At 28.0% G+C, this 52,080-nt stretch overlaps 3 protein-coding genes across 4 annotated transcripts; all 3 read left to right on the top strand.

The window, feature by feature from the left end:
- The first annotated feature begins 17,288 nt into the window (after window positions 1-17,288).
- On the top strand, window positions 17,289-19,229 carry LOC137823080 (uncharacterized). Its single transcript, XM_068628193.2, has 2 exons — window positions 17,289-17,747; window positions 18,107-19,229. The coding sequence occupies exons 1-2, from the start codon at window positions 17,600-17,602 to the stop codon at window positions 18,952-18,954; spliced, it is 996 nt and encodes a 331-aa protein (XP_068484294.1). The 5' UTR covers window positions 17,289-17,599; the 3' UTR covers window positions 18,955-19,229.
- An 18,994-nt stretch (window positions 19,230-38,223) lies between these two features.
- On the top strand, window positions 38,224-39,299 carry LOC137821918 (basic blue protein). 2 transcript variants are annotated; one of them, XR_011082899.2, is made up of 3 exons: window positions 38,224-38,515; window positions 38,724-38,987; window positions 39,040-39,299. XR_011082899.2 is itself a non-coding variant. In XM_068626722.2 (2 exons), exons 1-2 carry the CDS (start codon window positions 38,332-38,334, stop codon window positions 38,921-38,923), a joined length of 384 nt encoding a protein of 127 aa, XP_068482823.1. In that variant the 5' UTR covers window positions 38,224-38,331; the 3' UTR covers window positions 38,924-39,299. The 2 variants fall into 2 exon arrangements, 1 of the variants encoding a protein (XP_068482823.1); XM_068626722.2 differs by having other exon boundaries at window positions 38,724-39,299.
- Window positions 39,300-50,504: 11,205 nt separating this feature from the next.
- LOC137820969 (uncharacterized) lies at window positions 50,505-51,875 on the top strand. The gene has a single exon (XM_068625331.2). The coding sequence runs from the start codon at window positions 50,736-50,738 to the stop codon at window positions 51,732-51,734; it is 999 nt and encodes a 332-aa protein (XP_068481432.1). The 5' UTR covers window positions 50,505-50,735; the 3' UTR covers window positions 51,735-51,875.
- The last annotated feature ends 205 nt before the right edge of the window (window positions 51,876-52,080 follow it).

Raw genomic sequence — 52,080 nt, 5'->3', positions numbered from 1 at the left:
TAAGATGAAACTTTAATAACTAAATTTCTATTTATATGCTCTTTTAACTTTAATAATAAAATATTCAAGTGTCATTTTAATTGTATTTCTTCTACACTAAGATTATTTTTCTCGGTTGCTATACAATTGCTATACTTTTGTGTTAAATAATTAAGATATTTTTTAATATGGAATTTTTAATTTTAAGAGAAAACATAGAGGTTAATAGCATAAAGCTACAAATGTTTAATGGTTATTAATTGATCTTGCTTATTGTTTAATTATTTTAGCTTATAAAACTTTTTCTTATTTTTTATTCTATGACAAAATAAGTAGCTCCCTATGTTTTGTGGATCTGTTAATTTTTAATATAATGACTTATTATTATTTTTTTAACTTTCTTATGTAATTTAATATTAGTCTTTCAAAAATAAAAAATTATATAATAATTAATATCTATTATCATTTTAGGTTTGTTAGCCTAGTTAAATTTATTTGATTGTTTATAACTTTTTTCTTATAAAAACAAGCTACTAACATGTTTTCAGGTCAAATCACACTGTTAAACAGATTAAACTCAAACTATGTAATAAATAAATAAGCCAGATCCAGACTTATACTAAAGCTAATAATAATAATAATAATAATAATTAATTCATAATGTTTCTTCCCTATTCACACTCTTTATAATGAAAAGTCTTCTGGACAAAGAAAGGAAGCACATAAAAATTAGGTTGTCTCTGACCATCAACCGCTGTACATTTTGCATAAATTGTGTATGAAAAGTGAGTTAGTGACAATGATAAGCACTCATCCAAACTATACCCTTTTTTTCAAAATGAACTCAAGAAAGTCAAAAGGTAACGCGTCAATGGTTGTATATTTTGAACAGTGTTCAATTATTAATAAATCTTACAAATATAATGTATATTCTTAATTCAAGTCTCTCATAAATTTAATTTATGTATATTTAGTTAAACTTGTATTAATTTTATTTATTTATTAAATACTTAAAAGTTATAATTTTTAATTAAATATTTATTATTTAACTGTGTTTGTTAAATAGATAATATAAGTGTTATTTTGTTTCACAATCTTATTTATTTATTTTTGAACATTAAAAAATGTAAAATTTTATAATTAATATAAAATGATAATATAATTAATGTAAAATAATAAATCTATTTTATTGTTTTTATTGTAAATATGTGGAATAAAAAGGATATATCATCTCACATGCATTAACGATATTATAATAACGTAAAAATCATAAAAATTACTTTATTAATTAACGATACTATTATTTTATATTAACTATTAAAAAAATTAAATAAAATAATAAGATAAGATAATAGTCACATAACTTAATTAAAAAAATAATAAAGATTTATTTAAAAAAATTATATTTTTTAAATACTTAATATAATAAAATAAATCAAGCTTAAAATATAAGCAAAATCCGTATATAATAAGCTTAAAATATATTTTTGTTTTTCTTTAATATTTTATTTAAATTGAATGAGGATATGTGAGAGTGGAAAATTATGGAGAAAACAAAAGAAAGAAACTGATATTATTTGGATTAAAAATAAAGTGAAAAGTGATGCACAGGCTCTTACATCCCACATTTTTATTTTCGAACAGAATATTGAACCAATCACAGTGGACAAATTTCAAAGTGGTCCAAGTTTAAGTTCAACTATTGTAGCCTAATTCTTGGTCTTATATGTTATGCAATGTCTTTTAGCATATCTCAGTTTTCTTCCCACTCATAGTGGGCTTACTGAATTACTTCACCCACTTGGGTAAAACCATTGAAGCCCGAGAGGAACATTCCAAGTTTTTATAACATGAGAATTGAATTCGAACAAACAAGCACATTTCCAAATCAGACAACAGATATATGTTTTCATTTCATAATCTTAAAGAGGTGCCTAACATTGTTTTTCCTTTACACTTGTAGTTCATTTCTATGATTATGGAGGATGGATCTTCCAATACTATAACATCTTTTCATTATGTCTACTTTACAGTAAAATTGCATTTATTTTGTGTTAAAATGTTTATATACATTACAAATATACTTTCGTGCTTTTGTTATTTTAAGATACCAATGGTATTTTCCCCCTTATTGTATTGAAGATAAAAAATACAACAAAAATATACTTTTAAAATATAACATGATAGTCAACGTATTGTAACATTCTCCATAACTTGATATTCTTAATATATATCACTACAAGAAAATTATCAAATAAAAACTAATTTTAAAGACAAAAAATAATTAGTCACTAAATTAACTAAATTAGATACTATTTTAAAGATTTTAAAAATATTGGTATTTAAAATAGTTTATATTATTAATAAATAGTTTCTAAATTGATATCTAATTAGTTACCAGAATTTTAGTTAACATGTGAAGAGAGAGCTAAACCCTACAAAATTCACAAAATTAGCTAGGATCAAACCCTAGCTTAAACTTGTCAACATGAGACGATCTAACCCTTGCTAAACCCTCATAAACTCACAAAATTAGTGATGACCAAGCCATAGGTTACACTTAATTAACAACATGAGATGGTCTAGTCCATGCTAAACCTACCAAACTCACAAAATTAGCGAGGACCAAACCTTAACTTAAACCTGTCAACATGAGATGGTCTAGTCCACTCTAAACCCTACCAAACTCACAAAATTAGTAAGGGCCAAGTTCTAGCTTTTCTTTTTCTTGGAGCTAGCTTCTCCACCCTTTAAGGTAGTGTCAACCTGACTCTAGCTTTCCTCTTCACATGTTGCATGTTGTCAAATTAAGGTTGTCTTGACCGAATCTTTTAGTTATCGCTCCCTCTTGGTCTCTAATATTGTGTTTCCTTATAGTGCTTGAACAATTCTTTTTAACAAGATGTAATGTATAATACTCAAAGAAAACTTTTATTTAGAAAGTTACCAAGTTCTTTTCAAAAGTATTGATATGTGTTCTTATGAGAAAACTTGAAGACTTTTCTTTTTATAACGATTTGAAATAGTTTTATGGTTACTTATTAATATAGTTGATTATGTTTAAATTTAATCGATTATTATGTCATTCATGTCACCCATAAACAATTTTAAATCAAGATAATTGATTATTTGTGAAAATATTTTTCACATAACATAATCAATTATTTGCGAAACTTTTGAATTTTTTTTTACTAGAAGAGTAGATTTTTATTTGGGATAATCGATTATAAAATAGTTTATGAAGTTAATCGATTATTATATTAAAAAGGATAAAAAAATAGCTTTTCAATGCAAATTTAATTTTAAGATTATTTTAAAAATTGATTAATACTTTATATTTTGATCATACTAAGATAAGAAATAAGAAATAATAGAATAATAAAAAAAATGAATGCATAATCAAAATCATCATTAAATAAACACATTGATTTACTATCACTTTTAACTTAAACACTTGTCAAAAACACATATTAAACACCTCTACTAGACTCAAAATCAAATATACTCACTCCCATAATATTACACAAGAAAACATTATATCTCCTTAGATAATAGTTCACAACAAAACAAAACCAGACAACTTCTTATACTTACTATATAGCAAGTTGTAGTGTAGAAACATGAAAAGTAATGAAATATATATATCTCATTTACTTAAGGATTCTACTATTTAATATACACTATATATCTCTTCTAGATTTATTACTACCTATATAATTCTCTTTCCTCATTAATCACATTTAATAAAATTTTAAATAACAAATTTGACCATTTAAAAATCCATTCAATAATATCATTATATACCTTTTTATAAAATTAATGCATGTAATATGAAAAGGTAAAAATAAATTAGTATATAGATTGTCACAACTATTTTACTGTAGTATTTACTACATATTTATCTCTTATAGTTTGAAATATGCTATAGAATTTGTTATTAGGAATATCTAGAATCGAATAAATTTAACAAAAAAAATAAAAGTTTAATTTTCTTTGAATTTAGTTTTTCTTAAGGTTATTTTATAATTTTATAGTTTACTTACAATATATTTATACCTATTAAAAAAATATAACAAATTTATTTGTATTTTAATTTTCAACTATAAGATTAGGTAATTTCTTTAAAAATACGAGAAAAAAAATTGAAATTATGATTATAACAAAATCATAAAAAAATAATTCATAATATGTGTCTCTACTTGACAATTGTTTTATTATAAAATATTTAACAATTTATGATGACACAAATTGTGATTCTAATACTATAAGAAAATCATCAAATAAAAACCAATACTTAGAGATCAAAATAATTAATTGCAATAGTAACTAAATTAGAAACTATTTTATAAACTAAAAAAAAAAGTTTCTAAATTAGTTTATATTATTGTGAAATAGTTTATAAATTAGTATCTAATTAGCTACCAAGGTTTTAACTACCAATTATTTAGATTCTAAATTTGCTAGTATAAATCTTAATTGTTAATTAGATACCAATTTAGAAACTATTACACAATAATATAAACTAATTTAAAAACAAAAAAAATAATTTAAAATGGTCTCTAATTTAATTACTTTTGCAACTAATTATTGTAGTATATTTAAATATTGGTTTATTGGCTTGTAGTGTAAATCAAAAACATAAAACATTAGTTTGGTTTGATCTATATTTTATATTAAACTTAAACTGAAGCCAACTGAATCGCATTTTATTTTTATATTCAGTTAGAAAGAGTATTTAATAAAAAAAATCCAAACTTTATCTTTTAAATAAAAACCTATATAGAAACACACAATTAACTAAAAGTATTGAAAACACAACATTTTTTCCTTAAGAACTTAAAAGTTCAATCTGTACGATTAGAGGGTATTTGATCTTTATCACAAAATATTGGTGTAAAATACAGTAATCTTTTCATTAATAATTTTTATTGTTTTATTATAATTTGTTCATTTGACTTCCTTAACAAGACAAGTAATGCAATGTAATAAAGCTAACTACTATGTGTTACCTCTAAACTTCATAACAAAAAGTTTTATGAGAGTTTGTAATAAAACAAATGTCTGTGAATTAAGAAAAATGTTGAATATTTGTGTATATAAGTACAACTGTTCCAGGTTCAACATTCATGATGTAATGAGTGTTTATTAAGTGATGAGTAATTATGTTGTTATTGAGGTTTTGCGAAACTAAATATTTTATTATTATTTTTTTATTCTTAAGTAACACAGCTTAATTGTTTGAAAAACAATATCTCATAGACTTTTTTTTATATATTATACTGATCTCCTTTCATTGTTTGAGAAATATTAGACTGAATTGTTGTAAATGTGGAAAAAAAAGTGTGTAATTTTGTGCAACCTCGAAAATGTTAGTGTAGTTTACTAAGCAAGGTAAAGAGTAAGACAGTCATATCTATGATTTAAAGTTACTTAAATGTTTATTATATTCAAAATAAGATACTCGATTTTATTTTAAAGTATGCAATGTATTTCAAAACTATTTTTTGATATAAATATATTTTTTAATGTTATTAATTTTGTAACATCCCTAATTTTACCTATACATAATAAAATAACAATAAAATAAGAAATATTTAATTAACATATGAATATATATAACTATTTCATAACTATATCTTAAAAATATATCATTCTTCATAGGGATTTTAATATTTACACAAAAGTTTACAAACAAAACATTCAACATAAAACATATGTTCCTCTGGCACTGAAGAGCTCTATCACCTGCAACTTCATCTCCTCCTATATAAATTAACACTCATCACAGATTATAGAAAACAAACACAAGACAAAGCACATGGTAAGCTAGCTATTTTTAAAATTTCAAATATAACACTTTAAATATCAACATAAACCATCAATATTCACACATTTTCACAAGTTCATCAAGGTTTTATCACGTTCATCATCCACATTACTCATGTCATATTTCTACTGATTCACATACTCAGACACTTGACTCTACTTTCGAAAGACTCGTGTATTGAAATTAGCATCCAGAGACCTGCACATGTTATACTACTGCTGTGAAACCCACACAACCATGCACATAATTATCTCAATATCTCATCATCTTCATATGTCAGGGTAAATCCATTTGATATGCTCTGATAAATTCTTTCAAATCTCAGACTCAGCCAAATGGACCTCCTTCGACTCTCACCAACTGAATAACTTCATCTATGTGATTTCATTCTATCTGTAGAATAGGATCGTCTCATTCACAGGAGACTCACAAATTAATACACCATAATAATAATCTCAACATGGTATGAAATACTACGTCTTGATCACACTTTAACCTCATTACATGCATCATTTAACATATCAATGCACCACTCAATCACATCATATTTAAACTTTCTAAACAATCCAAATATATCTCAAACTTTACTTAAACACATAATTAATTCCAAAGATAAGCTCTTTAAATCAATCATCATCTACAATCACACAACCACTTCTCATCAAACATCTCACTTAAGTAATTCAACAAAATATTAAAAAAAACAGTTCAACTCATTTATATTATCATTCAAACACTTTCAATTCTCAATCACAAACACTTTCAACAAATTATTCACCTTAAAATCAATATAAAAGATTCAAAATCAACCATTCCAGTCAATATATTACTTTACTGTTCAAAAGAGACAATCCTACCAGCAAAAACAATTGGAATTGGTAACCACGTCATCCCCACATCCAGAATCTTCTAACCTAGGGTTTCATTGAAAATAATAAGACTAGTTTCCCTTACCTCACTAAGAGCTTCAAAAGCTTAAAGGTAATTAACCTGCACCACAGATTCCTAATCAAAATCTAACTATATAACTAGGACCGTTAACAGAGATTAACCTTAAAGCTGACAAAAATGAACTTACTCTGTTTAAAATTTTGATCGGACAATCTTGTAGAGTATTGCCAGGAGTCCCAGACTCCGATCGTCAAACTGATAACTGAGGTTTAGAATCATAGAGAGAAAGAGAGAAAAGGAAAAGGGTACAAAAAGAGGTCAGAATCTTGGGAAGAAGGGAGAGGAAAGGAAAAGAAAACTTTTAGAGGGATGGTGGTTCTTTTAAAATGAAACCTGAATAACTGAATTTTCTATTTATATACTCTTTTTATTTTTTTATTTTAATAATAAAGATGTCACTTAAAATGTACCCCTGCTACTTTAAAGTTATTTTCTATATCCTTACAAATTTCGTGTTTTATTTCTAAAAAATATTTAAATTTTAGAAAATATCTTGTAAAGACTTCTAAAATTGGAGAATATTTGTTTAAGCAAATTTTGTCCCACACTTCTTTTTCATTTATAGTCAAGAGATAAATGATTATAAATAAACATCTTACTAAAATTGAACTTGGATTTTTTAAAGTTATTTTCTATTGTATTTTTAGTATAATTTTCATTAGAAAATAAAAAGATCAATTTTTAGAAATGATACAAATTAAACACTTACTATGACTTCTTAAATTAAAGGTGTCTAGAATTTTCAGACTCCAACCTTTTTTTTCAAAACCTCTAATTTTGGTTATACCTCTAAGATACGTAACCTAGAATTTTAATTAAACTCTGAACCCTAAATTTTAATTAGAATTTGTAAATAATGAAAAAAAACTGTAATTCCGTAAAGCTATAACACCAAGACATTTTTTTAAATAAAAGTGGGCCCTAAGGCCCAGATATCTTTGATCTGATAAAACCCAAACTCTTGATGAGGTTATTCCAAAAGATAACAGACAAGGGTTTAAAAGTGATGATAAAATCCAAATTATAAATAAGGGCTAAAGTACAGGTTCCAGTTCCAAAATTCCTAAAATATTAAATACGTTTCTAATTCCTTTTTATATAATTTTTTGCTTTTAGAAATTAAAATATAATTTTAAATTTCATCTAAAGTTTAAAAATATTTTTAAAAATATGGCTAGTAATAATAATAAATAACAAACTTATGTGAATAAATTAATTTAAAAGCATTATTATTTTTTCAAAATCTGATCTTTAACTCATACATAAAATAATTATATTTGTAATATAAGCTATGCATATTAAATTTACATCTATTTCTTGTTATAGATTAAAATTAAAGTAATATAATTTCTTTGAAATACACTCATGTTTAGGTCTTACAAAACAAAAACAGTAAAGATAATATAAATTTATAATTTAATGATTAAATTGATAAAATATGGAGATATTAATGGTATAATAGTTGGTAAAAATGATACTGTATAATTTGATAATTCAAAAAATTTATTTAGAAGTTAATTAAAAATTTCAAATATAGCAGATCATATATTTTTTCTATATGTTTTCAATAATATTCGAACGCTCAATAAATATTAATTTGACATTTTTTTCCTTTTACCTTTTTATCTATATCATGAATTTCAAGTAATTTCTTTTTGCCCTCCCCTCTTGATGATTATTCTTGTATAGGTTTTATGATGAAGGGATAGTTTGACCAACGAACCACTGTAACGTTTCTCGAAAACATCATCAGTTCACTTTATAATATCATCAATTCTTAAAGTCTATGCAGGCAATGATTTATGCTCTTCCTGTCCTCTTCAATTTTGCCACTGTTGTCAAACCAATAATATATATATATATATATATATATATATATATATTATGACATTTTCTGTTGTTTTGACAGAAAATGAATACTCAAATTAAAATTTTAATTTTTTGATAATATATAAAATTAGAATATTTGAATGTTATTTCAATTCGTATATAAAATTTCTTTTAGGCTGATTTGTCTCTCACCTCCTATGTAGATTCCTACACCTTGTAAAGGTTTTATAAAATTAAGTAGTAATTATTTATATATTAATAAAAATAATTAAATATAAATTAAATTTATTAAAAAATAATTATTAATTATTATATTAATTAAATTAATATTATTTTAGAAATTAAAAAAATATTAATATTTAAAATATTTTTTATAATAATAAATAATTTTTAAATTAATATTTAATTAATTAATAATGTTTTAGTTACTAAATTGTAGATTTTAAAACTAGTAGTTAAAATTTAGTAGTAGGAAATTAGATATCAATTTAAAATTTATTTATTAATAATAAAAACTATTCTATATTAATAATATTTTAATTTTTAAAATAATATTTAATTTAGTTAATATAATAATTAATTAATTTTTATTTAATAATTTTTGGTAAGTCACATTTGTAGTTGGGATAGTACTTAAACCATCTCATTTTATAGTGCTATTGGTAACTGGTTTGTTCCATTGTTGCACTGTTTCAGAAGCTGGTTTGAGGTTATATTTCTCTCCATTGAGATATTTGAATACAGTGTTAACACACATAAGCTGTTCTTAATTGCGAATTTACCGAAAATGATTAGACAGACATAAGAGTCAGCAGAATATAATAAAATGTGAGATTAGCTGATATCCATTGAGCTAGTGGGAGGTTGATTACATACATGCAATATTCATCACTATATATCAAGTTCACTCTGCCTACACTAATCATGTTAGTATAGAACTATATCTTTTTATTTCCCTTCTTAAATGCCTTCTAAGAATCGGTAGGTAAGATGTCATTCTATTCAACACAATAACATCATACTACTTTAATATCTTTACACTATTAATATACATATCACTCTATTATTCAGTCACAAAGTATATATACGTACTCTGAATGTATAAATATTTTTTGTCTAAATAATTTTACAATACTGTTTCTGTTTATTTTATCATATCACCTATCTTACCATTTATTTTCTATTTCTTTTATCTCTCTCCTGAATTTTAGTGCAAGAATAATTTTTCAATGAATTTTTCTGGGCCAAGTTGACGGGAAGAAAAGGCATTAAGCATGCCTGGTGTACACAGCACAACTAGTCACATGATCTGTTTGTAGCAACCAACGAATACTAAAAAAATGTTGAATGAAATGATAAAGTAGTATCCTTAGTTCTACACAATGACGGCAAATAGTACAAGTCTTCACCGACTTTGATTTGAACATCCCATCACGTGGATTAGGTTCCCAACAGAGAACGGATAACTAATGGTCCGTTTGTCTCTAAAGATAACAAAGACAAAGAAAGTGATAAAGGAAAGTATTAAAGAGAAAGTCGAAAAAACACAAGAAAAAAATATAGAAAATTATAAAAAACGATGCATTTACATTCTTTTAAATTTTCTTTTATAATGTGAAGAGATTTGTGAAAAAAAGTTAGCTTTTTTAAAATTAATTATGTATAAATTGATTATATATAAAAAAATATATTTTCATATAAATATAAAGATAATGCTTAATATATATTTTTATATTATAATACAATAATAAATAAAAAATAATTTAAAATTCAATTATTAATATGTATCTTTATTATTATTTATCAATTTTTAATTTATTTTAATTTTAATTTTAAATTTTTTACATTAAATTTTTTATAATTATTTTAAATTTATTATATCTATCAAGTCACTTACAAACTTTCACACAACCATCACATTACTCACAAATTTCAATAAACTTTATTCACAAATCTACACTAAGATACTCCCATCCAAACAACCTCATTTTTCTATCAAATTACTTCAAATCCACTATTTCAAATCTCCTCTCTAATTCAAACACACTATAACAGAAAAAAAAAACAAACACATCTCTACCCAATTTATATAACTTTATCACATGATTACAAGATAAGATATTTGATATAATTAATAAAGAGATAAAATAGTTATAAAAATGAGTAAAAATAATTAAAACGTGATAAAATAGGGTGAATGGTAGTGTGCTTTGGTAGGTTCTAAACTAACACAGTAATGGTGGCGTTTTTGTTTATGGGCTTGTAGTTGCTAATGCAAGCCCATTGGGAAGTTGCAGAAATATTGTTTGAGGAATTGACTCTAAGCACGTTGGACTAAACATTAGTTGATAATTAGTTTAAGGAATTTAAGCGTTGATAAAGTAAAAACGGACCACGAACAGGGTAGCTGTGTAGGTAGGTGAAGTGTCACTGTCTGATGCCACTAACTATACCATTTTGGAGGTTTATCACAGCGCAGAATGGGGATGTCGCTTTTGGCTGAAACTGCGAGACAAGGAACAAAGAAAACTACTCATTTGCCAACGAACCCTACCTGAGTGGGCCTATTATAATAGAATAAAATTCCACACTCAATACTTATAATAATAATATATATTGTATGCCTAGGAGAGCAAGCAAGGAACTGAAGTCCATCACACAAGTACATTCTTGTGGGTTACTTCACTCTCCTCGGATTACACAAAGTGTTCCATGAATCTGTTGATGTAGCTGCAGGAGTGAATTTAGATTCAACCAACTATTTCTTCATGCAAGAAAGCATGTAAAAACATCACGATAGGTCCAAGAGAAGAGGAGAAAAAAAATATAATTGGAGTTTGGTATGGTTATTAAGGGTATGGTTTTCACTCTACCTTCTTCAGTCTGTAAAAAGTCCAATCGGGGGTTTGCTGAACTTTGGAATACTACTTTTGCAACATTTGAATTAATGAAGCTAGCGTGGTTGTAACAGAATATATTTAATGAGAATGACCAAAAGGGGAAGCTGAGGAAAGTTAGGGTCTGCAAGCTGCACAAAAATGCGTCTATCTATATATATATGTATGATGATATATATACGTTATTATACAGAGAAAGAGAGAGTGGTGTGTGATATCCATATATATATAAATGCGTACAAAAAATAGTTGGATGGGAAGAGTCAAAAGTAGTTTGTTGAGGATTTTGAGGGACTGTTGATGTCAAATTTAGGGTGTGGGTTATGATGATGAAAATGGTGGGTTGCTTAGGTTACGTGGAAGGTGAATGAGAGAGAAAAGGTGTTGTGGTTTTCATATATAGACAGTTGAAGGAAATGGATGTTTGGCTGTGCAAGTTTGCATTCACTGTTTGAAAGCTATTTCAAACCCTTCTATTCCTGCTTCTCCCCACACTCGCACCACGCATAAGAGATAGATGATGTAGAACTGCTACCATCATTTTAACGGTCTATTTCTCTGTTGTTGTGGCACATATTTTGCTTTGAATCAAGCAACAATATAATATATTACCTTCTTATGATTCCTTTAACAAACAGCTTCTGTGAAAGACGTGGTGCATAAATTAAAGTTAACTTTTACAACATGTCGCACGATAGTACGTTCTACCTTATTAACATGACATTTACAACATTCAACCAGAAAGTTTATTTGATTGAATGGTTGTCGGATTAATTATTCGAGTTGTGCTATAATTAAGTAATAGCTAAAAATATTAGTGTACGATATAAATAAATAGTTTTGCAGTGTAAATTGGAATGACAGCTAACAAAGTATCACGAGAAATCCTCCTATACTATATCTGTTAAATCATCACTGCGATGTGGAATAAATACACAACAGGAGTAAATATTAATTAAGACTATTTGGGGAAACCAAGCTTTGTCGCGTTATCATCTTTAATTAACTCCATGCCCTTTTTATGGTTGTTTAAGAATGCATTTCATTCATGAGAGTTCAACCTTCTAGGGCTCTATTGTAGTCATTTCAAATCTGAGAGACCACCTCAACTTCATTTCCAATTTCTTCTTTATTAAAACTTTGCTTAGCTATAATATACAGTTCACACCCTTTAATTTAGACGGGTCATCTTTACATATGCAATTGGTTTGATCTGATTATCTTCGCTGAGCAGCAAAATAAGAAAAAAATCTACTTATTCAAGATTGCATACACCAAGAAATGTTTTTGAGTTGAAGAGTCTTCAGGTGGTATGCAAGAATGCTATTGGTGAAACGGGTCAATTTTTTTTGCTTTGACAGAATGATCTTCATGAAAAGTCGCGTAAGGCTACAAAAAGGATTAATTTATGATTACAATTAAGAGTTTGCAGGATTAATACTGTATGACTGGGATAATTAATACTGCTGGACTTGTTCTTACTTGTGACCAGGCATAAGCTTTTACTAGTTAGTTATGTGCAGCATTTCAATTCGTAATAATGACAGCAAGACCAAAATCATTTTTCTCCGATTTTTTTATTGAAAACAATTGCCTGTAGCTAGGATTTCTATTAAATATTTATTTTCCCTTTACAGTTACCATTTTTCTTCGTCAAAATCAACTGCTAATTTTCATACCAGACACGTCCAAACAATAGTTTTTATTATGAGGGAATTACAACCATCCCTTCCAACATGTAGTAAAGTTTTAGTAGCAACTGTGTAGTCCTCAACTTAGTAATTTTATTATTAATGAAAATCTTTAGCTTAAATAACATACACTTTTTTTTTATCAACAAAGAATAGATTAAACTGATAATCAAAATTATATGCTGGGGAAAATGGTGAATGGCCTTTCCGAAACTCAAACCTGATATGTAAGACAATCTGAAAAGTGCATTTATTCGGCTCTATATCATATCCTTTGAGGGTTGAACTAATCCCTGAGTGTTTGAGATGAAACCTATATGTTGCTATTGAAGTGTTCCATTGTTTATACTTAGTTGAATTATTAGAAAGAAGACAATTTGGTTTTAAGATACCATTCATCAGTTGGATGGATAGACCTACCAATTTCAACTCTGTGTGGTAATTTTATCTTCAAAACACAAACATGATGTTCACAGACAAACTGTATTCATATTTTGATGGGAAGATAAGTGTTTGATTTCGTGGGGTATGAAATCTCAATCGGTTAAGAAACACATTAGAATAATAGTTACTTCACTATATGTTTCAATGTTTTATTTGACTTGCCATCTGCATGGAATTGGAGAATGAAAAACTAAGGCAGACGGTTTGGAAGTACTTTTCTTGATGCTATACTTACACGCCATTTCAATTAATCCTTAGGATTAAAAACTGATTTTGACACCTCTCTCACTCTCTCTCACTGATTAAAATCACTACTAATTAATAACAGACATTTTCACAAAATTGTAGTCCTGTTTACCAGGTTTTGCTGTATCTTTGATATAATCAATTAATTAAATAATTAGAGTATCGTTAAACTAGTTAACCTCGCGTGTTTTGCTTTCAAAACAATTTTTTCAAATAATCTTACATCATAGGGAGATTAATTCTCTTCGAGATAGCTATTTGGACTTGAAACGATTATTAGACATTGTCTTAATAACCTAAGTATTTTGCAGATAATAAGGAATCCAATTAATGTGCGGATTTAAATCAACTACGCAAAGCATTCCATTTCCCTCTTCTTCTTTTCGTTGGCCTTCACGTGCGTTTTTAATTACGGGACTACTTTATTGATAAGTCCTCTCTGCAACTCAAAAAAATGGAAACATATTCTTTCCATTTATGGCTGTACTTTAGAGAATGAAAAAAGAGAATTAATGGACGCATCAGAATAGGTTTTAATCTCTCAACTTGCTTGTTCTCCTACAACATAAAAATGGTTACCAAAATTAATTTACTCCTCCAAGATCAGATTTATTGAGGTTAATTACAAGAATTTAATATCAGTTTGTGAAACCTAACGGTGAAAAACTTGAACCAACTCAAAAAGAAACCTAGTGAATAGCCTTCTTAATGTAAAATTCCTGCAATACTATATATGAGCATAAGCAACGCCCCTCTCTCAAAATGGTTGCTGTCACACCTCTTCCATTTTTTTCCAATATTTGGATTGAAATTTTTTAATGTTCTTATACGACACGGCGTGCAGAATTCATATTAAGAGACCCTTTGAACAATTAATCGTGAAGAAAGACGAGAAAAATGAAAATTTATATATTACAGTGTAATGTTAAGGGAATTTTGGAGAACGAATCAACTATATATATATATTAGGCAGAACGAATTTAAATATTACAGGGAAGACCAAAGTTAAATTTTTTCTACGGGTTCACATGCAAAATCGTATCATAACTTCATCTTTTTGGATGTTTTTATAAAACGTGTTTTATTTTACATAATTGATTATCTTTGCTTGAAGAAAATTGCTTACTTACCAATATGACGAAAGAGGTATTTTAAAGAGTTTGGTTGAACTTATATAACATACACTCATTTTAAGTTATTTTTTTTATTTTATTTGATTAAAATTTGGTTAAATGATTTATATAAGATTTTGCTTGCTTACGTGGTACTTGTCTCTTTTTTTACATGTATAAAAATGGCTTATTATACACAGAATGAATTTAAATATTATATTCTTATCTAAATATTATAGAGGAACAATTATGTTAAATCTTTTTAGGGGTTCATATATACAACATAACTTTTTATATGAGGTCAAACCAAATTCGTGATTAGAAACATACAAAAACAAAACAAAATAAAGATACTTAAAATCTATTATAAAAAAACTCTAAACTAATAAAAAATAAAATAATGAAATCACTTAAAATCTAGTCTTTCATCAATTTCAAAATAAGTATTCTTATCTCTATAATAATTTCTTTCATGATTGAGAAACTTCAAACTTCATATCTTCACATTATATCTTCACAGCTCTTCATGTATTTTCTCTATCTTCTTCCAAGAGACCATGAAACAATTTGATGAGAAGAAAATTCTTTTAATTTTTGTATAATGTGTATGAGTTTTATCCTGCCAGATTGATTGCATATTTACTAAGTATATATTAAAAGAAAATTGCTCACCTACCAATATGAGGTATTTAAAAGAGTTTAATTCAACCTATTATTACCGTACACATGTTGTGATTTTTTTATTTTATTTTATTAAACTTTGTTTACCTTAATTCAATAAATTTCATTATTTAATTTATAAGTATACTCTTGTTTAATATAAACTTCTCAACTAAACATCTAAATTCTAACCACCCTAAATAAGCATGTGTGTGTCTTTTTCGATGTTAATTTTTAGACTAAAAGTTAAATAATATTTTTAGTTTTACCTTACATTTAAAAAGTTTCATTGAGTCTTCTGTAATATCTCTTAGAAAAAAAATTAGTTCTTCTGTTACTTTTAAAACTAGTTATCAATCCATTGACTTGGTATTTCTTATCATATACCATTAAATTGGTCAAATTAGTGTAAGAAAAACCTAACGGACTCGTATAATTTTATTCCAACATAGAAATTTAAAGGCGTTAAAGTATTTTAATTTAAAATACTAAATTAAAACTTAAAATATAAATAAGAGGAAAAAAATATATTTAACATAAGTTTTCAGAACTTTTCTTTTCAATTGATAGTTTAAATTTTAATGCGTCTTAATTGATAGTTAAACTTTACTTCATTTTATAAATATCTTACTTAAACTATTTTTTCAATTAATTTTACATTTTATCTCTCCTTTTACAAATAAATACATTAATTATAATTTTATCTCATGTAATCCTTAAAATTTATCCTTTACAAATTGTATCTCATTAATTGGGACCAAACCACATATATATATATATAGTAAAGAAAAAATTTCAATCTTTTATTTATTAAATCCCTAGAATTGATTTGTTTTATATTTATATTAGATCACTTTCCCAAACATTATTAGAATATACTAGATTCAGAAATAAGGAAACAAAGACCTTTTTTTCTGAACTCATATTTGGTATATTCAAGATATGAGAAAATAAACTGTAACAAAAAAAGGATTAAAGAGTGATAGGTTTATAATGCAAATAATTTGATTCTAACACAATAAAATAATATTTATAGATTTTTTTTTTAAGAACCATTAGAATGTAGTTTAAGTTCAAGTTATTTATTATAAAAAAAAATATGAAATGTAATAAGGATTAACTAAAAAGAATTTGAAGTTCATAATTCTATTATGAAAATGAGGTAAAATTTAATAATAAAAATAAAGTTTTAGATATCTATTTATAAAAAAAATTAAGAGATTAGAATACTCTTTTCTTTTTTATATTTTTTAATAGAAGTACAAAATCAACATATTAGTAACAATAAGTGGATAATATTTTAGGATAGACACAGATATTGAAGTGATCCGGTTGAAGACACAAAAAAGGCTGTGTTGTTTGTATCACCATTTATGATAGAAAGAATTTTTTTGGAAGGATTTTATTTTGCATTATAATATATAATTTGTTTAAGAATGATAAATTGTCCAACAACTTAGTGTATCGATATTGCTTAGAAACTGCTTCATTTTATGAAGGTCGCAATTACCTGATGTGGGAAATCAACCACAGTCTTCGATCGAGGAGAGACGTCCCTTTAATAAGAACTATACGATAACCAAACAAGTGGATTTGATTATTAACGTGGTGCGATGGTTTATATAATAATTGAGGGAATTCGAAAAGGATCGAACGGCAATAGGCATTTCATTTCTTTCTTTTTTTTCTTTTTGTTTTCTTTTTCTTGTTAAAAGCAAAGAGGAATTTGATAAGGTCTCTATTTAAGTACATGTTCACAGGGCACAATCTGTCGTGTGAAGACAACAAAAGTGACTTACCATCCACAACCCTAAACCAACCCCTCCCTCCTCCACTTATATATCTTCTTTCAGACTTCTCTTTTCTGTGCTTGATGTTCAAGATTTCTCGCCGCTAGCTGCTGCACCACAATATCTCTACCCTCAACCTCCATCCACAGTAACAGTATCTCTTCCTCATTCCATGGAGGATTCTTCAGCAGGTGAAGACCCTAAGACTTGTCCCCGTGGCCACTGGAGACCTGCTGAGGATGAAAAGCTTAGACAACTTGTTGAACAATATGGTGCTCAAAACTGGAATTCAATTGCTGAGAAGCTCCAAGGAAGATCAGGTATATATATATATATATATATATATATATATATATATATATATATAAACATATATCTTTATGATTCATGTGTATATATCAATCTCTCGTAGGTCGGATTAATTCTTAGCAAGTTAATCAAAAATCTTAGTGGAACAGTGGAAGATCTAATTCAAGGGTTTCTTATTAATTATAGCTTGAATTAATACTATTGCACCGAGCTAGAGCCAACTAGATTAACTCCTTAAGCACTTTATATTAACATCTATATACATATTTATAGATAAAAATTGTTAATTCTCTGCTTAAAAATTGTGCATGTCTCTGTGTCAGCTGTGATTAATAAACCTTAATTATATGATCATATTTTGGTTCCTTAGGGAAAAGTTGCAGATTAAGGTGGTTCAATCAGCTTGACCCAAGAATCAACAGAAGACCGTTCACAGAAGAGGAAGAAGAGAGGTTACTCGCAGCTCATCGAATTCACGGGAACAAGTGGGCCCTCATAGCGAGGCTTTTTCCTGGTCGAACTGATAATGCTGTGAAGAACCACTGGCACGTTATAATGGCAAGAAAGCAGAGGGAACAATCGAAGTTATGTGGGAAAAGAAGTTTCCAAGATGTTTACAACGATTCCAACACGTTCCTCGAGAAGAGGACACCACAATCTCATCAAGACCTATTGTTTAGTACGAGATTTGGATTGGAGAATGGAAGATTCTTTGACTTTCGGAGCCTCGATAATAATAAGGATAATAACAATAATAATAATAGGATAGTTGCAGATACTACTCCCTCTAGTTCTCTGGCGTCTTGGAATTTTGCTTCTGTGCCAACAACCACAAACGGTTCTGCAGTAGTGGATAGGAAAGGAGGGAGAGACTATTTCAACGGTTCTTCTTGCTCTTCTAGTGTTTATCTCTCAGAATGTTCCAGAAGCTCAGATAGATCGTTTCTCAGAATTTATCCAAATCCTGCCTTCTCTCTTCCCAACTACAAGAGGGTTGTTCCAACAAGTCCTTTTAGTTTCCTTGGTTCTGATAATGATGGAAGGATAAAGAGGGACCTTTTGATGAGTTTTTGCGATAATAACTCATCCACATTCACCAAGTTGAAGGCTTCCACAGAGAAAGATCACCAACAACAAACAACTGAAGATGAGACCATTATCGAACCCAAAGAAGTTCCTTTCATTGATTTTCTTGGTGTGGGTGTCTCTTCATCATAATGACCAATCAAGGGTTTAATTATTTAACTTGGTATGATACTTTTATGATTGTAGTTTAATTAGCTTTCTAGTTTTCACCCTTCATTATGAATTCTAGCATTTAGCAAATAGCAATTCTAGTTTATAGTTTTGCAGAAGGCCATCGTAATTATGATGAGGCCTATCATCATCAGGTTGTGTTTAGAGTGAAAATTTTCCAACTTTTTTTGTTTATAAAACTTTAATGTTATTTCCTTGTCCCCGTCTGAAAAATAAAGCTTTGAGTGTTGATGTGATCTGGTTAAGGGCAGTGATTAGTGTGAGGCACACGTTTGCTGCGCGTGGTTTGGGGTTGAGCTCTATGAATAGACATAGTAAGCGCATAAGGTATTCAAAATTTGCAGAGATTGATCACTGCAATGTCTTGTCTCTTTTTATGTAATGGCAACTTCGATTCAAAGCTCACGAAGAATAAAAGTAGTGGCAGATGCAGCTATCTTTTATGCCACACACATACATACATTTATATATATATATATATATATATATATATATATATATATATGCTAATTGCAAGATTGTGATCAAGTGTAGGTGTATCTTCTTAATGAATACAATGCATGCATTAACTCTTCCTTGGTCAACAATTCACGAGATTGATGATGATACCTGAATCTTAGTCATTGCTGCTTGTGTTTATTGTAGAATCTTATATAGGAAAGTAAGTTGGTAATGAGATTAAATTTTGTGTATCAAAAGCTCTTTTATGCTTTATTTGTAATTCTGTTTTCTTTTTTTATGATAACCACTGATAATAGTTAGGATAATTATAACTACATTAAATTAATGGTTTTAAATTATATCACTATTTATTTATTTATTTATTTATTATGACTTATAAACATGCAATAGTTGAAAATTAATTCATAAATAACTCATTATATTTTGAATATACATTGCTGCTAGATAAATTCATATATATATATATATATATATTTTGAATATACATTGCTGTACATAAATTGTTTTTATAGATATTTATGGAAGATTTATTTATTGGAGATTCTATATTTTTTATCAGCATCTAGATTCTATAAATCAAATCGATTTATTAGATTTAAACTCATTTTATATAATATGATGTTAGAGTTACTATTTAATCATCACAAGTATCTAATTTCATGAAAGATATTAATGTTTATAGGCTAAAAAAATTAAGATAACATCTATCATATTTATTACAAGATTATTATGCATTACTATTGTCTAGTTTTTCTTCTCATGAGATAAAGAATAAAACTTATCTAATATTCATGATTCAATAGTTGATTAAGAATGTGGCTATTTAAGAATTTTAATAAATTTGAATAAAAATAAAAATATAAGTATAAATGGTTGTTAATTTGGTGGACAGCAAATAAGTGATACAATGTGTCCTCAGGACATGCAACAACCCAAATATTTTTTTCCTATTCTTGACATTCTTATTCTGACGTAAAATGGTCACTGAAATCAAACAATGACGTCATAACTATAAATTTGGACACACGCCAATAAAATATAAGGCAGAGGAGGAGTATGAATTGAAAAATGATGTGTTTAGGCCATGAATAATGCATAAAATATGTTTTTAGTGTGTGTATTATTAAGAGGTTTAAATCAAATTATTTCAAAATGTCAATAAATTTTTGCTTTATTGCAAAACGTGCAAGCTATATATTGATATCCATTTCACTACTAAATTGGTGCAAAATAATACATAGAAGGAAAATGGTGTGTGCCAGAATATGTTATTTCGTTTGTTACATACCTTTATATAAGGTAATTCTTGAACTAACAAATTGGTTAACTATGTTTTTATTTACGATTAAAATTTTATTTGGTGGGACTCACTTCCTATACTTTCATAAGAATTGAATTCTTAAAAGTAATTTCTGAGTTTCATTTTTTCTTCATCTTTGTATTTTTTTTATTTCATTATGAGTTTAGTTTTAATCTCCGCATAATTTTTATTTATTTTTTTATTTATAATATTGATTTACCTTTCCTCATCAGTCTTAAAAAAATGCACAGGTGTGACATATATCAGCAAAAATAAACATCCTTGCTAATGTCAACAATAAATCATTATATAACAAATTGAAAATAATGAAAGATAGGAAAACTTAAATTAGAAGGTTTGGAAACTAAAGAAAATGCTGTAGAGCTGGTAAATTTAAATGATACAGCTTTCAGAAAAATATAGCAAACTAATAACTTCACTCAATTTCAACATGAATTCATATGCGTTTTAATTAATGTTATTTCTTTAAATGATAATAACTGTAATTTTGATCACCCCTTGTGCCATGAGTGAATTGTATAATAACAAAATTAAAATATTTAATGCATAAACAAAATGGATACATTTTGTATGATATATAAATATAAGAAAATATAGGTATATTTTAATTTAATTATACATCATCATATATGATAAGTGTTGGGTTTTATTATAATTACTTGATATAAACGATCACTTTTAGTACATATTTTTAACAGTACATAATTATTAAATTTTATAAGTATAAAATTACATACTTTGATGTAAGAGAGTATATATATATATGATCATTCAATTTAATCAAAGTTATTCATTTAATCTCTACTCTTTTACCCAATTTTTTTAAATAGTTCATATACTATATATAAGAACGTGGATATAAATTATAGGCAAGGGTGATAAGTTGTGGCAAGGAGGGGAGTGAAATAGTAATTTGCAGTGGGTATGGAAGATAGGATGGAGGAGGAGCTTGTTCGATCAGGAAAAATACCAAGAACAAGATATGAGAAGGTTGATGGGAAGCAAGAGTATCAACGAGGAAGAGGAGGATCAGTGGGTGTAGAAGGTTAGTGATATAACAAAGTGTACAGTCAAATCAACATATATCATAAAAGACGATGAGCAGGGGGAGGAGTATTTGTGTATGAGGGGTTTTGGAGGATAAAGGCTCAATCATCAGCTCATTTGACTGCATGAAGGGTGTTGGAGGATAAAATAGCAACTAAAGCAAATTTGGCGAAGAGAGATATTTTAGTGGAGAATAGCATATGTTGTTTGTGTAGGGAGGAAGAGGAAACAATGTCACATATTTTTGTACTTGTAGGGTAGTTTGGCTGGTGTGGGCGAAATGCTATGAATGGGTGGGGGTGGTCTCGATCGTTCATGATGATTCTAAAAAGCACTCACCAAGTTTAGGTTGACCAAGGAAAGTGAACTCGTCAATAACATATGATTTTGTGTATGGATAACAGTCGTTGAAGAATTTTGGAAACAAAGGAATGAGAAGATTTTTAGAAATGGTACTATAGATCATGGTGAAATCTTCATGATAGTTCAGCTGAAAGTTTGGTCATGGATAATTGCAAAAGTTAGACTAGCATGTGTTTTTTTTATTCTGATTGGTGTCTCGAACCACTAGTGTGCATAAGGTCTGTTGTTAAAAAATTAGGTTAGTAAGTATCTGATGATATTTTTCAGGCTGTGTGAGTGGTTTAGAAGATTTTGTATCAGGATTGAGGTATTCCTGAAATATCTCAATTTTCTTTTTCTAATAAAAAAAGAAGAACGTGAATATAAATGAACATGAATAGTATACGTATTTTTATAAGTGTTTTGATAGCATTGAGGACACGATCTAACTTTGATGAAATTATGAAACCCAAATTATCTAAAACCTTTTTCTTTATAAAAAAAAATATAGTTTCAGCTAAATCATAAATAAAAATACTATGAGGCATTTTTTTTGGATGATCCAGTTCTATTACAAAAGAGAAATTATAGGTTGTGTTCTCTCTCCATAAGATATATTAATCAGTATTTTCTTTTCTTATTTCATGTAGCCATTACCGAAAAAGAATTCCCCTTACCATCAATTACTCGCTTTTTATTTTTATTTATATTCCTGATTTTCTTAGCCTTATATATTAATTTTTAAATTAATTTTTTATCATAAGTTTAAAATAAAATTTACATATTAAAATATATCCGTTTTTAATAAATTTTAATTATAATATAATTTATATATTAAAAAAATTATTTCTTATGATTTTAATTATATAAAAGTAAAAAAAAATATTTGTATAATGTACAAGCTAAAATACGAGCAACAGTATATTCTCAAACTCAAATGAAAAATCACTAAGCCCCTAAAAAGTAACGTTTAAATTAATATTATTAACGAATCTTAAAGGAAAAAAAAAGACAAGCCAGTCATACGCAATCCCACTGATCCATTTTTTTTTTCCTTGTGATGAAGGTAGGGTTGAACTTGTAACTAACATTCTTAATATTAACTCATTTAAAATGTGAGGAATTGAATATGTGTCCATTATTAACCAACTACGAGTAAGACCGCTGCAAATTTAGTTTGTTCGTAGCTCACATCTATAAATGCAAGAGATCATTCAATCTACTTCATATTGTTCTTATGCCCAACAAAATCCTTCTCAATTTAAATTTTTCAAAAATATGAAGTCGAGTTAGAACACGTGACATAATATATTAGATCAAATATATTTTTAATTCCTTTAAATGTATAAATTTACTTTTACTTTTTCTTTTAAATATTGGTTTTATCTATATATGTCCCATCTCACCTTTGTATAGTTGTTGATGTAACATGTTACTTTAGTAGTAAACAATGACAGCGACCACATTTAAAAAAATATAAATTTTAACAATCTCTTTTTGAAAAAAAATCAAATAAAATTGAACTCTAGGTTTAAGGAAAAAAAAGTTAAAATATATTATAGATGGTATTACATTTTTGAAATATTTATTCTTGCATAAAAAGTGTGTCATTGTTCTAGAAGTGTAGAAGAACATGAAGTAAAAGAGGTCCTGAATTTCAGTTAAAGGTTAAAATAGGTAGTGGCGGTAGTTGGGAAGTGCAAAATTAAATAAAGGTTGGTTTGTATGAATGAGGTAGAATTCAGCGTCAAAATCAAAGTATCACACGTGTACACTAATGTAATTCCAATCCCAGCTTTTTCCTTCTGCTTTAACCTATAATTAAATGTTTTTTTTTATCAACAACCTATAATTAAATGTATAAATAAGTTTTATAGTATTAACGTTTTTCTTTAAATTGCAGCATTGGTTACATCATAGCTTCTAGTCACACCCACTATCTTAGACATATTTACCTATATAATTTGTCAATTTGGAAACACATCCAATCTTCAATCTTACAACACTTACAAAAATTAATTTTTTAAACTACTTTTAGCACACTCAAGTTATAATATATGTTAAATTCATTTGATGGTAGATAAACATTTATTTTTTTATAAACTTGTTAACTATTATTATGCAACTTGACATATGATATATGATGATACTTCAAGTAAAAATAATCATTTGTCATTACGGGAAAAGATATTATTAAAAAAAAATACAGAAAAATATGGAGGGTTAAACCAAAATCCATATATTAAAAAAAAGGATATGTAGATAGCCTATACCTATTTATAAAGAATTCTAAGAACAAACTAGATGAAAGTCTATTATACCAATGAAAAAATTTCCTATGAATAGATCCTAAACTAGTCAGTTTATTCGTACACGCATTCCCTTCACGAAAAATATGATTAACCCTAAACCTGATTTTCCTACAATAATTAAGACTAGTGTTCCATTAAAGCATCAATGGAACATTAGTCATGGTAGCAAAAGCAGCACAAACCAAGGTATAATCACATTCAAGCTATACATTAGTAAGACCCATTTTTTGAGCTTCATCCATAGTATAACTCCATAAAAACTCATTAATCAAAGAAGTCTGCACTTCTTGAAAATCAGAGAAACCACCAATAAAGTCTCTAATACTCCCACGAAAAATACCTCCACAAGTAGAAAGACTCAGATAACCCCTAGCAGCCCCATCAATGTTAATTTTAACCCAGCCTGACGAAGGGAACTTCCATCTAACGGGAAGAGGAAGAATAACTTTACCATTCCAAGAATTAATACCAAAAAACTTAATGACATTGAAATCTACCATATCATTTCTCATTGAAGCTTTTGATGAATTTCCCACTAGACAAGTTAAATCTTTAATGAATGAAATAGCCGTAGAAAAATCAATCTTATCGTGAAATCTAACATAATTCCTCATACGCCATATCATCCAAATAGAAAAAGTTACTACAACAAGCTTAATCAATTTAACCAAAGGACTACCATCACTCTTAATAAAAGCAAAAAGATCATCCTTATTAGAGAAATGAGAAGTAAGAAAAATCTTTCGAACCCAACTCCAAATACATAAAGCATTAGAACATTAAAAAAATAAATGCTGAATAAATTTTTCATGCATTTCACAAAGCGTACACATAAAACATATATGCAAACCTTTTTAAAATAGTATTAGCATTACAAGAGTTTTTGTAGAAGTTATAATTGAGAGATATTGAAGATGTGTTGGTTTTGAGGCTTGTTTGAATGAAAATCATAGCTTCATAAATGTTTTTATTAAAAAGTAGACTTTAAGTAACTTAACCTTATAAAATCAGCAGCTTATAAGGTGAGGTTTACATCCACTTATATACTATGTCTTAATTTCTAGTCGATGTGAGATCTCCAACACATCTCCTTCACGCTGAGGCTACCAATCTCGTGCATGATATTATATATTATGAGTGATCCAATAACGATTTGATAGTGGGTGGTCTGATAAACCCAACAAACTCTCGCTAGATAGACTCGAAATAACTCTAATATCATATTAAGAAGTAGACTTTAAGCCTAACTCAACCCTATAAAACTAACTTATAAGGTGAAGTTTGCACCCACTTATATACTATAAAATGTCTTAATCTCTAGTTGATGTGAGATTTCCAACAGTTTTATCACATATTTAGAGTTAAACACTAAAATTTGTCCCCTATGTCTAGAACACTTGGAAACCGTCTAACACTTATTCCTATCTTATGACATAGTATTTAAAGTTTAGACTAATTGTGATAAGTGGATAAAGGTAAAAAATAAAAATAAAAAACTGAATTTTTTATTGAAAAGTCTTTGGATTGCAATAATCTGGAGCCTCTGGAAAATATAAACAATGTAGTTTTTAAGGATGGGAGGTAGGAGCAGAGGATATGTGATAGATAACTAAAACTGGTAATTTGCTATGGAAATGTGGGAAATGTTTTCTTTTTGCAAGGATAATGCATGGAGGCATGATGATACCCGAGAAGGAATATGCAACCTACTTGGATGTTGTACAACACGCTAAATGAAACACATGCACGGCTTTAAAAGATCAGAAGATGGATGTTATACGTAACAGCAGCTGGGAGTTGCAACTGGGGACGGTGGAGGTTTAGTGATGAAGTGAGGTTTCTGTGGGTTGATTGGAGTCGCACTGTGTACACCTTTTACATTTCGATTAACTATATAAAAAAAAGTTAGAGTTAAAGAACTTAGAATGGATATAATATTGTTTTGAATACAGTTTTTTGCAAATAAAAACAAATAGATAATTAGATTTAATTTATGTGTTTTTTAATGTAAATAATAAAGCTTTTATGGATAATTTCAATAAGCTATATACAACAATTTGTTTCAATAATTGTCATCGGTTACAATCTTTATTAAACCTACATCACTATTTGTCACTTTTTCAAAATAACATGTATTAATTATAATTTGTTTATACTCCAAATCTTTATGTAAAACAAGCATTAAAAAAATACATTACTTCGACACTTATTGTACAAAAGAATTTTTTATGTATAGAGATATTGTATCGATACTTACTTAATCCATTATTTCGGTACCTCCTTCTAGTTATATTCCACTCACAGTTTTTGATAAAAGATTATGTTGATTTCTTGAAGTGTCATATTAGTCAAAATATTTACCTTCAATTAATCCTTATTTTCAATACATCTTTTTAATTAATTATTTTGTCAATAATAAATGGCTCCGATTTTGAACTTTTGAAAAAAAATATTTTAGTGAATATATCACCTTTTATCAATCATATTATTAACTGGCATATTTATAAGTCATTTTACTATTTAATTTATCTCAACTTTCATGTAACTAAATCAAATCATGCATTTCATTTAAGGCATAAACTTCTATCAATTTATAAATTTTTTCTATTTTTTTTTTCATTTTTTATATTCCTCAAACCATTGTCTCTTATTTAGTCTTTGTAATTTCTTTCTTTATTTTTTTCAAGTCACTACAAGAAAACGCTCTAATAGCTCTGTTAAATTTGCGTCGATCAAGAGTGGATGCGAGCTGCATTGGTCAAACCCACGCAAATTCCACACAAAAATGATGTTACGTGGGCCAACCCATTGAGGACGAAAAAAAAGTGAAAAATAATAATTATTATTATTTTGCGTCGGTTAGACCGATGCTAGAAACAAAAATAATTTGAATTATGCATCTGCTGTAACCGACGCTACATGTCAAAAAAAATATTATTTGATGCGTCGGCCACATTTTAATTTTTTTTATTATGTGTATAGATTTATTTATTGTAAATTTATTGAATTTATAATATTGTAATAAATATATTAGTTTCGAATAATTTATTTTGTAGTAAAGTTAAAATTTTGATATTAGTTAATTAAATAAAATTTATTTAGTTGATTAAAGTGTTTAATATTAAAAATATTTAAAAATATTATTTTAAAAAGTTAAGAAATAATTTAAAAAAAAAGAAAAATAATAATAGAGTAAAGAAATAATTGAAAAAATAGTAAAAATAATAGTTGAAATTTTTTTTATAAAATATAAATTTATGTGTAATATTTTTTAATTATATTCGTAATGAAAATTTAAGTTAAAAATTAAACCTAAAAATCGTAGATTTGTGTTGGTCTAACCGATGTAAATTTGTTATCCGTTTTGTTTTGTGTCGGCCACAGTCGACACAAAGCAACTTTCCATTTTGTGTTGTTTTTGCGTCGGGTAAGTCGACGCAAAATCTTTAATATAAAGCAAAATTTTGCTCTCTCACATCACTTTCTCCCAAATTAAAAACATGAATCTAAGTTTTATCTCTTCTCTCACTTCATTCTCGAGTCCCAAGCCCCGGTGTCTCAGCCTCCGCCCCTGTGAGTCTCGCCCCTAGTGCCTCTGCCTCTGCTCCCACTACATTTGCCGGCCATTCCCGCCCCCACACTGCCTCTGCCACCGCAGTCCCGCCGTTGGTCTTCTCTACATTTTTCTCTTTCTTTATTTTTTTAGAAATTTATTGTTAAGTTTTTTAATTCTTTATTTTAAGTCCTCCACTGCCGCTGCACCCCATCGCACTTCCAGCTTGAACTCCAACTTCCATTTTCTCTTCCACCTAAAATGTGAAAGGTAATTTTAAATATTTCAAAATTTGTTTATGAGGTTTTGATTCATTATTTATTTTTTTGTTTATGTTGATTATGATTTTATCTGAATGATCAATGATTTATTTTATTTTGTTTATGATTTTATGTGAATGGTGAATGTTTTATTTTATCTTGTTTATGTTGTTTATGATTTTATCTGAATGATGAATGGTTTATTTTATCATTTGAAGGGAAAGCAAACAGAGAGGAAATGGTTATTATATTTTTTCTCGCTTCCAGTTTTACGTGGGCTAGACCCATGTAATATTCTTTTTAACATAGTTTGCGTCAATGACACAAAGTCTAATATTATTTCGTTCCTCTTTATGTTGGACGACGATATTTGCGTCTATTTTACGTCGGCATGGCTCACTAAATTTGCATCGCTTTTGCTGACTAACGCAAAATAAACTTTGTTTCCACACTTTTCTCGTCGAATTCATGGTCGATGGAAATCTGACGTTTTTTCATCCATTTTCATTCGTTTGCATTCATTTTTTGCTGAAGAAAAAAGTGGTTTTTCTTGTAGTGAGTTTTCATCCTTTGCAATGTCAACTCCTTCTACATAGACCAAACACACTTCTTCATCAATGAAGAACACTTATGCATCCTCACTGAATCGTTTTCCTCCTCCAATCCTCAAAGATGATATTTTAGATTTTAATGGTACCATGTTCACCCCTCTTTTAAGCTTGGAAGAAGAGACAAAGAAAATAAATCCCTTACTCTTGTTTAGACACCCAATATATTTTCTTAGACCACAAGGTCTCACCCCTTTTGAACTCTTTCAAATAGTCATTCCCTTGTATAAAAAGGCATGCCTTTAATTCATAGTTTAAAATTTAGGATTTATTTTGTGTATATCCAGCAAGCAAAATGGTCAACTAGAAGAAATAACTCAATGATAAGTAAAATTCTATTCACTCTTAAAAGTGTCTAACATAATTTTCTTAAATAGTAATTCAGAGTAAAATTGACTATTTTTAGACTAAATTCATATATCTAGATAAAACAAGACCATATTAGAACCGTTGCTTAAATCTGGTTTTTAAATACATTTTGTTCTCATCTTGATCTTGATCTTGATAATCTCCAGAGATTCTAGACCTTATTAATGACAATGCAAATGAATAATTGCAATGTGTTGAAGTTTGGAAGGACTATACGATCTTATCTGTCACACCCATTAGACAGTCTCCCTAAAGTGTCCATTGCTGGAAAAGTAGCTCTGAAGAGAAAGATTCCAATTTGGTTATCCTTTGCGAAGATTTCTGAATGAAGAATTATGTCAATTTGAAGATTGAAAAGTTTGATTATTTAAAGACTCGACACTCCTTATGTTTAAAGCCATGGGACAATCTTTTTGAAGTGTCTACTGATAGAGGGATGCTCAGTTCTCGAAAAGGAAGATACTAGTTCAATGATTTTATTACATTCTAAGAAAGCACAAACCAAAACCAATTCAATATTACAGGAGGATATTCTCTCAATTTTTGTAATTAAAACTCCTTTGCAAAACATGTTAAAAACAAAGCAAATATCCTTCAAATATATTATCCAAGTAAATCTTTTACAATACCCTCGCAAAAGCGTTGGGCTTAATAATTATAATTAATATGCAAATCTGAATCGAATTTGGAAACAATACATTGAAAAGAGAAGCGAGAACGAGATATGAAATTATTGGGAAAGAGAATATATGCTTAATAAGTTGAAACAGAGAAAAGAAACATTTGATAATTGTTAACAAATATCTTGATATAAATTCGAATTTGTGAAAAAAAAAAGATTATAAAGAAAATTAGAGGAAGAAGAGGGAGGCAAAGAGTCGTGCGACACACTTTAGACTTAGTTTTATTCCCTTTTTGTAATTTTCTTGTTTTCATCTTCCGCATGAAAGACTAAACCTTTTGAATTGATTCCCTTATAATTTCTCAATGAATTTTGAGGTTCTATACAATTTAAATTTTTGTTCTTCAACACCTAACTGTAGTAGACAATTTGGTCATTTTGAGTTTTAATTTTTGTTTTAAAAGTTGTTTTTGAAGCATGTTGACGATTCAATTTTGTCTTTAATTGAAACTCTTGATTTAATTTGCATTATTATGAAAAATATCTTGGATGCATGATTCAAGAGGTAAAAGATTATAAGCCTTATGAGTAGACCATGAACAAGTAGGGTATTTAATGAATTAGTGGATACATGTTTCATGAATTAGATTCCATCATTTTGGCTAACTCATGTTTGATCCATTCGATCATATTGGATGATTGAATGAATAATACATATTTATAAACCAAGGAAGAATCATTGCTAAAAGAACTTGAGAATCAACCTGCTTTCTTTACTTTTTTTATAATCGTCTATTAATAATTTCTGACGAACAAACTCAATCCCTTTTTTACTTTATTATTATTGCTAATTTTTATTGATTGCAGATAAGTTTTGAATTCTATTTCACTGAATTCATAATTAAATTCATTGTGATACAACTTTGAGTCATTTTGACCATATCTAAACTATAATCACTTTGGTGCTAGTTGGATTAACACTATTGTTAAACTGTCTTTGCATTGGAACTATAATTTCTTTTAATTTGATAGTCTAATGACTACTATCATTAAATATGGTAGGAAAAACCTACGGTAGTCAGGGATGAAAATTGTATTTTGGACCTCATCCAACTATTTTATTTTGATATATCTTCCTTTAATATGTCAATGTTGTCAGTATTTTCTAATTTGTGGAATCAAGACCTACATGTTTTAGAATTACCACATAGTTCATTGGCTACTACATAGTACTCAGTAAACTCATGAGATATTTGATGTCACATTCAACTCAAAACCTTAAAACGAGTTTGTAAGTTTTTCTCCTTAGATATTGTTCTTCTTTCGTCAATGTGAGACTCTCAACTCTATACTTAATTCCTTAAAATTTGTCCTTCAAAGTGAGTCCTTCCCACACATTACAAACCCTTAAATATATTCAAGAACGATAAGTCATGAACTAATCCATATAAAATACATTACACCACTAACACGCTGAACATAATTAATTAATATGACTTAAATAAAGACCCCAAAGCAAAATTGAATTGGATTCGAAGAGCTTTCGACCAATTTTTTTAACATACAAACTATCTATTATATAAATATAATAAGATAAGAATTAAACTCCAAAAGTTATTGATTAAGAGTACATAACACACATTTAGTAGAAGTTGTTAATTAAAATCAAAACATTTCACTACAAGAAAAATTCAATTTATCTACGCACGAAATCCGTATGTAACAACAAGGTAAATCAACATTATCTACGGATACTTTGTCCGTGGGTAACGAAAACAACAGTTACCCACCAACTATAATCCGTAAGAAATGTTAAAATTATTTTTAAATTTTTAATTATTATTTGAATATAGTTTTTTATTTTCAATTATTATATATGCTATGACAATCATAACTAATGTTAGAACTAAAGTGAAGTATTTGAGACTCGAAACCAAGTCCCTTCAGAAATGTCCATAAAAGCTTTAACCATTACATAAGTCAAGTTTTATTATCATGTTATGATTATTATTATACTTATGAGTATGATTATCAATATTAATATAATTAATAAAATAAAAATTAATAACATTCTTCATATATTTAATATCATTATTATTATTAATATTATTAAATATTATTAATAATATTAAATATTATTAATATTTTTAAATATTATTAATATTTTTAAATATTATTAATATTTTTAAATATTATTAATATTATCAAATATTATTAAATATTTTTATTTTTATTAAATATTATTAATATTATAAATAATGCTAATTTTATATATATTTTTATTAATAGTATTTATATTATTAATGTTATTATTACTAATATTATTAATTTTGTTATATTACTAATATTATTAATACTATTATTATTATTATTATTATTAATATAATAGTAATTATATTATTTAAATTATTATATTAATATTATTAATTTTATAATATTAATAATATGTATAAATTAGTTATGGTTATTATTATTTATGAATATTAATTATGATTTTATAATTCTTCATATTATATTAATATTTTTAATATTATGTATATAATTATTATGATAATAGTTGGTAGGTAATAGAGATCCGTAGGTGATAGTTTGTAGGTAATAGAGATTCGTGGTAATAGTTGGTAGGTAATAAATATCCGTAAATAAAAGTTGACAGGTAATAAGATTCGTGGATAATAGTTGGTAGATAATGCTGAATTTACCTATGAATTCAGAATTTGTGGGTAATATCCGTAGATAATATTATTCGTAGGTAATGTTGAATTTATTTACGGATTCAGATCCTTATGTAAAAATCCAGAGATAATACTATTTTTTTTTTTATGTTTCTTAATATGTACACTACAAGAAAACACTCTATTACTTTTCTCATCTCTTCTTTATATCTTATTATTTTTCTTATTTTTTTTTCTTCTTCATTTCATCTCCAAATGTGCCTTCACCGTCGCTGCTCCACCTTTTCCGCCACTTCAATCAAATAGAACTGACATCTAGCTTAAAGAATGCAAACAATTTAATGGGTATAAGCTCCAATCAGAATAAATATAGAAAAGCTAAAATTAGATATTTTCCTCTTATTTTGCATTTATGCTAAATGAAAATTTCTTTTACATCAATCTTCCATTCTTTAAACACAACTTCATTTCTTTGGTTACATAAGCTTCATAAGACAAATGATGAACCCAAATTACATCTCTAAGATCTACTAATTGGCCAGTATGTAGGTAAATTGTAAATTGTTGAACTAGTAAGTCATTAATTAAACCACATCATAATATATCTCTATTAAAAGTTGAAAATTTCACACCCTACCTTAAAAAAATATAAATTAATATAACTCCATTGACATTATATATGAATCTCTAAACAAATAAAACAAGATCTAAACAAAAACTACAAACTCATAAGTTCCAACCTCCTATGACATCCATGAGAACAAACAACAAACTCACTCACTTGACAAGCTAAAAAGAAAAAGTTTTAAACACATACAACATTGTAATGCCATTTCCTGTTCGATAACCTCAGAAATATTTATTATATATTATTATATATATCTAAATATTATTAGCTTATATATTTGACTTAATTAAGCAAGAGCAAGGGGTGTCAATTTTTTTGGCCACCGGCCTGCATCTCATTATAAAGTATGATCTCATTTCTTTCATTTGTCGATGTATATTTCTTGCTTTTTGACATAGTTAAAGGAACTAATAAGGACATAAATATTTTAACACTAACTAATGAAATTGTGGACCTAATTAACCGAAAGCACTTGGGTACCACCATTGCACACATCACCCATCTCTAATTCCATTTAGATGGCTCATCATAATCATACAAATGGGCAAAGCAAAGAAAGAGAAGAACACCACAGAGATGAAAGAAAGAATAAGAGGCCAATACAAAATAACTGGTCTCTCTCAACCAACATTGCACCAGTGCCTCCAATGGTCTTCTTCCACTCTTTTAATTTTTCTATGAAGGGATCTCTTGCTTTGTTCCAAAGTATCTTTTTTCTTTTTTCTTCCCAAAGATTAGATGGACTTACATTGAAATCATCACCGTTAAATACTGGAACTTAAATGTTTTTTATCAATAAAATTTATCAATCAAACATATAACTCAGCCAGTTAGATTTTTTTTTAACTTTTCGTTAATTGATTTGGGAACCGTAGTATCACCAAATATTTAAAAATGTTTTTATTTTTTAAATAAAAAATTAAGAATTCAGTTTCCAATATGAACTTTCTGTCAAGCAATCAGATAACATTTATAAAAATGAAAGAACTTAACATACATTACATTTTGTGATAAAATTTCATCATAAAAGTCTTTTAACAAATTTTATTCATAGACAGAAAACCCTGACATTGATTGTAGATAAAGTAATTTAAAACCAATGTTTTTAAATTAATTGACTAAAATTTAAAATGAGTGAAATCTATATTATGAGTAATCAATTAGGATGTACACAGAGTTTAATATCTGATTAAATTTTAATTCAAAATAAAAAAATTTGTTGAAATGGCATTTGAGTTGAGGATGCAATTCTATATCTTGATGTTGAATTTTCGAATGCTGAGGTGTTTAGGGTTTAGGTGAATGTACTCTGTCAACTAGGGGTAATTTATTTTAAAATTTTGTTAAATTTTACTTTAAAATATCCATGCTAAAAATAGTTAATGTGTTCTTATAATGATACAGTAATACTATAATACAAATACAAATGAATTTATTAAAATAAACTAATATAAATATATTTATACGGTAGAGACCGAACGGTCTCAGGACATCTCAGTATATAATATCGACTGATCACTATGTGTAAAATGTATTAAGGTAACAAGATATTAACATATTAAATTGTATGGAAATTAGAGGTCCAAAAGTTAAAAGGTCCATCATAGATGCAACAGTCAAGATAAAATTTACGTTATTATTATAATATTAATTACACCTAAATACTGTTGAATACGGTCTTTTGACTATGATGAGTTATTTTTTTTTTGTTTTTATCAAAATGAGGTCCGTTTAAAAAAAATTACAAATTTAGGCAAGTCGTGCCTAATTGGGACGACTTCATATGCAGAAGTCGTCCCAATTAGGCATGACTTCTGCCATGTCATACTAAAGTCGTGCCAACTTGGTACGACTTCTGCCCTGTCGTATTGAAGTCGTGTCAACTTGGCACGACTTCTGCCCTGTCATATTGAAGTCGTGCCAACTTGACACGACTTCTGCCACGTCATAATTTTTTATTTTATTTTTAATTTTATTGTTTATATATTAGGTAGTAAGTTATGTAATGTTAAAAATTAATTTCTTCTCATCATTACGTGTTCTGTAAAATCATTACTTCTCAAGCTATTTATTTTGCAAATTCACAACAATAATTCTCTATTTATTTTCCAAATACAATAATTTTTCATTTATCTATTTATTTACAAATTCAATAACAATTTCCTTAATTTTTTAATTAATCAAATAATCAAGTTATTGTAATACATTACCGTAAAAAATGATCCATACACGATTATCCAAATTTTTGTTCCTTAAAACTAACACTCTTAGAAAATTATGTATCAAATTAATTTTTAACATTACATAACTTACTACCCAATATATAAACAATAAAATTTAAAAAAATAAAAATATGACGGGGCAGAAGTCGTGTCAAGTTGGCACGACTTCTATATGACAAGGTAGAAGTCGTGTCAAGTTGGCACGACTTCAGTATGACATGGCAGAAGTCATGCCTAATTTGAACGATTTCTGCATATGAAGTTGTGCCGAATTGGCACGACTTGCCTAAATTTGTAATTTTTTTTTAAACGGACCCAATTTTGGTAAAAACAAAAAAAATAATCCCATCATGGTCAAAAAACCGTTGAATACTCACTTGAACGTTAGATAACTTTTTGCATGTGTACTCTTGATCGAGAGTCAAAATCCAAACATTAGGAAAGGAAGAGTAGGAAAGAAAAGTACGATCAAAGAAAAAGAATCAATTGTTCACCCGGTAGTTGGTAGTTTTAGTGTCCAAGTCCCTCATACAACAACAATTTCAAATAATTTTTACAAATGTTTTAAAAAAATTCTGATAAACAATGTTTAATATCAAATCTTATAACTAAATATTTTATTATTATTATTATTATTTGTACTTAAAATATAAAACTTATTTTTTTTAAGGAATTAATCCTTTTTATTAAAAAAATCTAAGTTTAGAACCAAATTTTAGGAAAACATTACAGCCTAACACATGGACTAAATAAATACTGTTTGTAAGCTTTCGAGGATCAATAAGAGGTATATATCAATTGAAATTATTAGGATGGTTTCATAGTTGCTCTCACCGTGCTTCCTGTAGCAAATTTGTTAACTAAGCTTGATTACCTATTCTAAATTATTGTTAAGCCTTTGATTGGATTCATCTATAGTAAACCAGAGAATATATTCTATTATAAAAATGTTAAAATAATCTGTTAAGGTCCTTCTGGAAGTCCAAAGGGGCAGGAACACCAGAATATAGCTGCATGTTTACATGAAAGAACAAAGAACTTCTCACTCGTTCATTCATCCTAGTCGATATAATTTGGAAGTATTAGGAATTTACAATCAGTGTAAAGTTGAGAGTTAATGAGAAAAACATATCAGGAAATTCAAATATTTCAATGGAAGAACCCAAAATGAAGGAGAAAGATTTATGAGCGGTTGGCACAAGTGGTGTCCAATCAAAGCTTTGGGCTACACCAACTTTTCAGCCAAATTATGCAGTCAACATTCCAATTCCTACTTTAATTGCTTTAATCATTTCTTCCTATCTAAAACCTTCTGCATAATCTCCTCCGTTAAGCCTCCAAAAATCACGCCACTGGTTTTCCAAGTAAATTGTGTCCATCTTTTCTAGAGTGTTCTCCACCAGATACAACAGCCACTATTATTTTTCTTTTGTCTCTTTCATACTAAATATTTATCACTTGCTTATCTACAAAAAATTGTTTGCTACATAAAAAATAAAAATACTGTTATTTTGTATTTAACTGATTACTGTTCAATACCATCTCTAATCCTAATTATTTTAATAAACATATGCAATAGTTTTTTAATTATAAGAAGTAGAAAGTCACTTTTCAGTAGATACAACCTTTTCTAAACCGTTCAGAATCTCAAACTTGATGCCGAAAGACTAATTAGGTAGCTTTGAATTGAGTTTAAGTTTCATGGAACGACAAAATAAGGTGAGAGTAAAGTTCCTTTGAATGTGTTTGGGATATGAGGATGGAGTAAAACAAATACACACTTAAACTGCGACACATAAACCAGTTTGAAGATGTATCATTCATTGACAGGATCCATCAATAACTTGTGACCCTTAATTTGTCTTTTTTCTTTTAAATTACACAGTTGATGGTTATTATTAACCTACTTATTCATTCCGTCCATACCTCTCTCTCTTTTCTGAAAATCGAACCTTACATTTTTTGATCCAACTCCACTGATATCTTATTCACTACTAAAAAAATATTAAATAAAAACAAATTTTAAAAAAATATATTATTTTTTTTTATATTAAATAAATTAAATATTATTTTAAAAATTAAAAAAATTATTGATATCTAAATTAGTTTCTTCTATTGATAAATAGTTTATAAATTGGTACCTAATTAATTATTTAGATTTTAAAATTGGTATTTAAAACATTGATATCTAATTAAATACCAATTTAAAAATTATTTATTAATAATAAAAACTAATTTAGATACTAATAATTTTTTTTAAATAAATAGTATTTAATTTTATCAATAAAAAATTATTTTTTTTTTAAAAATTGATTTCTGTTTAATAATTTTTTTTTAATGTTTGGTTTTATTTATTCAAACTCTTCCCTTTCCTATAGTGAATTTTAGTTAAACAACATTATACAATTTTAAGAAAGTATAGGATTTTTCTATAGGGTTTTTATGTAAATTTTTAGAAAGTATTAATTAAACAATCTTACAAAATACGAATTTTTTTTAATAACGAAAGACTCCATTGTCAAAGTTGAAAAGTGTTGCTGAGTAAAATTAAAAGAATAATAAAAAGACAAATCACAGTATGATTGATAAATATAGCAAATAACCTATAACAGAAAAACATCCACATTACTTTATTTCACCTATTATATTTACTAGACCCCACTTCATCATGCAGTTGAACTGTTATCATGCTTTACCTCTTAGTTGCATCCACTTTAATCAACAGATTATTAAATTGACTGTGATTATTAAAGAAAAGTGATTTATATGTCCCCATGTATAAATAAAACAACTTAATGGCCCCTAATGTCACACAACCAATTCCATTATTAAAGGGATAAGCATCAACCCAACCTTGCAAGCCAACACAACTAAATTTAGTTTAATTTCCTGTTGTCAAGCTCTGCAATTTACAAGAATGTTTCAGGGAAGAGGCAGTGCATTATCTTTGGTTTTGGTCACTGTGATTTCTCTACTGTGTCTGTTGGTTCTTGTAGAACGTGCTAATGCAGCAACTTACACAGTTGGAGGACCTGGAGGATGGACCTTCAACACTGATACTTGGCCCAGTGGAAAAAGGTTCAGAGCTGGTGATGTCCTAAGTAAGTAAATTTAACTACCACTCCCCTCACTGGAGAAAGCTAGTTTTAACTTATTTATCAAATCTTACTTATGTTATAGAATTTTAACAAATTTTTTACAAAATAGTAAGACTTAGAAAATGTAATATTCTTACTCTCATCTCACTTTGTTAACTTTGTCAAAGTTGTTAAAAAAAAATATACATGCTCAATGTGGTAATTGTTGCAGTCTTCAACTATGACTCAACGAACCACAATGTGGTTGCTGTTGACAAGAGTGGATACAACAGCTGCAAAACACCAGCGGGTGCAAAAGTGTTCAGATCAGGGAAGGATCAAATCAAGCTAGCAAGAGGACAGAACTACTTCATATGCAACTATCCTGGTCACTGTGAATCTGGGATGAAGGTTTCCATGAATGCAGTGTGATAATGTTGAACACTTCTTGAATTGAAGTAGTTAATTATCAATTAGCTTGCATTACTAAATGTTAGTGTGATGTTTGTATATGTTAATCACAATTTGTGAAGCAAGTAAAGAGTGAGCTGTGATGTTTGTATATGTTAATCACAATTTGTGAAGCAAGTAAAGAGTGAGCTGGCTTTGTTGATGGTTCAGTTTGGTATGTTTGTGTGGTGAGAGTATAATAATGGTGCATTAGTCACGGACTCTTCTTACTAAACATTGGTTCTGCATATTTAAAATTACTCAAGTCTGAGAGCCAATTATCTGAGTCAGTGTGTCAGTGTCACAGTGTTTGGTTGTATTTTAAAAAAATTGTTTCCTCAATAAATTAAATTTGCTACATCCTCCACTAACCAAGAATGACGCAATTTTTTTTTTTGTTAGAGTTAGCTTTGAGATTTTTAATAGCATATATATATATATGGACAACTATTATATATAAAACTGTTATGAGTGATCATAAATCTACCCTAAACCATTTTACTCAAAGCATGGCGAATTGTTGCTGGTAAATTAGTATTTTCCTTAGCATGTTCTAGATGGATCTCAATCGGTTTCAACCCTCATACTCATAAATTAAATTCACTAACTTATTTCTTAATTATTAATTTAGGTTTGTCCATAAATAGTCACTCTAATATAAAAGATCCAGTAATGGCAAGTTTGTAGTCAATCAACCAAAACTGTTATATGTAGACGTGTTGTATTATATGATTTATGTACTAAACAATCAAAATTAATGAACATTTTGATATTTTAATTGAGTCATTCTATTCAATTTTGTTATGTTTTATCTTGCTAACAGCTTCTTCCTGCACCCTCCGTATCTTCTCCCACCTATATAAATTTTTGTATTTTCAAAAATATCCCTCTATAATATTTTGGATTACATAATTCAAAAGTCTTTATTTAAATTCGTAATTAGCTTCTAGATTACATAATCCAGAAGTTTTTTTTAAGATGCATGATTAGTTTCTGGATTACATAATCCAGAAGGTTTTTTTAGCTTTCGGATTATGTAATTCAGAAGTCTTTTTACAAATACGTATCCGGATTACATAATCCGGAAGCTACTCTATGAGGTGACACAAAAAAGATAAAAATTTATTTTCACATTTTATATGGAGTGTTAGAAGAACATATGGAGGTGCAGGAAGAAAGAGTCTGCCAACAGTAATGTGCTATTTGAATGGGCCAAGGTCACAAAATGAAAGGAGACGGCAGGGCCTCATATTTTGGGTTAAGCAAACTCTTTCTATACTCAACCTTTTTGAATCTGCCCATTTTTAAATTTCCAAAAATATCCTTTTCAGTAAATGAAAATCCAGAATTAAAAATAAGACATTTCAGAAAAGCAGATTGAAAAGAAATTATTGTGTTCCAGTTTTAAAATAAAATTCCAAAATCAAAATTACATCGAAAACAATTCTACAATACAACATATTTGTTCTGGAAAAAAAATCTAAAAACATATTTCAAAAAAAGAGATCCAAAATGTATTTTTATATGTACAACTATTTTATATAAGGATATTTTTGTCTTTTTAGACTGAAATCTGGTGCAACTATACCGTGTAGGAAGTAATTGCCTTTGGGTTAACACAACTGCGACTCAAATAAACTAAGCCCATGATGTGATAGGAAAGGACATAAAAAGAGAATGAACCCTGATATTCACACATCTTGTTTAATATTTTTTACATTTGTTTTACAGAAGTATCTTGACGGGAATTAAATAATAACAGTCAATATTAGCTTTGTTTATTTATTCTATATTTAATTTATTTTTTATTCGTACAAATGAATAAAAAAAAAGTTAAATTTCAATTTTGGGTCTTTATTTTAAGTTTGCTCTCTTCTTTTTTTACTATTGTAATTTTCATATTTTTAAGAAAATATTACCTTTCATATGGTTTTTAATTTTCATATTTTTAATTTTAATTATTTTGTATTCAATTGAACTCTGGACGTAATATAATTATTTAAGGTTCCATCAAGGAATGGTTTAATTTCTTAAGATATAAAATAAAAATGATGAACATATTTAAAATTAAGGATTAAATAAAATAAAAAATTTCTCATCTATAATATGTACAATGAAAATAAATTCTAATTACATCAATGGATATATAAAAAAATATGAGAAAAACAAAGTTGTGGCAGAGAAAACACCTATAGTACCTAATTGGAAGATGATACAGAGATAAAAGAGTACGAACAAGGTCAGAAAGAAATTTTTACATAAAAGGTTTACAGAGGTATAAATGGGAGACAAGAGAAAAAGTGAAAGGGATGACAGAAGATTAAAAGAGATAAGAGAAGGGAAACAAAACAATTGCCTCTACTGTTAAGGTTATGTTAAGGAGATAATTAAATTTTAGCATGTTTGACATCAACCTCGATATAAGGTTAAGCTTAAGTTAAGGAGCTAATTAAATTTTAGCTTGTTTTACATCAATCTCGATATCATACTAGAAAAAGAACATAAAATTGTTAGGTGGAGTGAAGATTGGAAGAAAACAATTAGAGTATGTATGTTAAAATGTGTTGATGATATCCTCCTTAACTTTGAAAGGAGTTTTGGGATGCTTTGAGGTGATATCGGGATTCAAGGTTAATTTTTACAAAAACAAATTCAAAGGGACCGAGGCAAACAAAATTTAAATACAAATGAAATTTAAATATACCAATTTGTTGCTAGTTTAAATTGCTCAAACATGTCAATTCCCTTTACATACTTAGGAATCGTAACTCAAAGAGGGCACAAACATGATATTATGTACTCGATAAGATTAGGAAGAAACTAACTCGATGGAAGGGTAAATATTTAACTTTTGTTGAGAATGTTTGTATGATAAAATCTGTAATTTCAGTTCTTCCTTTATTCTTTTTATCCTTCTTTAAATACAACATTGGTAGTAAATGAAATTAGGAAAATCCAAAAACAATTTGTGGGATTGGACCAGTACAGAAAAAAAATCTCTAGAGTGAACCTACATACAATATGAAAATCAAAAGAATTAGGTGGATTAAAATTAAGAAATGTCTAGAGTTTTGATGAAGCCTTGTTAGCAAAATGGAAGTGGAGATTCGCAACAGAGCAAAAAGGTATTTTGAAAGATAATTTACAAGATAAAGCTAAGTATGGAGATTAGAGGAATTTAAAATGTACACAATAATCTAAATATGAATCAATATAGTGGAGAAACGTGAAGAAAGTTTGTGGTGATGTAGAAGGACAAATCTGGTTTGACAATAAGATCAAATGAAGACTTGGAATAGGAAATAATATTAGATCTTGGATAGATAGGTGAAATAATGACATAAGTTTGGCAGAAAAATATCTCAGTCAATACAATAACTCCAATTTTAAGATGACTAGTGTAGTTGAACTGGGAAAATAGTACAACAATAAATAGGAATGGGAGTGCACCTGGATAAGGGACTAGTTTCGATAGGAATTACCGCATGGAACTATTCATGATGGACCTTAGAAATGTTAAGCCAAAATTAACTAAGTAAGATAAATGAGTCCGAAAAGAGGGAAAATCATGAAAATTTTATGGGAAATCAGCGTATAATATCCCGCACTATAACACAAACATCGAGATAGATAAGTTTTTCACATTAATTTGGAAAAGAGATGCAATTTCAAATGCAAAATATTATGTATGGAGACGACGTAAGAACAAAATTGCTACCAAAGAAAATATGGAAAAAAAATGGGTGTTCAATTAGTCTCAAACTTATGCCAATGGTGTCCGGAAGAGATAAAGTCCTCACGAAATTTGAATATAAAATTAGTTCAAGATGTGGAATCTATGTTACAAGTGGATAGGATCAAAACAACCTCACATAATTCTATTCTGATGCACTTCTACCAATTCAAATTTATAGGATTGACTAAAAGGCAAAATCTGATATGAAAAACTATGTGGTTAACAGTGATGAAAGAAATCTGGGACCATAGAAACAACTTGATATTTAAGAGTGTTATGCATTATGAGAATGAGATTTTTTGGACTTGCACAACTTAAAGGGTGAGCATAGATTAAAAATCTCAATAGAAAAACCTATTGTTCATATGTTAACTGGTGTATATGTCAGGAATCTTGTTTATCTAGTATAAAAGTGTTATACAGATACATGTCCTGGAACGGCGTGTTACTATGGCCAAAACATGTCTATAGGAGAAAAAACTAGTAACATGCTAATAAAAAATTTCTAAATTAAAATTCTCAAGCAGGTAGCTATATGGCCCAATGGTTAAGTTTTGACTAAAATTTGATATACATAATTTACAGTTAGTCATGAGGTTATATTTTCCCTAAGGCAATGGACCCCTAATACAAATGAGACAGTAGTTATGTGAAATCTACATGAACACACATATCAATTTATCCTATGTTTTTTAACATTATAGCAAAGCTTCTAGTATGATAATTGTTTAATGTGTACGAAAACAGGTATGCTTGAATTACCAACAATGACAAATTTCATACTCAACTTTGGAGTGAACTGAAATATAAAATGTTGGGAAGGCAACATGACATTTTCGTAACTATTGACTTTCTACTTGAAAACAAAGTTTACTTCATACTTAGTAATATTTTAAAAAGAGAGAATTATGGGGATGTAAGGAATGTGAGCTAAGTAGGAAGTTTGGTATGATAAGGTTAGAGTTATATTAGCTACCAACATGTAATTGGGTATGAGGTTGTAGTGCTAATATAGTTTTGGTTGACTTTTTGGTGTGAGATTTAGAGTAAGGGCTATAATTTTATCAAGATCCAAGGTAAATGCCAACAAGCCTACATAATATAACAACATTTGTTCTTTTTTTTAAAAAAAGAGTTTGACTATCCATAGTATTTATAATTTATTGATTTTTTTTCTGATTAAGAAAACTCGTTTTCAAATTAATATTACTATTCGACACCCATATTCTTTTTCTTTTTTCAATGGAAATAGGTTAAGCTACTCACACTAAGGTAACCGAGATCAAAATAAGTCATCATATAAATTTATAGAAAGTGAAAGGAACACTTTCATAACAATATATATATATATATATATATATATATATATATATATAATATCCTAGTGTGCAAGAACTCTTATTGAGTGTTTCACCATAAATCTATATAATTTAAATTATTAGTATATAATTTAAATTATTAGTGAAAATATGATATGAGTTGGATTGACACTAAACAAGATACACAACATTTAAGGAGGCTTAAGGTCATTTCAATGGAGGATAATGCCATCCAAATGAAAAACCAAACTCATATAAACAATGAGTGTCATGTCCTTAACACAAACATATGGCGGAATTGAAAGGAAAACAAGAACAACTTCAAGAACATGAATAGAACACAATTGAAAACATGTAATTACTAAAACTGGGCAGAATTGAATATAGGAAACAAATCTATCGATTAAAATCAACCAAAGAACACAATGAACCGATTAGAAACTCAAGAACAAAACTAAACGGTACAAATTGAAGAACAAGACTTAATAAGTAAAACTACCGAATGAAAACAGCAAAGAATGAAAGGAATGTGACTTAGATGGTTGAAGACCGGCTGAAATGGAATTGGAGAATGATCACGCCACTTGGTGATGGAGTTCCAAGATGAGTGAAGGAAAGTCGCCACGTGTATCTCTCCAAAAGCACACAAGATGAGACTATTGTAAGGAGATCAAAATCTCACAAATGCTCTCTCAAAATGAGTAGAGTTTCTTTATATCAATTATCCAAATCTTAATTTTACAAGAGCACACACCTCTATTTATAGCCTAAGAGGTGCTGAAATGTAAAGTTAATCAAATTCAAATTTTCCTCTAATGACACTAAATTTCGGCGCCAACTAGAGCATGAAGAAGGTGTGACCTCCTTTCTAGTTTTGGCACCTCCTATAATACACCTACACCCCCCCCCCTAAGTCACATGGACAATGTGACTTTATTTTATACATTCACACCTATTTATTTAATATCCACACCACCTATAACTATACAAGAGTAACAAGAAGAGTCATCATTTGATGCTCTTTTCCTAACGCTCTAGCCACGCTCCTAGTGATCATTTAGGCTTGGGCCCCTTCTTGGGCTTGGGCTTGAGCTTCCTCTACTTGGTTTCCATCAAAACATAAAGATGTTTGTTAATCTTAAGAATTTATACATATCATCACAAACTAGTTAAAACATTATGTTAAGTATATTACTTTAAGTGACACCACAAAAAAAAAGTTGATTTACCAACGAATCAAATTCGTAGGTAACAACAAAAATCTTTAGGTAAATCAACATTACTCATGAAAAAATAAATGTAGTCCATAGATAATTTACCTACAAAATATGAATCTATGGGTAACAGCAGTTCGTAGGTAATACCCACGAACACCAGTAGGTAATACCCACGAACTAGCAGATATTGAAGCCTAAAATGGATGGATACAATTGAAGAGCTTCACAAGCCAAACGAGCTTGAAACTTAACTGGCTATAACAAATATCATATTTAGTGTTAGAAAATGAAATATGTGTTTTTAATGTGTTACTACTTAAGAACTCAATAAATAAAAAGTTATAATAGGAGTCCATTGGAAACACACATACTAAAAAGAATATATTTTTTATTTCTTAGCAAGCTCCACCATATAAAAAGGTCATATTCGAGTTAATTTGGTCTTCTTTCACAATAATTGTCTATTTGCACATAATTAACAATTAACACATAACAATTTATAAATTACTTATCAAATTTATGGTTCCTAATAGTCCATCACATGAAGGAACAATTCACACAAATTAATTTAACCTATTCAGTCAAGTCATGAGCATATTAGGTTTTCAAAAGCCCAATTTCTTAGTCCAAATTGACTCTACATCCCCTATTGTAGGAACCACCAACTTTTCTACATTTAGAGAAGACAATAACGTCTTTGTGCAAGAGACCAACAATTGAAATATCCCTAATGGAACACAAGCTTATGCTATAAACAACAATGACAACTATAACAAAAATCACTAGCATAAGAAGACAATTAGTTTAATAATTTGTTCAAGCAAGTTAGATTAAGTTATACCTGATGTCTTATCCAAAATCACTAACTCTCGATGATGAATCACGAATCCCTAAATACATAAGGTGAAAAACAAAATTAAATTTCCACAAATGTTATATTTAATGCAAAAATAAATTTATCTATATCTTCTCCTCTTGCAATTCAAGAACTGATGTACAAAGGATAAAAATTAACAACCAACACAACTACTTATATCAATATATTTCTCAATACTGTATAAATGAAACCTTTGTATGTCTTCTTTGAATCGTCTATGCTTACGGCCAACACAACGGAGTTATTCGTTCGACATTTGTCAACGATAATGCAATCTGAAGCACTAGACAATAATGGGGCTTCAATGTACTTGCTTTGTAGAGCTCTCAATTAGGTTTTTCACTAAATTTTCGAAGTCGAGATTCGAGATTTAAGTTTACATTTACGAACACTAGATTAAGGATTTTTGTTTCACATATTAAAATCAAAAATTGGGGATTTCAATGTAGATTTTGAAACACACTAGATTTAGGTTGCAAATTTTAGAACGAAAGAGAGATTGAAAACATATTTTCCAAACAGAGAAATAACATGAACTTTAAAGTTTCATAAGTTCCATTGTTTGAGTTTTAGTTACATTTTAGAACTTAGAAAGTGTTTGAATTTCAATTTCTCACATCCTCACAGTTTGAATTTGGATTTGAGAACCATCATTGACAAAATATAAGTTAGAGTGTAGAGTGTTTCATTCTATTAAGCAAAAGAATGTTTCAGTAGAGTAATTCATCACTATGTTACTATAGTGAAAATCAATTCAAACATAATATTTTTTCTTTTATTTTTTAAAATATTTTATTTTACCTATAGATTAAGCATGACATCCACGGTAGAAAAAATTTCTACCACCTAACCGTCGTAGGTAATGTGCCCAAAACTTCAACTTTTTTTTTGAATTAATAACATTACAAGTTCTTGAGTAATTATCCATGAAAAAACAACTTTTTCTTGTGTGAATTTATTTCATGTAATTTCATTCATGGCAACTTCACATAACATACCAATCCAATTTCAATCACTACAATATAACATATCATAACGTCACCTTCTTAAAAAAACCTTCTTATATTAGTTAATTACTGCAATATAACATATCATAACGTCATCTTCTTAAAAAAACTTTCTTATATTAGTTACTTGAATATATCAATGAATTAGACTTCAAGAAAATGTCGCTGGAATAAAATTAGGTACCTAATTTTATTATAAGCGATTGTTTCATTTTCACTTAAAGCCGCAAATATCAAAATAATACCACTTTCTAATTTGTTTATTAATATCGTTTTAAGTATTTTACCTTATAATATACAGCATTTTTATAGGTGATATTTATTACTATTTTTAATTTATAGTGATTTTATATCTTCTATATTTAGTTTTTTTTAACTAGTAATATATAATTAAAATCAATAATAATTGAATTAATAATTTAAAATAATATTTTAATATTATTAATATTTTTGAAGCATAATTCCCATTAAACGAAACGAAGGGTAGAATCCTTTATAGACAATTTAAATATGCAACTGAGTCTTATAAATGACAAAGTGGCTTTGCTGTCTCAATCTACTGAAATTTAGCTATTGTCACTGATTCGTTCCGAATTAAAATTAGAGATTAAAAAAAGAAGGAAGGAGAGAAAAAAAATTAATAATTTAAAATATTATTCACACCGTCAAAGTATCCATCACAATTTTTTTTTTATGAGCAAAAGGAAGTATTCATTACCATATCATTTTAATTTAAACATTTTTCGAAAATGGTTGTTTTAAGCTAAACAATGTTGCTAAGAAAATAAAAACACAATTAATTTTTAATTTTTAAGTGTATTATAAGTATTTCTTGCCTAAATTTAGATTTAACTCAATTCTGGGTCTAACTCAATTTAATAGAGCATTTTATAAGATGAAAATGGTGTGAAACTTGAATTTATAAGTGTTGCATCTTATGATAGACAATAAGCGGTTTAGAAAGGTGACGCATATTATTATATTTAATTTATAATGATTATATACATTTTAATTTATAATGATTATATACATAACTTATACTAATTTTTAATTAGTTAGTGCATTGCATATGCTATTAGTTTTATTATTTCAAGTCGTGTAGAATAATATATACATACATTGTTAACTAGTAATCTATATTTTAATTTTGGTTATAATTCTTATATATTTATATTTACCACGTTCTTGCATTTTATTTAACCTTGTTATCATGCCTAGAATAAATAAAATTGGTATTACAAGATTTATTTTATAAAATTGTAATTTATTTTTTTGTAAATATTATTATATCACATTATTTTTAAGATTTTTACAATTTTTTTAAAATACAAAAGACTTACATTCTCACTAATGTTTTATTTTATCATTGACACAAAAATATATTTTTAAAATAGATTTTTTTTTTATTCTTATAATTTCGATTTTTTTTTTACATGTCAACATATTCCAATGATTAGGTCTTATAAAATTTAGATTTAATCTTATAATTTATAAGTAAAGATGCTTTAATGAATGTAAGAAGCATCTGAATTAAGAAGTAAATATTATAAAACTTCTATATTAAAGTGTTGACGTATCACAACAAATTTCAGATCTTAAATTTTTAATACGACACTTAATAAAAAATAAAAATTATTTTTTATTACGTAATAAAAAAATTAGATAAAAATATATATAAGATCTTAAAAATATATAATTTATCTTCTCTCGTGTTCAACACACATAGCAGGTTGAAGAACATTTTACACGTTCTCCACCATGTCTTGGTCAAACAATTTTACCAAGAACCCTGGCCAGCCAAGTCAATTTCTGGTACTAAAAGATCATTTAAACTACCTATGATTATTCTTTCTCTTAAATCTTTATATTATATATTATATTGTTATAAACTATATTAAAGAATAATTAAAATTTATTTATGGTACAAAAGATATTAATTTATTCTTTATTTCTATAATTATAATAAAAAATTATATAAAAAAATTCAATTTTAAGAAAATTATTATATTTGTTTTTTCTAAATTGTATTGAATACTAGAATTATTATAGATAAAAAAATATTTTTTAAATTAAACACTTCATCATATATAATAAGTGTAATGAGTGTATTCAATATGTAAATTGGACATAAACATACCATTTAAAAAAGCGTGATTAACTTTTTAACTTATAATTTACAAAATATTGGTGAGAATAAATATCTAAATACAAATATGAGTAATAGGATTTAATTTTGATGAATTTTTATCCTTCCAATTAATTAAAGAACCCTCACAAACATAATTTTTAAAGGAATAAAACCAAATAATTTTTAATTACATTATGAATTATTATATTGAATTAGATTGTTTTGGTACAAACAAAGAACATATCAAAGCCGTAAAAGAGGGTTGTAAAAATGCAGGACGTTTGGTGGTTGATAGAGTCGATGAAGAAGAACAAAAACCAAAGCGATATTTATTATTAAGAAAGAAATATTATTTATTATTATTCTCATTCGTAGTCTTCGTCACGGCTTGGCCGTAACGTTAACGATTATACAATAATTCTTTAATTAGTCTTCGCCGTCCATTATGGACAAAATAAAGCTATTAAGGGAAACCACCTCCATCTTCACTACATTTACCAACATGCCATTCGTCACTATCCTTTTTTTTTTATCAGCTTCTTCACTATCCTTGGCAAATGCATTTTTTATGCTTGCTTTTCTAAAGATGTCTCTTCATTGAAAATATCTCAAAATAAAAAAAAAATCACATAAAATTATAAAAAGGATTCATTAATCAAATTTTAAATTTACCTATTTTTAAAGTTTAAATTAAAATTAAATTAATATGATAAACAAAATATTTATCTATATATAGTGCATTCAATAATAAGAATCTTTAATTTTTTAAATAAGCATTAAACTAGATATATGTTTTTAATATAACATATGTTTTCATTTTCATTTGATAATTTATACTTTTATTTTCTTAATTCAAACCGTTAGAAAGAAACCCTTTTAACCTTCTTTTAATTAAAAATTTGTACATGGAAGATCCTGATTAAAATTATGCTTCTAGTGAACTTTTTACCATATATATACATGTTATTTAATTCTTCAAATCTAATTGGGAAACATAAACTGTTCCTTTTTTATTCATGTATTTTTAAAAGTTCTTTCATGCAAAGCTTTGGATAAGTTTTGAGCTAAAATGTTATTTAATTAAAATATTATTTATGATTTAATCTGGTTTGAAATAAAAAATTCAAACTATCTAATTCAAATTAATAAAATGTGTTTAAAGTTGAATTGGATATATAATCCAGTTTTATTATCGAATCAATCTTAAATTCATACATTTGCTTTGAATTGTCTTCTAAATCTAATTCAAAATATTGGGTTTTTCATTGGTTGGATTTTTTATTTTTTAATTGAATGTGCACCTGAGTGATTATTATACCGATAAAAGAAAAATATCGTTGACTTTAGTTTAATCGAACATTCAAGGCTAACGTGGGTGGAGAGCAACCGGGTCTAATATCAAGCTTGGGCAGATTCTGTTGGCAAAGCATTTCCTCATATATTCTGAACCCATATCTCCCCCACCAAACCCAAACCAAAAGCAAAACTCCATTGGAGAAAAAAGAGAGTTATGGACAGAGAACAAGAGGAGATGCAGTTCCTGGGGTTCTGTGGCGTCTACAGAGAATCCTACAATATCATATTTGCATGCAGAAAGATCTTCAGCAAGATCACCCTAACTCTAATCCTTCCTCTCTCCTTCATCTTCCTCATCCACATCGAAGTCTCCAACATCCTCTTCAGCAAGATCATTAAAAATTCACAACAAATGATGGAAACCCCACAAGACACACCCCAGTACCACAACCTCTCCAACATGCTCTCTTCCGAATGGGCCACCTTGATGCTCTTCAAGCTCTTCTACTTCACCTTCCTCCTCATCTTCTCCCTCCTCTCCACCTCAGCAGTCGTATACACCGTCGCCTCAATTTACACCGAAAGAGAGCTCACTTTCTCCAAGGTCATGACCGTCGTTCCCAAGGTTTGGAAGAGACTCATGGTAACCTTTTTGTGCACCTTCGGGGCCCTTTTCGTCTACAACGTCATGGCAGTGTTTGTTTTCATCATATGGGCACTTACAGTCGGGGGAAGGAGTGGTGGAGTTGGGATTTTTGTGGTACTGACGTTCTTCTATTTCGCCGGGTTTGTCTACTTAACCGTGGTTTGGAATCTGGCTAGTGTTGTGACGGTGTTGGAAGAGTCGTGTGGGGTTGGAGCCATGGTGAAGAGCAACGAGTTGATAAGGGGGAAGATGGGTTTATCCGTACTCATATTCTTGAAGCTCGTGGTTTCCTTTGGGTTGATACAATTTCTGTTCAAGAAAACGGTGGTGCATGGGTGGAGGCTAGGGTCTGTAGACAGAACACTTTATGGGATCGTGTGTTTGGTGCTGTTCTCTCAGTTGTACCTGTTCCAACTTGTGATCCAAACGGTGCTCTATTTCGTTTGCAAGTCCTACCACCATCAGAATATTGATAAATCTGTTTTGTCAGATCACCTTGAAGTGTATCACGGAGAGTATGAGCCTTTGAAGGTCAAAGATGTTCAGATGGAAGAGTGCCATGTCTGATAGCTGCTGCATTATTATGTGTATATCTGCTATATATACTTTAATTTCTGGTGCCATAACAAATATCTTCCCTTGTTGTCAAATTAAATCAAGCAGATATGTCAGATTGAATGAATCGATCCACAACATTAATTATCTCCAGCCTGTGCCTTAATTAATCTCCTTTTGCGATGTCTGTTAATAAATTCTTGTGACGGTCTTAATTTCTAACCAATAAATATATATATATATATATATGTATGTATATATACACAAGATATCTAAAATATTAATACCGAAAAACACTCACTTAATAATTTTATTTACTATAATAATAATAATAATAATATTTTAAATTTTTTAAAAA

The sequence above is a fragment of the Phaseolus vulgaris genome, chromosome 9 (assembly GCF_051622355.1).
Source record: "Phaseolus vulgaris cultivar YP4 chromosome 9, ASM5162235v1, whole genome shotgun sequence".
NCBI lineage: Eukaryota > Viridiplantae > Streptophyta > Magnoliopsida > Fabales > Fabaceae > Phaseolus > Phaseolus vulgaris.
This window is presented reverse-complemented; position numbering and strand designations above follow the sequence as displayed.

Coding starts and splice junctions, on each gene's coding strand:
- LOC137823080 (XM_068628193.2), top strand. CDS start 17,600: ATGGAGGATTCTTCAGCAGGTGAAGACCCTAAGACTTGTCCCCGTGGC. Junction 17,748..18,106: donor GAAGCTCCAAGGAAGATCAG/GTATATATATAT, acceptor TTGGTTCCTTAG/GGAAAAGTTGCAGATTAAGG.
- LOC137821918 (XM_068626722.2), top strand. CDS start 38,332: ATGTTTCAGGGAAGAGGCAGTGCATTATCTTTGGTTTTGGTCACTGTG. Junction 38,516..38,723: donor CAGAGCTGGTGATGTCCTAA/GTAAGTAAATTT, acceptor TAATTGTTGCAG/TCTTCAACTATGACTCAACG.
- LOC137820969 (XM_068625331.2), top strand. CDS start 50,736: ATGGACAGAGAACAAGAGGAGATGCAGTTCCTGGGGTTCTGTGGCGTC.